Here is a 70,432-nt window from a genome sequence, read left to right as displayed (position 1 = left end):
CCAATAGATAATGCCTTAATTTTTGACACATCCACACCAAGGCTAAGCAAGTTTTTTCCATGTGTGAGTAGTTCTTTTCATACTGCACAAATGTCTTACTGATGTAATAAATGGCATGTTCTATTCGGCATCCTTCTTCATATTGAGCCAGAAATCCACCACAGGCTGAATCGTTAACTGTGATGTAAAGGAGTAGAGGTTCCCCTAAAATTGGAGGTTTTAAAATTGGTGGGCAAAGAAGATACTTCTTGATCTTTTCGAATGAGGCTTGACATTCATGCCCCCATTCAAATTTGACTCCTTTCCGCAGTAAATGGTTGAAGGGTTCGCATCTCATGGCGAGATTAGATATAAACCTTCTGATTGATTGAATTCTGCCTTGCAAGCTGCGTAGCTCCTTAAGATTTGTTGGGGGTGACATTTCGATGATCGCCTTTGCTTTGGAAGGATCCATCTCGATTCCCTTTTGGCTGACCATAAATCCCAAAAGCTTACCGGATTCCACACCAAATACACATTTTTGTGGATTCAATCTAAGTTTGTATTGTAAGAGTCTATCAAAAACTTGAGAGAGAATGTTGATGTGATTCTCCCTTGTTTTTGACTTAATTAGTAGATCATCTACATATGCATCCATGATTTGATGCATTTGGTCATGAAAAATAGCTGCCATAGCCCTTTGATATGTTGCCCCAGCGTTCTTCAAACCAAATGGCATTACTGTATAGCAGAAGGTACCCCATGGGGTTGTAAATGATGTTTTGGCTTGATCTTGAGCTGCCAACTTAATTTGGTTATAACCAGAATATCCATCCATAAAGGAGAACATAGCGTGACCTGCGGTACTGTCTACCAACAAGTCAATGTTTGGAAGTGGGTAGTCATCCTTTGGTGTAGCCTTATTCAAATCTCTGAAATCGATGCAGAGCCGAATTTTGCCATTTTTCTTTGGGACTACCACAATGTTTGCTAACCATTCAGGATAGTCGATTGTTCGGATGAACCCTGCCTTTAGTAGGTCTTCCAGGCCTTCCTTAACTTGCCCCTCAAGACGAGGGTCTAGTTTCCTCAACTTTTGTTTGATTGGCTTGCATTCTGGTTTCAATGGTAGTCGATGCTCGACTAATTTTGTATCAAGTCCTGGCATGTCCTCATAAGTCCACGCAAAGGCTTCTTGATGCTTTTTGAGGAAATCTATCAACTCTTTTCTTTCTTCTGCTGAGAGACTTGTTCCAATTTGCAAAATCTTTGGACTCTCTTCCGTGCCAATGTTAATTTCCTCAATCGGATCATTAATCAGAGGTGACGGTTGATCTTGCTTTCTCATTTGGATGAACTCTGGACATTCGGCCTCTGTGAGTTCTGGATTTATCTCCTTAAAAGCTTTTGATGTTTGATCCTCAAATGCCATCCTAAAGATTGTAAAGAAGTTAGATGAAATTTGAGACATTGTATATGGAAGTAATTTGCATTTGTCATTGTATTTTTGAAGGTATTACAAAATGAAGACACTTGGTCTATTTGAGTACAATGACGACAAAATGACAAAATGATGGCGGATTTGTTGATTCAAATTGATGGTGAACATCCGCCTATGGTATTGCTCTTGACGAAAGGTACTGGCTTGAATTCTTCCTCAACATCCACTTTTTCATAGCTTTGGCACCCCAAGGCTTGAGTGCCTCGTTGTCCTGTCAAGGTAACTGGTTCCAAGATTCATTTTCATGTTTGCCAAGGCCAGTAAATGGCTGGTAGCCATGGCGTATGAGTAAATCCAATCTTTCTCATTCTGGCAGAATTTCTTGAACAACGGATGACTTTTGTAACTTGTTTCAAGTTTGGTACCCCTTTTCACCCATACCTGTTTCTTTGGTTTCTGAATGCCAACCTGCTAAGACTTTGAGATATTTCTTCTTCTTTGCAGACTCGAATACTGGGTACCTCAATTGTATATGTTGGTACCGGAATCATTGGGTGTACAAGCCGACTTTCCCTATCCTCTGCATAGATGGTTATAGAATTCCCGTTGTAAGTCCATTTGACACACTGATGTAGAGTGGAGGGAACTGCATTGGTAGCATGGATCCATGGCCTGCCAAGCAACAAGTTGAAGGAGGGTTCTATATCCACCACATGAAATAAAACCCGATGATACGTCTCAGAAATATTCAAATCCAGACATATGCATCCTAGGCATGGTTGTCCTGTCCCGTCATATCCATGGATGAAAATTTTGGATGGAGTATAGTCAGCCTGTCTTATGCCCAACTCACGAGCTGTTTGTTGTGGACAGATGTTCAGGCTTGCTCCACCATCAATTAAAACGTGGGAGACTCTGGTGCCCCTTGTCTCTATCACTATGTGCAAGGCGTCATTGTGCGATGCACCTCCAGTTGGTAGATCTTTATCAGAGAATATGATCGGACTATTTTCACATAATTCAAAAGCCCATTCATTCCCCCTGTTAGGGCTAAACCCTCCCTTCTTGACTTCAGGTAAGGGGTCCAATTCATTGAAAATGGATTCCAATGGTTCAGGGTCGCACACTTGTGACTTCTGATCAATCTCTGTCAGATGGTCTTGTTTAACCAGTCCAGTTTGTGCATTGATGGATCCTTTATCATGTTTGAAAAGCAATCCAAAGAAATCCAGGGACGCTGTATCCCTTTTGTTTGTCACCATAATTTGACGACCTGTTGAAAATCTGACCATCGAAACTATTCCTTTGCCATGTTTAGGAAAAGGATTCTTGAGAATGTCCGGCTGTTCACTGACCTCTTTGATTATTTCTTTGTCAACTGCATCTTGCACAATATTTTTAAGTACAAGGCAGTCTTCTGTATCATGTCCTGGAGCGCGATGAAATTTGCAGAATTGCTCTTTGTTTTTCCCCATCATTGGTGGGGGGTTGGAGACTTTTGGGAGAAACAGAGTACCTCTTTCGATTAGCATATGCATGACCTCTTCATAACTTTGTTGTAATGAGGTAAATTTTCTATCGTACCCCCATCCAGGATGTTTGTTTTTGGTGCCACTACTACTGCCACTAGCTTTGTCCATTACCCCTTTATTCTTAGGATATTCGGACTTTTCTTTCTTGAAGGCTGCAGCGTTGGCCACGATGTTGGCTGGAGCATTCTGACTTCTGCTATTCTTTTTGTATCTTCCCTTACTTTTACCGGATGACAGCATCAAAAGCTCCATTCTCAATTCCTGCTTCAATGCATTCTGCCCTCTCAGTGAGATCGATGAAAGACTTGATTGGAGCATTGGAAATGAGGCTCCTTAATGGTTGTGTCAAATTGTTTACGATCAATCCAGTGCATGGATTGAGATATTGGGTCTCTCATCTTGTTGCAAGAAGACCTCCACCTCTGAATAAAATCTCTCACCTTTTCACCTGGCCTCTGTTTTAGATAGCATAATGTGGTGATCGTTGGTGCAGTTTCAACGTTTTGAATGAACCTTTCGATGAAAAGGTTGATTAACATGTCAAAATTTTTCAATTCCACTGGGTTGATGTGTTCCCGATACCATTGTGCTGCAATTCCTTCTAGGCTTCTAGGGAAACATCGAAAGAGGGCCCTATGATTGTGGCGGAATTTGTAGCATTCAGCAAAGAACATGGCCAAATGTGCCTTTGGGTCTCCATGGCCATCAAATTTGATAAATTTCTTGGGCAAGTTTTTTATGTGTTTGTCATTTTCGAAGCTTTCGTAGAAATCTTCGCAAGTGAAATTCCTCTTGTTCTTGCCTTTAAGTTGTACTGCATTTAACTTTTTTTCAACTTCCTGGATTTTGTTTTCCAGGATTCTTCCTTCTTCTTTTTCTTGGGAGTTTTCGGTTCTTCCTCACTACTAGATTCTGTTGTAGCGTCTTCAGAAGAGTCTGAACTGCTTGATGAGTACTTTCTTGTTTTCTTCCCTTTCTTTTTGGCTTTTTCTGCCTGCGCTTGTTCTTCATTGAACATGATCATGTATTTCCGAAATCTTCTGTATTCCTCAAATTCTGGGTCATTTATTTCCAGCTTGGGAGGTGTTTCTGAGGAGGATTCTTCTCCCCTGTCTCCTATAAAAGGTTGATCAAGCTCCATTTCACTCCTTCTCCTGCTTTGGCTTCTGGTTTCAACCATAAAGCGGATGTTCACCTTGCAAGAAGAAAAATTGAAAATGTTAGGATGTGAATTGATGAGAGGTGACAAATTTTGATTACATATTAAAAGAAAGATGAGAATGACAAAACTTGACAAAGTTTAACATAACTTGACAAAACTTGACAAATTTTGGCTTAATGACAATGAATTAGACATGACAATCTAGGACAGAAGGATAGATGGGCGAACTTCATCCCACCATTTTACATATTCGGGACCCATTCCTGAACCAAGGACAAGATACAAGTGAGCAAATGATTCCCAACGTTGCTGGGCATAGGTGTATATCCCGGACCACTCTTCAGTGTCTAGTTCACACTCCACAATGGCTCCTTCCGACTCAATTGGATATGCCTTCCTCTGACGCAGTGAGAATTGCCTGAGGCAACGCTCCGGATGATATTCAATTATGAAAAACGGTCCCAATAGAAGACTTCCTCTGACTGGGTTGTAAGTGTATCTTGACTTGATGACCTCTCGATCAAAGAAGTCCCAAATGATGGTGGAGTCATCAACTTCCTCCATCTTTCTGCGGTAGTGCTCCATACTAGATAACTGACCGTCTGTGTTTTGAAAATGACATGATTGTGGCCCCACATGTTTGTAGAACCATGCTTGCAGTGCAAAGACACATCCTTCTATCGAGTCTGCATCTCCAATTGAAAATTTGGCCAACCCTCTGTAAAGGAATGCCAAGGCTGCCATTGCTATGGAAATGTGACGGACTTGGACATGCCCCCATTTTCTGAAGAGGCGAGCTATGCGGAAATCCATTATGTGTTCTTCATTATTGAAGAAGATAAGACCCACGGTACAAGTCACTATGGAGTTTTTGTACTTGTCTGCAACAGTTCTAGATAGTGACGCAGGGTTGACAAATTGGGAGTATGTTTCACCAAGCTCTTGTAGTTGAAGATATTGATGTCCATCTTTCTCTAGAAAATGCCAACTCCTTTTCCCTGTGAGTTTACGAATCACTTCTAGAGTTTTGACTTGACCTTGGTTTACAAGGAACTGGTCTTCAATTGGACCTCTTGGGTCACCTTTTGGTTCTGGCAAACCCATAATGTTGGAGAACTCATCAAGAGTGATTGTCATTTCACCCCATGGAAACCAGAATGTGTTGGTCCTTGGGTTCCATCTTTCAGCAATTGCATGGATTAGATTGCCATTGATAGGCTGTATGGCAAGACTGACTGCTTCTTCAAGACCGCAATCCTCTAAGTGATCCGGGAACATACACCGAAAAGTTGGGTACCATGAAAGATACCACTGAGGTAGGTAGACTCCACTTGGGATGATGCGAAGTCCGGATCGGCCTTGACATGACCCGAATAGGATGTGGTCATATGGGAAGATACTTTCTGAGTCCATCTAGACAAGAGAAGGTATTAGACTTTGACATGAATTGACCCAATAGAGACTCGAGAAGAGTTTTGACATTGGGTTTGGACATGGACTTAGGGGCAAAGTAAAACATCACATGCGTCCAAACAAGCAGTTAATGAAAAATTGATAATGCAATTCTTAGGACTCTTGCCTATATGCATTATTTTGAAAATTGGTCTTGGAACCTATGGAAAATAAATGGGTAAATGATTCTAATTTATAGTACTAGCATTGACTCCTCCAAGGGTTTTCTAGATTTGGGCTCTCCATTTCTCCTTGTTCACCCATCGATATACCGGGACTATTGTCCGTTTCGGTACTAATGGGGGGACTTCTCAGTCCAATTGGGTGGTCCAGTTGTAAGGCTATATCTTGGACTAATGTCCTAGAAATAGCCCGGCAACATGATGACCGGGATATGATATAGGTAAGGATTTGTTTTTCAAAATTCATGAGAAGATGCAAAATAGATGGCTCTATTGCATACATTCCTAAGAGATAGATTTGAAATTTTGAGAGCATACATGGGCTGCATACAATCCTTAAATTGAGGAGGGGTAGGATAAATTGAAATGAATGAGGTTCATGAAATCTCCTCAATGTACACTACATGATGTCGGTATGCATTTTTGTGAGTTTAATTTTTTTTTTTTTTTTTTTGTGCAATTGATGTCCGACAATGGTGAAAATAACTCATATATGATCCAAATAAGTCTTTAGACAAACAATGACGGGTCCCACCGGGTGTGCCATCTGTTCGCACCCCACTCCCTTTTCAAGAAGGTCGAAATGCGAGTCAGCAAAATTCTTTTAAAATTGGGGTTTTGAGAAAATTTTCAAGAGAAAGGGATCCGCTCGTCGGTACGAGGTCCAACCGTTCCTGCCGCCTTTAACAGGGGTAATTAGACCAAGGACTAAAGATCATTTGGATCATATACGAGTTATTGATGTAAGTCCTATATGCTTATGCATTGAGGTTTTGGATTCAAGAACCGAAATTCATTTTTTTGAATAAATGAATTTGAATATTGGGGGTTTTCAAGTTGGTTTAAAATCCTTTGTTTTGGTGTTATTTGAAACACATAATTCTTGAGGATTTTTGAAGATTTGGAATTGAGTTCTTTGTTGTGAACTCTAGATGATGATGATCATCTTATGATAAAAATTGATTTTGAACTCTTCTTTTGTCAAATCATGTGATTTGTAGAATTCATTCTTTTGAAAGAACATAGGTTCCAAATTGTTAGAAAACATGTTGTTTTTCAAATGCACTTTGGCCAAAAGATTATGAATGCATTGCTTGTGTTTTCTTTTGAAGTTAAATGAAGTTTACAAATTCTCATTGCAATATGACTTGGTCACTTTTTGCAACTTAAATTTGAATCACTTAATTTCTTGAGAATGTGCATGTGGTGCCATTGATTTTGAGTGAAAGTGAATGCATGAAACGAGAATGGAAACTATATGGAACATTCATTCTTCTCTCTCTCATAATCCATCAAGATTCATTCATATGAAACATACATTCTTCACTCCCTCATAATCTCTCAAAGTCCGTATTGCACGTCATACAATCTATACATGAAGATTGATTAAAATGTAGGACTTTCTCTATATGTGCTCATTATATGATTAAGCACATGAATTAGAGATGTAGTCCATAAGCTTGAGGCTTGACATAAAATTATCAAAATGATGAAAATATATAAATGATGTCAAGTTCAATCTTTGAAACGGATGGGAGACATGGATGACGTCCACTTTTGTCTCAAAATAGCTAAAAATCAGACCTTGTGTTGATTTAAATAGCTGAAAATTGTGGACATTGATTCCAATAAGGACTTGTTTCTTAGATAGAAACAATGAGTTTTTCAAATCTATTCAAATTCCAGATTTCGTAGTAATGAAATCATCAACTCCTTTGGATGATTCTAGGATGGTTGGTATTTCAAATACGTAAATTTTGATATTCTTAAACCAATTCCTATAAAACATGGTCTGATTTCAACAACATACATACATCTTACGTATGGGTTTGCTGAAATTAAGTAAAAATGAAATGAAAGTAATTTATAATCTTGCACTAGAAAAATCAATAAAAATGGCCAATTTCCTTAAAGACCGGTTTGGAAACATGTTCCAACCTGATTTTAAGGGAGGAATGTAATTTTTGACAAGAAATCAGATGCATATATATATGTACATATATAACAATGTATACATATACGTACCTTACTTTTCAAAATGAAATTTTATCAAGGGACCGCATGACTCATGAATCATGATGATTCATGGCTGGGTTCTTTTATGTAGGAAGATTGAGAACTTGTTTCAAATCTTCCCTACTACCCTTGATTAATTAAATTGAAAGACATGAATCAAAATGACTGTGAATAAGAAAGAAAATAAAACAATACTCAAGCTTATTCGTCCATCATTTCGCCACGCAAGGGTGGATCACATTCATAAAAAACGTATCCATCCCTTATAGGCATTTTCATCATACGTGATGTAGCAAAATCACTTTCTCACCGTGGGATTCTCTCATGGTAGGGAGTTCAAAATGGTATTAAGTTGGTTCCTTTGAAAGGGACGTGGCCTTGGGGCCCATTTCGAAATTTGATACTTGGGTTCATATTTAAGAAAAACCGACATATGCATGCATTATGCATTAACATGTACATTGAAGCGTAGGTTTCCCTTAGCTGGACATCATTCCCAGCCGTAAGCAAATGAAAATAAACCCTCCCACGAATTGTTGGAATTAAAATAAATCAACAATAAGCTAAAGTAGAAGAGAAGTGAGTTAAGATCACCTACCTTGCGGTCGGTCTTGATGTTTGTCTTTCGTCTTCACTTGTTTTCTAACCCAAGCAATCCTAAGCAAGAATCCAACCGTGGATTCAAGCTTAGCAAAGCTAGAATAAGAAATAGCTTGCTTGCTGGAATTTGGAGTGGTAAAGAGGGCTTCTCACCACGAAAATCCTAAGTAAGGGTTCACTTAAGCACCCTAACTTAGCAAAATCAATGGGGAGAATAGAAGAAAGTGAAGAAGAGAATGGGAGAAAAAGGGGAAGGGGGCTTGGACGAACCTCTTCTCTCTTCCTTGGCTTCTCCCTCCTAGCTCCTTGGCTGCAGCAATTTGATAGAATGCTCCAAAATTTCGTCCTCCCCCTTAGTGGCCAAGGGGAGGTTTATATAGAGGAGGAGGTGGGTTCAACCACCTTCTTAACTCACCTTGGGAACTTACTTAAGACCTTGGGGACTTGTAAAATGAGTTAAATAGACTTTAAAGGCTCTAATTGACCATTTCTCAGCCCATTTCCACGAGCTAGGTGGGCTGGGCTAGGTTTGGTCAACTTGGGTTCAGACCTAGGTGACCATTTTGACCAAACTTTTGGACGAAAATGCCCTTACACAGGGTTTTGCCCTTATTTTATACTATTTATTTTTTTTTTGTTTGAAATCGAGCTTATAAGGTTAAAACCTAGTTACTAAGCTCCAAATGCCATTGAATTATGATAATTAAATTTAAATTTTAATAAAATTTAAAAATTTTATCAAATTTGGTTCGAAAAGGTTATTTTCGTCCAAAACTTGATTGAAAATGGATTTCAACTGAATCAAACTTTCACTTGAGAAATTCAATTTAAATTTGGTATTTGATTCAAGCATTTGACAAATTCAAATGTTTATTTGCCTTTCATAAACCATTTTAGGCTTTTTAATCTTAAGTTGACCGCAGAAGGGCAAAATTGTCCAAATTGATCAATTTCTACCAATTGACCAAAGTCAAAGCTCATTTGCAAGTAGTTTGACTTTATTTGAGGTAATTTGATAAATTTGGGTCAAGAAAGCTCTTAATTGAGCTAAATTGTACTTTGACTGAGTTTAGTCAAAGTGGGTTTGGTTCGGTCAAAGTCTATTTTCGTCCATTAATTGGATCATGAGACAGACTTACGTTTTGACTATGTTGAGCCCATTGTGACCGAACCTAGCTGGAATTGGCACCACATTTGAGTGCACCCGGGTCAAACCTACTTGGATTAAGTAGGTTAGGTGAGTTTGACCAGTCTAGTAATTGCTTCCTTGGAAATGATTTTTTTCTTTAAGGAGGATCTGGTTAAAGAAGAGAGAGAGACATAAATGTCTCTCTTTTCCTAGGTTTCTCCTTTATTTCTTCTTGAAAATGACTTTTCTTCAATTAATTTGAGAGAAAATATTTATTTATTATTTTGTTTTTGACATGGAGGGGGCATGGCCCCTGGGGAGGGCTCTTGACCACACGGGCTAGGTGGGGCCCACACGTGGGTCCCACGTAGCATTTTAGACTGAATTAGATCCAATTCTTGGATCTAAGTCAAAATTTGCATTTTGTAATTGGATTTGGATTTCAAATGACATTTGCAATTGAATTTGGACTCGTAATCCTGCATTGGGATTCGTGTATCGGGTTAAATTCACGATTTGAATCTAATTGTTCTTTAGATTCGAAATTGGCTTTGAAATTGCAAATTTTCACAATTCTTTTGTGAAATTTTCACATTGCTTCAATTTTGATGTGGAAAAATTTGGGGTGTTAACACTGACGAACAGCCTGGGCAACAGAAACCCCAAGTCGGTCGAGCCCGCTGACGACGGCTGGAGGAGACCTCTCTGTTTCCCGTGCAGTCGGAGACTCCACCACTGCTCTGAAACTGCTCCTTTTCAGAGTGGTTCAGAGACCTCTGCCGGAGAACCGTGCGAAGATCGGAGGTCGACCGGTCGGCAGTTTTCACCGCCGTTTGCCGCAGCTCCTCGTTTTTTTTTTTTCTTTCTCTGGCAGCGGAAGCAGACGAGGTCGCCTTCCTCATGGCCACGGCGGCGGTGGTTCGAGCAGCGACGGCAGGGAAAGGGCCCGCACCCTAGCGGAGCTTTCGCGAAGAAGAGAGAGAAAATGGGGCGAAAATGAGAAATTTTTGGGGTTCGGTTTTATACTCAAAATTTAAAAATTACAATTTTAGTCCACAATATTAGCAAAATTTTCAAAAAACTTTTTTCAAAAAGGCGCTTCGGAAAGTTAATTTCACAAAAAACTACGATTTTATACAAAATTTCGTAGTGATACCCTCAAGCTTATTATAAATTTTTAAAAGAGGGTTTTAGAAAATTGTTGTGCAATTTCAGCGGAAAATCGAGAGTTTATACACAATTGCGTATAGGTACACTTTAGACTTATTAAATTTACTGAAAGAGGGCATCGAAAATAAATTTGAAAATAAAAAGAAAATTTACCTTCAAAATTTAAAATTGAGATCTCCTTGCCTTGAAGCAAGTGACTTTTTAGAATATTATTGGAGATTTTGTGACCTCTTATTTTTCTTTACTTGCCATTACAATTCAAAACTAAGAGAGACTTATAGAATGAGAGCCTCAGAACTGACCAAGATCGAAAAACTAAATGGTTAGTAACATGTATATATGTTTATGCAATTTTATTATTTTGTGCGTGCATGACCAAATGGCGGTATAAACCTTGTGTTTCTGACAATAACTAAAATCTTATTTGGATATGGATGTTATGTTAAAATATGTTCATATTGTATTTGAATTTGGATCTTCTTTCGTTTTTTAAATATATATTGATTCAATCGTTGATATCATTGTGTTTGGATCCGTAATGGTATGATCTGAATGAATCTAGATAACCATTTGGATTTTTGCTTTGCATCTAATCGTTACTTAAGATCGATATTTATATTCATTTTTAGTTTATGACATATTCAGATCTTAATTTGTTTAGATACTGTTTAAAAATTCATATCCTATATGTTGGTTTAAATATATATTATTATGTTTGCTTTATGGATATCCGTTCATTTTGGGTTTATGGTGATATTAGATATGAAAAAAAATTGTTTTATATATCAATTCAGATGTTGCATTTGAATCTCACAATAAAGGTTGTACTTTTTTGGAGCATGATCTGATTTTATCTGTTTAAACTTTTTTGCTCAAGATCTAGATCTATATTTGTTTATATTTGGTCTAAACATATTATCATATGCATTAATTTTTAGATCTAATGATTTTAAAAGTAGTACATATTCAATGTGAATAGCACAGAGTACTAAAAAAACGAATTCTTTTGCTCCTTATGAAAGAATATTTTCTAAACAAAGATTATATTATTGTATGTTTATCCTAGTTAAAAGTAATTATTACATTATTGATGTTGGTATGCTAAGAAGTGTAAATCAACAATCTTAGACTTGTTGAGATCCATATAGCATTGTGTTTGGTTCATGATAAGATGAATATCCAGATTAACTTGTTTGGATCATTGGCTTTAAATATTCCTACTTACAGCAATCAAATATATTATTATGTTTGTCTTTTGCCTACTGTTGAAAGGTAATACTCTTAAACATGATGGAAGTCATATTAACGAAATATTTTTTATCTGAAGATCTGTTATACTAAAAGTTCTAGTACATGAAATTTTATTTGCTCTTGTTAGAGGTGAGTAGCAATATGAATTCAGATCTAAATTGGCTTGCTTGGATATGTAAAAGAAATTCATATCCCAGTTCCAATATATGTTATTATGTGTGCTTTTGGATCTTATTATAATATTTGCAGTTGATCAGCTTCAAAGTTCTGATCAACATCATCATTTTACTGGTTCTTTGGGTGTTTCTCTAGTTCAAGTTTTCCCATTGCTTTGGCACTGGCACCATTGGATGATTGGATCGTCCTCGTAACTTTTTCTTTCTTTTTGAAAGTTGAAAAGGCAAACATATATGCATGAAGTCGATCTCTGCTTCATCTTCTTGGTTTTTTTTTTTTTTTCTGTCCAATCTTTGCCTGTTGGATCTCCTGGAGTGCTCGAACTTAACCTCTCCTTTTTCTTTTCGTGATCTTGGTAACCTCTTTTAATGGTGTCATGAAAGCTCATGAGTCGATGAGATCGATGCTAGGGTAATTTTGCTATAAGTGGCAAGTATGCAGACTAGTTAGAAAAGAAGAAGATCACATCTAGGCACCCCGAGACTTCTTTTTTCAGGTGAATTTTGTTTCAGACTAGAAAAGCTGGTTAGCATTTGGGTAGCCGGTGTCACCGGAATTGGTTTGAATCGGTTCATTAGAATTGAATGGGTAGCAAATGGGCTTCACTCATCAGCATGCTTGTTATTTTCTCAAATTTTAAAAGTTTTTTTTTGTTTTTATAATTATTCTTATATACATGATTAAGAAAATATGTTTCTTTTTCTGTGAGGAAAAAGATGGAGCACTAAGGTTCGGTGGTATGTTTACCTGGATAGACGGGGTTAACGTTTACCCTGCTGAGAATATGTTTCTTTTTTCGCGAGGAAAAAGATGGAGCACTAAGGTTCGGTTACCCTTAAACATACCACCGAACCTTAGTGCTCCATCTTTTTCCTCGCGAAAAAAGAAACATATTCTCAGCAGGGTAAACGTTAACCCCGTCTATCCAGGTAAACATACCACCGAACCTTAGTGCTCCATCTTTTTCCTCACAGAAAAAGAAACATATTCTCAGCAGGGTAAACGTTAACCCTGTCTATTCAGGTAAACATACCACCGAACCTTAGTACTCCATCTTTTTCCTCACAAAAAAAGAAACATATTTTCTTAATCATATATATAAGAATAATTATAAAAACAAAAAAAAAACTTTTAAAATTTGAGAAAATAACAAGCATGCTGATGAGTGAAGCCCATTTGCTACCCATTCAATTCTAATGAACCGATTCAAACCAATTCCGGTGACACCGGCTACCCAAATGCTAACCAGCTTTTCTACTCTGAAACAAAATTCACCTGGAAAAAGAAGTCTGGCGGTGCCTAGATGTGATCTTCTTCTTTTCTAACTAGTCTGCATACTGTTTCAGTATTTGCCTCTATCGTTAATCGTTTCCATTTGTAGTTAACGCACCACATTTGCTTTGTGCTTTAATAATTCTCCATTTCAATATCTTTGCTGGCACTAATTAACAATGGTACGTCCAAGTATTTGCCGCTTGTGCTAATGTAGGGAACGCGACTCAGCTGCCAACAAGGTGAAAACTAAAGAATGACGAAAGAAGCAGGTGGTGGCGGTGATCCACAGGGAGGGGATGACACAGAGAAGAAGGTGAAGAAAGGGGAGGGAGGAAACGGGAAGGACGGCGTTTCCGTTCCCTTCCACAAATTGGTTGCGTTTGCAGACCTGTTGGATGTTCTTCTGATGACGGTGGGAAGCTTCTCAGCAATCAGCCACGGGCTGGCCTTGCCTCTCTCGACCCTACTGTTTGGGGAGCTTATTGATTCTTTCGGCCAAGCAGACAGGACAAATGTGGTTCATGTGGTCTCCAAGGTAATGAAAGTCTGTAATCCATGTGTTACAGAACTTTCTTTTCTGCAAACTTTTGTTCCCACTTGCTACATTGCTATGTTCTAATGAATATATAAAGGATTGATGATTAGACGTTGTATAAATAAAGGATTGCATTAATTAGTCATTCTATTATTGTTCTTACAAATTTTTTCCTCTCTAGGTAGCACTTAAATATGTATATTTGGCTGTTGGAGGAGCCGTCTTAGCATTTTTACGTGAGTACAATATCGATCCTTTCTTTTGTTTCACTGTCGGAGCATGCAGTTTCATGATGGTAGCTTTGCTTTACCTCCGTAAATCATTCATTTGGTAAAGTTTTCATCTGCATTTGTTAAGTACTGGTGAATTTATCGTGCCCGATCTTTCCTAACATCTGGACTAATTTTCCTAGCTTCTTCTTTTTCAACTTTTTTTTTCCGGTGAAACTTGCAGAGATCACGTGTTGGATGACTACTGGAGAAAGGCAAGCCAATCGTATCAGGCGCTTGTATCTCAGTAACATTCTTAGACAGGACATTGCATTCTTTGATATGGAGATAAAGACAGGAGAAGTAATTGGCAGAATGTCAGGTGATACCATCCTCATCCAAGAGGCAATAGGGAAGAAGGTTAGTCGTTTTCGACACGAACTATACAAAAAAAGTATTTATTTTTTCCATATATGCCTCGTCAAGAATAATGCCATGGGTGAATGACTGGCTGATATATATATATATATATATGTATATTATCAAACACTACAGTCTGAACTTCAGGATTTAATTTGTTGTATTCCGCAGTCAGAGATGTTAGGAATCACCCTTCGTTATGATAGATTGATATGAAATAGACTTCTGTGCTGCTCTCATTGGTCCTCCTCTCCTCGAGGGCCCGTTGGGCTAGCTTCAGTTTGGGCAAGGGTCGTCTTTGACCTTTGACCAGAGTGCATCAAATTAAGAAAAAAAAATAGAAATACAGAAAAATTGAATACAAAAATTTGGAATGATACATAAGAAGTCCTATATGCTTATATAAATTATTGTACATATACATGCATTAATTCAATAAGTGTAAAATGCACAAACATGTATGAAATCATATATATATAAACGATTATATGTATATCCGTGTATATGTACACACGTATGTACATGATTTTGTAACAATTTTTGCTCAACATTTTTCATCATTAATATTCCTTTGTGCTGTATTCATCAGTTCTAAGATTGTGGAAATATTTTCCAATCTAAAGGATTCCATTCACGAGGCAAGGAAGATTGGCTGAGGCCTTCTTGAAGGAGAACAAAATTACAATACATAGGAGGCAAATATGTCTGCATAAATCTGGTAGGCGTCTGCCTTACCCAGCGTGCCAACAAGAAAAGGAAAGGAAAAGTTAGTTTATCTGTTCTTGCTCTTTCTCTCAGAATCATTGTCAACCCTATTTGTGTTTCCTTTTTCCTCTAGGATTATAATGTTTGTAATTTTAATTATGTGGTGCTTAATTAGCGTTCTGAATTTGAATGAGAAAGTGAAGGAGCAGTCTTTTTCCCCTTAAGGACAGTCTTGCTGACTTGCAATCCTGAAAGAAATTGTTTTGTACATGTACCAAGATTCGATGTTGAAGCATATACTAATGACTTTCTTTAAGTTTGATGTGGGTTAAGTTGACGTCTTCAGACTTTTACTTATTTGTATTTGATCTCTGACTGTTTTGTGATCACAGTTTCTGTTTTCTCTTTCTTTCTACTCGATGCTGTAAAAGAATTGCTGCATAGAAATACTTCAAGTTTCCTTCAAATTGTTAAATGTGGTTGACTTTTGGTCTGGATTTTATGATGGTATTTGTCATTATTTGTTACTTCTGATATCTTTTAAAATTGAAATCTTCTGTAATTTTCAGTAATAACGATAACCAGCTGATTCAAGTTGATAAACTCATGATCAAAACATTTATCTTTTATTTTTGGAATTATGAAGTTTTACAAGTTGCCAAATTTTAACAGGAGATTTTGTAATTGGTCCCTCACATTTGACTAAACCTATAATTTGCTTTTGATTAGGTTGGAAAGTTCATAGAGATCATGTCGACATTTCTTGGTGGCTTTGTTATAGCACTTATCAAGGGATGGCTCCTCGCTCTTGTTACATTAGCATCAATTCCTTTAGTAGTCACTGCTGGGGGCGTCATCTCTTTAATTATATCCAGACTCTCAATCCGTGAGGGAGCTGCTTATGCTGGTGCTGGAATTGTAGTTGAACAAGCAATTGGATCAATAAGAATGGTATGCAGTTTGAACTTTATCTGTAGACATTATGAAGTTGCATGCATTTTGTTTTCTTTAGTTTGAAACTTGTTATCAGCAGGTCAAAATCAGTCCCTCCATATCTGAAAGATTTTGGGTTCTGATTATCCTTGACTTGCATTTAGAAGGTTGGTGAGTTAAACTTTTACATCTATCTTGTGGCCTACTATTAATTTGGATTTATCTTCTCCTCTAAAGAAACCTTTTAGTAACCAGAAGTGGCTAAATTAGCTATTCAATATCAACAGGTTGTATCATTTACAGGAGAAAAACAAGCTATAGCAGAATATAACAAGGCACTACGAACTGCATATCTAGCCACTGTGAAACAAGGAGTAACAAGAGGTGCAGGAGTTGGAGCTATGTTGCTATTCCTTTTTTGCAGTTATGCATTGTCTCTTTGGTGTGGTTCAAAGCTGATAATTAACAAAGGATATACGGGTGGACAGGTGATCAATGTAATGTTGGCCATTATGAATGGAGGAATGTAAGTAATTTTTGCATACTACATTGTATTCACAGGCACACAAAACATGCTTTCCTTTATTAATAGTATGTGTATTTGGCATCTGAAACAGGTCCCTTGGACAGGCTTCACCCTGTCTAAGTGCAATTGCAGCTGGTAAAGCAGCAGCTTATAAGATGTTTAAGACGATTGTCAGAAAACCTGAGATAGATGCATATGACAAGAGTGGGATTGTCCTAGGAGATATAAAAGGAGATATCAAACTGAAAAATATACATTTCTGTTACCCAGCAAGGCCTGAAGTGGCAATCTTTTCTGGCTTTTCACTGCATGTACCATGTGGGACTACTGTAGCTATAGTTGGAGAAAGTGGTAGTGGAAAATCAACAGTTGTTAGTCTAGTTGAGAGATTCTATGATCCTCAAGCTGGTGAGGTGCTCATTGATGGAGTTAACTTGAAGAAACTTCAACTTGGCTGGATTAGAGAAAAAATTGGGCTTGTCAATCAGGAGCCTGTTTTATTCACAACATCCATAAAGGAAAATATTGCATATGGAAAAACTGGTGCAACACTAGAGGAAATCAAGACTGCTATTGAGCTTTCAAATGCTGCAAAATTCATAGACAACATGCCTCAGGTGATGCATTTTGTTAACCTAATACCCTTTCTTTTGGACTAAATACTATGACATGCATTTTTGTGCTTGACTACTAACTTATCAATTTTGCAGGGCCTTGAGACGATGGTTGGTGCACATGGTACACAACTATCTGGTGGACAAAAGCAAAGAATAGCTATTGCTAGAGCAATCTTAAGGAACCCACGGATTCTTTTACTTGATGAAGCAACAAGTGCACTAGATGTGGAGTCTGAACACATAGTTCAAGATGCTCTGACCAGAATCATGGTTGGAAGGACCACAATTGTCATTGCCCATCGCTTGAGCACCATAAGAAATGCTGATTCCATATCTGTAATGCATGGTGGCAAAATTGTTGAGCAAGGCAAGAATGAACCATTTAGTACACTAGATATTGAACTTGGAAAATGAGTTACTCATGCTTCAAGTTTACTGACTTTTTAATTGCTTCCTTCTAAACAGGTTCCCACATGGAGCTGATTAGAAATCCAAAAGGCTCATACTCTCAACTTATTTGTTCGCAACAAACAAATCAGGGTGAACAAGGGGGAATTATCGTTGTTCATAATGAATTGAGTTTGGAATCTAACAAGGTTTCTAGAGCATCTGATAGCCAACAATATTCATTCAACCGATCCATTAGTGGGCAGTCTTCCTCACTTGATCAAAGCAATAGGCATTCTTTGTCAATATCCTCAGGTTTGCCAGACACAGTTCACATTCATGATGGCGGCCTCAGTCTTAGTGATGTCGATCGTGGTGGTCATACACCTAGGAAGGTTGACAAGAATGTTTCAGTCTGGCGTCTGGCATACCTGAACAAGCCAGAGCTTCCTGTTTTGTTGTTAGGATGCATCGCTGCAGCAATAAATGGTGTCATATTTCCAGTTTTCGGCTTCTTGTTCTCAAGCATCACAAAGACATTTTTTAAACCACCACACCAGCTTCAGAAGGATGCAAATTTCTGGTCTCTAATGTATTTGGTTCTAGGAGCCACTTCTTTTCTGGTTGCACCTATACAAGCATATCTTTTTGGAGTCGCTGGAGCCCAACTTATCAAAAGAATCCGGGCAATGACATTTGAGAGGGTTCTTCACCAGGAAATCGGCTGGTTCGATGAAGCTAAAAACTCAAGGTATATGTGGATGACCAACAACCTATCCTCCATAAAATTCAAAAAAGTTAAACTTCAAATTAGTAATCTTCTTCTTTTTTGTTTTGTCAGTGGAGCCATTTGTGCAAGGTTGTCAGCAGATGCTGCAACTATGAGAGGTCTTGTTGGTGATGCACTCTCTTTGGTAGTGCAAAATATTATAACCCTTATTGCAGGTATCACGATTGCTTTTGTAGCCAATTGGCAGCTCTCACTCATAATTTTAGTATATGTTCCCTTGATTGGTCTGGAAGGCTTTGCACAGATAAAATTTCTGGAAAGGTTTAATGCTGATGCCAAGGTTGGTTCTCCTTGGTCTTAACATTGTCAAGTACTTGTCTCTTTGTTTACAAGTATATTTCAGTAGTATAGTACTCAGGATATGTAATTATTCTGTATCTGAGAATTTATTTGTTGATAATGGAATGTGTTACGTATAGGCAATGTATGAGGAAGCAAGTCAAGTAGCAAATGATGTCATCAGTAGCATTCGAACAGTTGCTTCCTTTTGTGCTGAACAACAGGTGATGGATCTTTACGAAGAGAAATGTGGGGCATCGAGGAAAAATGGAGTTCGGCAAGCTCTCATTAGTGGTCTTGGATGTGCTTTTTCATTGTTTGTTCTCTCATCTGTCTATGCTCTAAGTTTTTATGTTGGTGCTCGTCTTGTAGAGAGTGGAAACGCAACATTTGGCAAAGTACTTAGAGTATGTGAAATATCATGCCATCATCACAATAATTTCTATTTTCATTATAATTTCTATATATTTTTTCTTTGAGACATTGACATTGGACTCTTTTCCAGGTTTTCTTTGCTTTAACATTGACGGCAACTGGAGTTTCACAAACAAGTGGTTTAGCACCAGACTTTAGCAAAGCAAAGGTTTCTGCAGCCTCAATCTTTTCAATCCTTGACCGTAGATCACAAATTGATCCGAGCGATGAAGGACGCATTAGGCTTCCTTATGTGAAGGGTGATATAGAATTTCAGCATGTCAGTTTTAAATATCCAACGAGGCCAAACATGCAGATTTTCACAGACCTCTCTCTCATTATTGCTTCAGGAAAGGTATATAAACAGCATTGTAGCTATGTTCTAGTTGAGTATATTATCACAACCAGAACATTTATCTTCTCGCAATTTAATTGTGAGAAGATAAATGTTCTGGTTGTGATAATATACTCAACTAGAAGTCCCTTGTCACAGATATCGTGATATTTTCAAAAATATCATGATATTCACGTGAAAAATAAGAAAAACGAAAAAAAAAATCACTATTTTGAAAAAACAGGAAAAATATTTTCCGCATTTCTTTTGATGGGTTTTTCTTAATTTTTTATTTTTCTATTTTTTAGCATTGATATTATCATGGATTGAAACATAAACTTAACTAAATTATTTTCATCAATTTTATGATCACTAAAGCATTCCTTTTGTCACTTTTATATAGTTTTATTTATGTTTCCAATTATTTTTTGATTTATTTCATCTATACCTAATTTTATTATTTAATAAAATTTTCCATGTTTTTTGGAGATTTTCTAAAAAATTACCGTTAAAAAGCCAAGAAAAACTTTTCCTCTAAAAACCCGAAAACTATACTTGTAACAATGTTACGAACCACCCTTTTTGTTGTTAGTCACTCGATAGATGATGCTTCTACTTGCAAACTTAGTCTATCCTAACCTGAAGTTGTTTTTGAAGACTGTTGCATTGGTAGGAGAGAGCGGCAGTGGGAAATCAACAGTTCTTTCTTTGTTGGAGCGGTTTTACGATGCAGACTGAGGAAACATATTGCTTGATGGTATAGAAATTCAAAAGCTTCAGTTGACATGGCTGAGGCAGCAAATTGGGTTGGTCAGTCAGGAGCCAGTGCTGTTCAATGGCACCATCCGTGCTAACATTGCATATGGGAAGATAGGAGCAGTCACAGAAATGGAGATCACTGCAGCAGCACAAGCAGCTAATGCACTTCAGTTCATATTGGCGCTGCCAGAGGGCTACGACACCATCGTTGGCGAGCGAGGAGTTCAGTTATCTGGAGGACAGAAGCAGAGGATAGCCATTGCAAGGGCCATCATCAAGGAACCAAAGATCCTTCTGCTTGACGAGGCCACCTCTGCTCTAGATGCAGAGTCAGAACGGGTGGTTCAAGATGCACTAGACAAAGTAATGGTGAACAGATCTTCCATCGTCGTTGCGCATCGTCTCCCAACGATTCAAGGTGCAGATTTGATTGCGGTGATAAAAAATGGTGTGATTGCGGAGAAGGGGAAGCATGACGAGCTCATGAGTAGGAAGGACGGGTTGTATGCATCACTTGTGACACTGCATAATGGTTCGTGTTGAATTAGTGATGCAAGAGCCAGAGATCCTTCATTGTCTTCTAAGTCTTCTTTTGCTTTAATTTCTTAAAAAAATGAGCTGCCCAACATGCTTGACAATCACTTTCCTTGGCTTTTCACTGTGGTATTTATTGCAAATACTACCCTTCTTTGCATGATATATATATCCATGCAAAGAATTGCAATAAATATAAAAGGTGAATGAATGATAACTTTGACTTTCCAAAGTTAACCAACCATCTAATTAAAGCTTCATATTTGATAGGGTAGGGTGTGGATAAATACTAAATAATAAAAATGTCTTATCACTTTTTTTCTGTATTCTTTAGCCGTTTATCATGAAGCAAGGTAGTCATTCAATATATATATATATATATATATATATATATATATACACACACGAAACCGTCTATCCGCAGTTCCTGATTTAACACACCTTTTTCCTTCCTCCACCGTCACTCTTTCTCCCCGATCCCTCTACTCTCAATCACCACTCTTTCATTGTATCTTCTCTCTACGCCGCCCGGTCGACTGTGCCACCGAATAGTTGTCAGCTAAAGACAGGGTGCCTTTGCCGGACGGCGGACGCCCTACCTTTCAATGGCTGGGAAAGAACCTTCCTCCTCCTTTCACCAGCGTGTCAAGAACGGAAAGGAAATGAGAGGCAAATACTCCTTCCACCACTGCATCGGCACTGCCATCTGGCGGCAGAGAGGGACGAATCCCCCACCTCTCTTTGCCTCTAACACAGGCAGAGGCAATGGGCAGCACCGGCCGGCACCTGGGCACCGACGTCGGCCGACAGGGGGAACGAATTCCCCCACCTTCTTTCCACCGTCCAGAAGGGGGAAGAGCAACTGTTCCCCCTCCCCTGCCAGCGATCCGACAGTGGCGGTGGAGGGGGGACGGTTGCTGATACCCCTCCAACTTCCGCCACCATTGTGCTCAGTGTGTGCACATTAAAAAATAAGAATAATGTTTACGGGACTGTCCGATCAAAAAATGAATGGTTTTGATTTGAGATCTCCCATAGAATGATAGATCTGTCAACTTGCAGATAAGCGATCACATCCATCCAGCACCAACGTCACTAGGTTGGGAAGACTAGCAAAATCTGGTGTTGTGATAATATACAGACGATGAGAGGGAGATCAAGAACCTTCAACCTGCCCAAAATTTTTGCAACCATTTTCATTTGTTAGAAAGAAATACACAGAGTTGCATCTGAAATATCATAAGCAATTTCATAACGCTAGCTCCCATGGCACTGGTTTGATCAGCACCTGTGTACCGGTGTTTTGAGGTCCATGTAATATTTCCATGTCAAACAGTTGTAACCATGAATTGTATTACATCCATGGTTGGAGTCCATTGCTAACAAGGTTGCATGGCATCAAAAGAAGAAGTTGCAGCCACTTACGACTATCATCTCCTACCTTGTTTACGATTTGCAAATTATATATGATTGGTCAAGAGCTGGCCGAATTTTATGTGGCATAGCTTCTGCATAACATGCTCCATTGGAATAAACTCATTAAATGATAGATACTTCAACGGGCACCAATGCCATTCTAGACATTTTAACTTATTGGGGAGATGAGTGTAGTCCTTCTAGTGGAAATTGATATAGTAGTTGAGATAAAGCAGTCGTATGTGTATATTACTAATGAATCTGGCACCTACTCAATTCTCTTAACTATGTGAATACGTTGCCAGCAGATAATTTTATTTGTGGGGATATTTCATAATTTTATTTGTGGGGATATTTCACAAAGGACATAGGTTTAGAGGGAAACTACCAACAAGAAATGTTTAAAACTTGAATAGATTAGAGAAATTTGAAAAGTAATCTTCTTTCAATCTCTTTTATGTATAATATCAAAAAGAAGAAGTTTGGCATTCATGATTGTTTGTCCGACCAAAGCTGGCGAGGGCTATGGTCATTTGGTAGGGAAAATGTCCAAACATCACCAAGCAGAAGGGATGCTGCAAAATCTGAACTCCACCAAATTAAGATTGGATTTTGATTGTAAAATTTGATTTCGGATTTATATATGACTTTTAATTCTTTATTCTTACTTGAATCAAAACATGAAAATATCTGCAAAAGTAGATACAGTTAATGATATATCTGATTTAAATCCGATCCAAAAATTTTCGTTTAAGGACGGTCATTTTAATCTCTAATACGCAGACTTTTTTCATACGAATGCATGCATAGTTCCATGAATCTCTGGAAAGGAACGTGTCCCTAGAATATTGCATTTTAGTGTTTCATAAAACTATCCGGCCAATCTTGGGAATAAGTTGAATTATGGAACATCGTGTTAATGTCGCTATTAACAAACGTGTGCTTAATTAGATTCACCAATATTTCACATTCAAAATTTCTTTTCTCAAAATCATCAGGGTTTAGGGGAGGACAGTGACTCTTTTACTCTTTTTTTTTTTTAAAAAAAAGGAAGATGACAAACAAAAAACATTATAAATGAACAAAGCACTTAACAAGGTTGTGTGCCTTATAAATAGAAGTGTGCCTTATAATTACGTATAGTACCTGCAGACTTTCTAAAATTTTCGAAATAGGGTTTTGAAAGTAAATTTGAAAATAAAGATGAAGAATAATGTGCTCATAACATATAACCGGGATGTTTCCACTCTACGTCAAAATAGTCTATCGACACTTTATTTTTCTTTATTTTTGATTTACGGGATATTGATGATCGTGACAATATCGATATTGAACGATGATGACCTTGATACAAAACTGCCAACTATACCGAATGTGCCAGGGATGGCTTAGAACTAATGCTAATAGTTCATTATTTAATAGATCTCTAGTTCTAATACTTTTGTCAGCAAGTTATCAAATCTGTTCCTATCAAATAAAGTGCTTCCAAGTGGGATGGGGAAGATTCAATCTCCTACAGAAATCTTATTCCAACGTTAAGGGTGACATTGATCAAGTTCCATATATAGTTCGTCGGGATTTCTGTCTTCGCAGCTGATCAGCTTCTAAGTTTTGATGAACATCATCATTTTACTGGTTCTTGGGTCTTTTTCTAGTTCAAGTTTTCTCATTGCTTTGGCACCGGCTCCATTGGAAGATTTTCTTTTTGAAAGTTGAAAAGGCATATATGAAGTCGATCTCTGCTTGATCTTCTTGTTTTTTTTTTCCTCCAATCTTTGACTGTGTGTTGCATAAGGCCTTCATCTCGTAACTGCAAGAGGGCCTTTTGCAGTCTTGCAGTTACGAAAACTGATTTCCAAATAAAGTTTTCATTAACAAAATCAAAGTTGTTTGATTTGTTACCACCCACGAACTTGCCAAAAATTCTCTCTGGCCATAATCGGGAAATCCTGAGAGACGGACAAGGTTGATCGGTGCCTTCCAAAAGCAAACCCGGGAATTAACCATCTCTGTCTTTTCTCATCCTTCCCTTTTTTCCTGTTGTTGTTGCATCTGCCGCTTGTTAGACGCTGTCGGTGATCGTGGTGAGCAGAAAAGGAGCTAATCAAAGGTGTTGTCCCCTGCTAGGAATCCATCATTGGTATCAGAGCACCAAGTTCTTCGAATCCAAGTAAGTCCGTTCAGTCTTTGGTGGTGCCTGTGATCAAACACTACCTGTGCACGCATGTATGTCGTCAGTTTATTATGTTATTTGGTGGTGCCTGAATATAGACAGTCAAATTACAAACATACGGTGGAGCTAAGAGGTCCATTCCTTGCATCTGACCATGGTTATAAATATCACCAGTATTGTGAAAATATTCCAATCTGCAAGAAAAGAAGATATTTGCAAAGTCTTACCCAAGAAAAAAGAATAAAAAAAACCATAACGTTACCCTCAGATATTTATGGTCTCGAGATTTTTAACATCTTCTTCATATTTTTAAGCTTGCAATTGTTTATGTTTGTTTCTTTTAAAAGGATTTTCTACTTGGTTCTTTTGTATTTTTGCATCTCATGTGAAGCATGGAGGTATCCTTCCTTTTCTTTCTTCCACACCATACATCCAGGGTGTTAAAGATGACATCCTTAGCAGTGGCCAACCTCTTTGCCCTTCTTCTCTTCTCATCTCCCTCTGCAACTGTAGATACAGATTCTTTCTTCTCTTGTGTCATTCACAATCCCCTCTTCCCGCTCACTTCCCTCGATGGCGTCTTCCATATCTCCAAAACCTCTTCATACTCTTCCCTCCTGCATTTCTCGATGCAAATCCTTCGTTTTTTCCTCTGTCAACCTCGAGCTGCAACTCATTGTAACACCCCACACAGAGTCTGAAGTTCAAGCCTATGTCTTCTGCTGTAAGCAGCACAATAAGCCAAGTCAGGAGTGGTGGACATGGCTCATGACTATGAGGGCCTCTCCTATGCCTCAACTACTCCATTTGTGATCATGGACCTCGTGAACTTTAACAAGAATCAGTATGGATACAGTGGATTACTCTGATTACACTCTGCTTACTTCAATGGTACTTTTATTTGTCCCATCTATTTGCAGGCATTTATTTTGATCGATCATCATCTCCCTGTTGTGGAACTTTTCCATGTTTTAGGTACGAAAGTGCCATGAGGGAGGATCTCTCTCGCATATTTGAAGGCACTTGTCTTGGAAATCTCATCTACATTACCCTTGTATTTTGCAGATGATTGCAAAATCCCATCTACATTGCAAATTGATGGGTGGCTACTACTTCCACCTCCGTTCTTTGCATCCAATCGTTGATGATGCATTCTCATTCATGCATGTCAAAATTTTATGTTATTTCTGTTAAATCTGATGGACCTCAACAAGTATATGTTACTAGTATGGGATTCTCTGATGTGTCTGAAGTTCAGAATGAAATTCTACCACATCTTTTATAGAGAGGGTCGTGGTGCTTCTTAATTTCTGCTTCTGAGATCCACTCTGTTCATGTTCAAAGAATTGCAGCAATCAGAATAACACATCCTGTACATGGCTCTCAGAAATGTTTGCACTACTAAAAAGCTGTTAGTCAGATGTGGGATGGTGTGTGCTTTCAGAAATTTACAGTCTCTCTTTCTAGATGTAAGCACCGGCAAATTTGGAATCTTGTGGTTCAGGTCATCAATCTGCAGACTACTCGGCCTAACTTTATTCTGCAACTTGAACATTATGAATTGTTTTAAATGGTCATTGCATAAAATCTTGCAAACCTCGGGAAGACACTCTTGGGACTTCTCTTGATCTTTTAGCACCTTCAAAATTTAAAGTGAAGGACATTAGTGAATGGCGTAGAAACTGGAAAGGAAACGGGCCAGCCCGGTAGGGTTCGATAAGTTTTTTTTAATTCTTAATTTTATTGGTTTTTATATATAAAATATAATATGTCATTACAATTAGTTATCTTTATATATTATTTTATATTAAAATATATATTTAAAAATTTTAATTAGGCCGCGTCCAGACTTGAGTTTTAAGTGTCGGGCCGGGCTCGGGTTCATGTTTTAGGTGTCGTGCCGGCCTGACCCTAAATCCAACTCCTTATTGGGCCAGTCCAATCCCATGCTCATGCTTGAAGACTCTCCCTAACAACAACAACATGTATGCCTTGGAGTCGTTGGAGACATTACACAATAAGGCTGGGCATCGGACCGGGCCGGCCCGTAAAAATTGACAAAAGTTAAGCCCATTAACGTTATCGGGCCGGGCAGATGAAGTATCGGGCCTCGGGCTTGAGATTGTGCCAGAGGCCCAGCGCGACCAAGCCCAATTATCCGCTCGGGTTTGGCCTCCTGTAGGCTGTAGGGTCTCCACTTTTCAAGTTTTTTCCTTTTTTTCAGTTGTCGTGGAGCCGTGGGTGATGGGCAACGGGCAGGACTGGAGGAAGTGTTCAACGGCAGTGAGCAAGGTCATGGCGTCGGCTACGGGGTAGAAGAATGAAAGGAAAGTATGAAAAACACATTCAAAAGAAGTGGAAATCGAAAATCCTAACATAAGTAAAGGGGTCAAAAAAGAAGTTTTTTTTTTTAAATTACTGACTTGTCATGCCGTCATCGAATGTTGGATCAAGTCCGGGCCCGACCCATTAAGTATCGGGCCGGGTACCGGGTACCCGGCAGTGGCTCGGCCCAGTGCCCAGGCTTATTACACAATGGGTTCATATGGATTTTTGTGGTGAGATATTACGTGCATGTTCTTACTCATACGATTTTCTCAATCGATAAAATCGGATACCAATATGACTAGATTTCCTAATTAATATGGTAAGGCTGTAAGCTTAATGCAGCTCATATATAAATTTTCTCAAGTTTGAACAGTTCTGCAGTGTAAATTTGGATCTAGATTTACCAATTGCGGACACAATCTGATCCAGATCCGCATGTTATGGTGCAGGCTCGACCCGAGAGATGTGGAGGGAAAAAAGACCCACATTTTCTGGAAATGTTATTGGTATCAGCGGGAGAATTTCGAAACCGCAAAATTCCAACCCGATTTGGCGGGCGTGAAATTGCGGAAAGGAAAACGGACTTGCGTAATAATTAGGTCACTTTAAAAACAAGCCAGTTAAGTTTCCTTTTCAGATTATCCTCCAGACGGGGATAAAACCGTCATATTCGTGGTACTGAGTCCCCGTACCGGGCAAGACGAAGATGGCTGGATTTAGAAGTTCGATGCAGGGAAGAGAATCTTTAACGACGTGAGCCGGGCTTGACCTAATAAAGACGAGATCGCCCCCAGGAGAAACACGAAATCACTCTTGAAACCAACTTTTCCCGAATGGAGGAGGAAACCTCGTTTGGCTGTTTTGGTAATTGGCTATTTTGAAAAGTTCCCGCTCGTCATGGAGCCGCGCGCTTCTTTAAACCCTCACATGTTGGCGTTTAAAAAAAAATCATCTTTCATTTCTCTGGGAAAAGTTCAGAAACTTGATATCTGAGAAGGGAGAGAGGAGAGATCTCAGCGGTCATGGCGATCTCTGGAAGCCCTAAAATTCAGAAGAAGCAAAAGAAGAAGAAGGCTGAGAAGGGAGAGGAGGTCGCTGCATCTGCTGTTCTTGCTCTTTCTTCTCTTCCCGATCGATCGACTGCCGGAAGCGGTAGAGTCACCGACCAAAACATCTCTTCTCCTAGGAAGAGGACAAAGGATCCCGGCGTTCGCATCGTTGGCGGAAGGATCTACGACTCTCAGAACGGCCGGACGTGTCACCAGGTAGGATCTGTCCGCGTGTGTTCGCCCGTGGGGTTTTGTGTTGGTTGTTGGCTGAAAATTGGAAGGTTTTGGCTTGCAGTGCAGGCAGAAGACCATGGATGTAACCGCCTTGTGTAAGAATGTGCGGCAGAATAAGCCGTGTCCGATCCAATTCTGCTTCAAATGCCTGCTCAACAGGTAAGGTGCCTTTCCCAATGATTGATGGAATTGCAATTGCCAGTGTCGGAATAGTTCGGTTCCCAGTTGTTTGTCGTTTGATGTCTTTTACTTATGTGCCTTTTGATTTCGTGATTAGGTATGGGGAGATAGCTGAAGAGATTAGTGGGATTGACTCGTGGAACTGCCCCAAGTGCAGGGGAATTTGCAACTGTAGCTTATGCATGTGAGATTTTTGTGCGAATCCTTTATCGCAAACTGATTGGTAGTGGTTTTCTGTGAATTTTATCCCCTGACGATTCTGAAACCATGATGTCATTTCTTGTGTTGTCCCCTCACGATTCATACTTTTAGTACATTTATCCTAGTATTTATAGGTTGTATTGCGCTTTGGTGAAGTTTTTTCATTCTCTTCTTTTTGGATTTCATTTGGATCTTAATTTTCTGTTGCTGTTGTGCTTTGATGCGTCTCGTTTTGTCAAAAAGGAAGAAGAGAGGTGAAAACCCCACAGGGATTCTTGTTCATACTGCAAAAGCGACGGGTTTCTCTTCTGTTTCAGACATGCTGCGTAGTGGCCTTGATTTGGTGAGCGGCCTCTTCCGGATACAGAAAATGATGCCTTTTCTAGAATAACTAAAAGTTCGACACGCATGCGTTCACACACGGAGAGGAGGGGGATTGATTGCTTTTCAATTAAAAGTAATTGATTTTGTTCGTATTTTTTGATGGCAACAGAATAAATGCAGAGAGTTGAAGAGCCCTAAAGCGAGCTCGTGCTCAAGCACTAAGAAGGCATCTGATAGTTCTTCAAAAACGGCAGTAAAATCTAAAGAGGTTTGTGGCCATGAGTTAGAAATGTCTTTGAATTATCGTCCATTGGTTCTGTACGTGATTGTGGCTGTATTGTTAGGGAGCTTTGAGAAAAAGAAAGCGTCACACCGACTGTACTGACGTTGCACATGGTGATACTAACCCGTCATCCGTCGGGAAAGAAGTGAAGAAGAGACCTTCCAAGCTTCACATAGATTCATCGAAAGAGTTGGATACTCAGGATACAAGTAACGAAAACAGCGTGCATACTTATTGTTATGATCATAGTGAAGAAGTGAAGAACACCAGTAAGAATTTTACAGAAAAAGTCGTTGAGTCGACAAAGGCAGTTTCCGATCACCCACCGCAGAAGGAGAAAACAATCCAGAAAGGTGGTCCCAAAAAATTATCCAAACAACAGCGGTTAAGGCCCGCTGACAAGCCTAGTTCCGCGGAGCTTGTTGAGGAAGAAAATACGAGTATGGTGAAAGTGAAAAGCAAACAACAGCAGCCAAAGCCTGCAGAGAAGCCCAGTTCCGCGGAGCTTGTTAAGGAAGAAAATACGGGTATGGTGAAAGTGAAATCCAAGAAAGAACGGTCAAAACCTGCAGAGAAGCCTAGTTCCGTGAAGGTTGCTAAGGAAGAAAATATTGGTACGGTGAAAGTGAAGTCCTTGCCTTCAGAGAAATTACAAGCTGTTCTTAGTGTGCATGCTCAGAATGACAAGGACAAACCCCCAGTTTCTGTAAAATCTGAAAGCCTGCAAAAGATTATTCAGGCGTCTATCCAGGAAGAAGGTGATGATGTCTTACCACCCCAAGGTGAAGAAGTTAAAGATGTCGCAGGAATTGAGTTTTCTGCTGATGATATTGGACCAGCTCTTCAATTTTTAGAGTTCTGTTCTGCATTTGGGAAAGTAAGATTGCCATCCTTCTTAAAATATCTATCTTGCATGTGCTTAATACAGAAATATGCTAGTTTTATCGGTTAACTTTAATTTGCCTGTATTAGTGAATGTTGAACTGCTATTCTCATGCATGGCACACAGTAAAAGACTTTGGGGGAGGGGGTGCTTGAAAGTAGTTCTGTTTTTTTTTTCTGATTTTGGTTAATCAGCAAATCAGTTTTCCTTGTAAGGACATTCTAAATCGAGACACTCTTGTTTAACACAGGTCATTGGCGTTAGTATTTAACATGGGAAACCTTCATTCATCTCCTTTTCTTCTTCCATGTATTGATCGATGTACCTTGCATCTGCATCCACTTTCTTTTTTTTCATTTTCTGTAGGACATCCTTGGAATTGTCGCCATTGGCAATGAACCTCCGGTGCATTAGTGAATAGTTATTAGTGAGCATGAAAGCCTAGTTATTCCTTCCAACTGACCTTGTCTGAGATAGCGAGAAGGAAGGTTTATTGACGTGACTGGTGGGTTGGTTGGAAATAAAATTTCTCTAATGGTCTTTTTGCAGGCTGTGCGGGAAAACAAAATGAGTATTGGGCTCTCGCTGTTGGGGCTTGCGTCTACATCCACGAAAGATATTTTATTTCCATGTCCTATTAATGAATAACTGAGAATTATGGAGCTGCTTGAAGAGCATTGATCAAGGGCATTCTTTTTCTTCTTCAGCGCATCTTGTAATTGTTAGTTCACAAGGCCATAAGTTTCTTAAGTTTACTCCACACTCAAGCATGAGGGCAGTCAGGTTTACTGAAGATGAAAATCTTTATTGGCTTCTCTATCTGAGACATAGTTCTTTCAATCCATTAATAGTATATAATGGATGGAGAAAATTTCCTTGTCTATTTGTGGAAAGAATTTATGGGATATGCTAGTATTTTGTTCACTAGAGGCATTTGGGATAACAGCTTCATGCGAATGAATCGTATTCATACCCATGCGATCGCGCTACCCTTTTTTCTTTGGTTATTTTGTATATCCACCGCTTAATCTCAAATTTGCAAATCTTACATGCATTCGTTCGGTCTATTTAAAATGTAAATTGATGCAGAAAGTTAACTACCTGCTTCCTTTGAGCATGTGGATGGCTCCTATCTCATTATTGACAAGCCGAGGTACTTATATAATCCTTCGACCTATTGCTTGCGCCGTAGGTGCTTGATCTAAAAAGAGGCCAGCCTGAATCAATCCTTCGAGAGCTAACCCGCGGCCGCCGCATGGAACGTCGTGGGTTGTACTCTTCAGCTGCTCAGTTTCACGTGAAGCTGTTAGGTCTGCTGGAAGATGACACGGAAGAAGTGTATGCGTTTCCTAAACCGTGCAGCTATTTACTTTTAAGTTTTTGACGTCAGTTTGTCTCAATAAGTTAACTGCATGTTGCCGTTTCTTGGTAGGTCTTCTGTGCTGCGTTCATCTGCATCTGGAAGCCTCTGGCTACAGCAGCTGCATAAGTGCATCACCAAGTCACCTTTTGCGTTCAAAGAGCTGCCTCTGGAATATCTTAATAGAGGAGCCGATGAGTACTCTAAACTCGACCCTTCCAAGAAGTTAAGGTTGCTCAATTTTCTCTGTAATGAAGCTCTTGGAACAGAGTATGTTTTCTTATCGGATCTATTTTCCTCTATTGGGGCCTTTAGTGCTATAAACACTAAAATGAATGCAACACTTATATTTCAATTTTTTCTTTTTTTTTTCAGACACTTGAGAAACTGGATAGATGAAGAAAATTTGAAGTTTCTAGAGAAGAAAAAGGAACACAATGAAAACCTTGTCGAGGTGAATAAGAAGGTGGGAGGCAGTCCAGTTTGCCTTTTAAGTTGCTCCTTTCTGTTTTGCTTTTAACTCTAATGCTCACACAGGAAAAGGACATGAAGCAAAAGATTAAGGATGAGATGGCTCGAATTTTGCTCTCTTCGAGAGATGGCGCTCCTATTTCATATGCTGAAAGTCAAGATATTATCTCTCGAATAAAAAGAGAGGCGGATGAAGTTCATGTGGAGAAATTAAAGGCGCTAGAGTTGAAGTCCAAGTTGAGTAAGTTTTTATTGCTTCTGTAATCGTAGTTTGTTCGGTCAAATGTTCAAATCTTCATGAGAAGGCCCACACATGCGTTTTTGTATATCTAGATGATGAACAAGTGCCTGTGTTGTTTTCTGTTCTCCTGAAATCAGAACGACATTGTTTAGTATCACGGCTTTCTGAAATGGTGTTGATTCAAGAATGCATGCATATAGCCAATAAATAAACTTGTTAATAAGGGACTCTTCCCATTGAATAAGATGCTAAAAAGAAATAAGACACGACATATGCTACGTGAAATTCTTGTTAACAAGTATTGGTTTTTGTGATGTATTCTCTTGCCTACAAATCTTGATGGCAGAGAAGCAAAGGTCAGACGCCGTCAGGACAGAACACATAGTTTTCGACAAAAGTGGCAGGGTTTACTGGAGATTGGCAGGAGGTTCTAGCGGATCCCGCATCGTGCTCCAAGGTAAAACGACCCAAGGAAACAGACAAAACAATCCTTGAACAATGCAAACAAAACAACTTTTATTCGACTGTGGGTATATACGCCAGAGTCGCCGCGATATTTCAAACTGCTAGGTAGGTGGCTTATTCTTTGGGAATGTATTTTCTTGGCAGATGTTGGCAATTGGGATTCAGCTTTGTGCCAGGACAGATGGTTCATTTATGACGACAAACAGGAGAAAGCGTTGGAAAAATACATTTTTTCTTTAAGGTTAGTGCCCTCGTACTTATCATACTTCCTTGCATGCCTCAGAGAGACAGAGAGGGAGGGATTAGCGGATAAGTTAGCGACCATATTTAGTGGAATAACTTGGAGCAAACCCATTTTATACCACGTTGATACTGACGGTTACAATGTTGTAAAATTCATGGAGGCGAAAACTTTTGTGCTTCGGTTGCTACTTGTTCCTTTTTATTGTGAGTGGAAACAAGCCTGCAACTGACTTTGAAGGTTCATTTGCATGCGTCAAAGAACTTATTGATCCGTGTAGGGTGGATGAAACTTTCAAAGCCTTACTAGATTTTACTACCCTACTGCAGAAAGAAGCATAAATCTCGGAGTTCCAATCAAGTTAATTTACTGGACAAAGAAAATCTACAGTACCAATCTCCTAGTAACTCGTCTTCACCCAGCAGTGCAGTGGAAGGTCAGAATTTAATATGGAATTTGTATGTTTTATTCCCCCGCCTTAGATTTTTGTCATTTCTGCTAACATATTTCTGTTTTGGACTCAGAAGCAGCAGTTTGAGATAGAGATGCCCCTCATGAAATGAGCGGCTTGGTCCGATTGCATCAAAGGTTACAGGAGCAACTTCATCCTCCACCAGTACACATACCCCTGGTGTACCCATAATTTTGAGTTTCTGACAGAACGGGGCTTTATTAGGGGATTTCTGTATCGGTTTCAGAGATCCTAAGATATGTATCAAATGAGCTATAGTAAAAAATTGTCTACTATGGTTGATTAGACCGGACGTATTCCCTTGGAAAAATGTACTTTCTAACGGAAAAAGTAGGTCAAAGGTTTATAATTATATTTTCTCGTGCAAAAGTGTTCAACCTGCTCGCGAGGTGCCACAGCTTCCTGCCGTCTGTATAATATTGCAAGCATATTGACATGACTGAACACTAAATGCGGCAATTTCTCACCAGTCCAAGAAACTTCCTGCTCTGCACCAAGCAGTGGAAAAATAATGCATGCTAAACATGAACCTCATGGATTGACAAAGTTTCAATACATCAGACAAATTTGGCATTTTTTGTCATTGAAAAAAATGAAAAATAAAAGTTGACAAGCAGAGGAGATTAAGATGGCTTCCTAATTGAAAAGGAAGTGATTCGATGCACTCAATTTTTTTTTTGTGGTGCACCAACTTTCTATATCGACATCACCTGCAACGCAAAATGCTCAAGTTTCAATTTAGTTGCGTCCCTTTTTATACTTCCAACACAAGAAAAAATGGTCGACAATAAATTAAGAATCTTGGTTACCATACAAATTGACGTGTATTTTGAATGGTGGGTCAAGCTATCTATGTACATCAATACTCTCGATTCTTGTTGGCAGCAAACCTGCAGAAGCTTTATATTGGAAAACAGTTTTTTTTCAACTACAGTTCGACACAACTGATGATGAGCCGTTGAAACAAAGAGAATCCTACCCTTTGGAAGAACAATATCTGTTCTATCCACTTGCTTCCGCTTTTGTGTTGGAAATGAGTTTGACTTCATAAAGGTCATCCGCTGCTTTCCCTGCATCGGTGACATTATAAATGAAATAAAAAAGTGAACATGTGGAAATCATATGTACGTAGTCAGTGATTTCACATGACAACAGAAAATGAACAATGTAAAGAATGAAGGGAGACAAATTCATCATCGACTTGCGATGGTGCATGGCTGGAATGTATTTTGCCTTTACAATTGTTGATTGTGGCAGAAAATGCATTTATTCGTAATTTAAAGATTTTGGCAGTTAAAATAATTCAATATTCATAATAACATTTTTCTGAATGGCAACACAGAACAAAATAATAAAACTAATTGTATTCTCCATTCCCAGCCGTGAAAGAACTGTTTTCTTTGTGGAATCAAAAAATTGAATTTGCTGAAAAAACGAAAAGCATGTAACATTAAGGTTGGTATCAAGGTCCTTATCTGAGTACAAATAACAGAGTAGAACTCACCAATCTCTGCAGTGATTCCTGGTCCAAAGAATGATGCAAATTTGGCCTAGAGATGCATAAGCAAACATCAGAACAGGCTTTATTTTCAAACTTCAAGCCATGGATGAAAGAAAAATGAAAAATCATCAGCTGTTAAATAAATGAAACCTGTCTTTGTTCAAAATTATCCAGCTGCAAGGCTTTGGCCTCAAACACAAGAACTAAAGAATACCTCCCTTCTTCAGTAACCTAAATGATAAATTTGTTGAAGAGTGTTAAGATAAAGTGAATACTTAAAAAATTAAAGCATAACAAAATTTACCAAAACAAATGCTGTAAGAGTTGCAGCATCTGGAGAGGGTCTCAAGAAAAAGAAAATGTCAAAACCTATGAATATGATCTTTAGCATTTCCAGTCATTCTCACTATAATGTCCTTGTTTCTCATTAGCTATTGTGACGTTTCTCACAGGCCTATGAAATAATATTTATGTTTGCATAATTATCACAGTCACCAGCATATCATCATTGAGAGTGGTTCCAGGGTAGTATGCAAAATACTTTTACGCAGATTTCTTCATGAATATGACCTGGTTCCTTCAAATTATTCCAATTTCTTGAATTTGCCACAGGATACATCCTCCTCCACACAAGCACGAGACTACTGCTATAAACTTTTTTATCACTAGACACAAAATGCATATGAACCAAATATATATTCTTGGGGTGAAAGCCACTAGGGTGAAGGTCACTATGTGCCAGATACTTGGTATGATTGCCTAATACCCTGCAAAGCCCAAAATAACAGCCATCCTGAACCATTAACTTGTGATTTTTCAAGAAATAAGTTCAATTGAAAAAAGAAGAAGAAAACATAATTTCTGCCACTTTACTAATGGAACCATGAATAAACAACCAACCAGTGTCTGCAAACAAATAGGTAGACGGTAGATCTGTGCTAACCACTAAGAACAAATTTAAAGGAGTACATTGGAAAACCATATCTCATAATAGAAAGTTATGAAGAATAGAAAAGTCAAACATACTTCTTCACGGATTGCTTGGAGCACAGGAGCACTTCTTCTTGGAATACCACCAGCCTAAAAGATAACACATATAGAGCACAATCATCAGTATAAAATCATTTAAGCAAGCCATATATATGCTTAATTAGAAACCATGAACCTTCTGAGTCTATGGGATCATGGTTAGCGAAAGAGAAGTGATGAAGCCCATCTTTGTTTGGAAAAGGAGTACCATCCACATAGCATTTTCATGATATATAAAGGTATTTAAGCAACTTCAAGTTAAAGAAAAAAAAAGTAAAAGTAAATGAAGATGGGCCACATATATACATATATATGAAAATGAAAATGGGCTATATATATATATATATATATGGCCCATTTTCATTTTCATATATGAAGCCCATCTTTGTTTGGAAAAGGAGTTCCATCCACATAGCATTTTCATGATATATAAAGGTATTTAAGCAACTTCAAGTTAAAGAAAAAAAAAAAGTAAAAGTAAATGAAGATGGGCCACACACACACACACACACACACACATATATATATATATATATATATATATATATATATATATATAGAGAGAGAGAGAGAGAGAGAGATTGATAGATAGTTCAGGACAGGGAAACGAAATGAAAGACAGCCTTTGTGGACTCAAATAGGTAGTTTTTCAGGTCTGTGTGGGTGTGTCAATGTGTGTAAGAGGGGGAGAGAGAGTTGGATCACCAGGGTATAATTAAACTTGATGGTACCAAGTCTGCAATGAGCAGAAAAAATTTCCAGCTGAAGCTTTTTACTTTTTCTTTTGTTTTCATTTTATCATTTTTTGAGCAATATGTTGACCAGGAAATGGGTGGTCAAGGTTGCCAGACATGCATGACTTCAACATAAGCATTGTCAGGGTGATCGGCGGCTTTGAAAGTGATTACAATATATATATATATATATATATATATATATATATATATATTATATTCATTTTTCTAATTATCTTTTTTTCCCAAACAGAGTTGCGGCATGAAAACGGACGAGGTTAAAACCAGTTTTTTTGAAAAACTAGTTTGTTGAAAACCTAGTTAATGAGCAAAACCTGGTTAAACCTGTTAACATAAACAGACCCTCAAGGATAACTCCATTGTCAATTTCCTCCACAAGATATCTCCAATAGATAGGTAGTAGAATGAGCTTCTCATGGATTTGGCCTCACTAAAATGAAACCAGAATCCAAGCAAAAGATACTTCTTTCTAAGGCTTTCAACTTTCATACCCAATTGGGCTTTTGACTATGCCAAACATAAGTACCTAACCATGGTTCCCTATATTATGCTTACAAGGAAATAACTGAAGAGCACATTCAGTTATGAGTTTCAAGTAACTATGTTGATTTGACAGTAATAGCACCGTCATTGCTAACAACAATACATTATGCAATCACAAAAAATTATGAGAAAGGTGAAGCATAAACCCTTCAGATTGCCACCAAATATGGTGGCTGAAAGCTTCCACAGATACTGGCCTGCACTTTCAGTGTAAGCAGCTTACTAGAAGGTGTGGAACAAATTATATGAACAGTAGTAAGGCAGGCGAAAGGATTTGCACAAGATCATGTGAATCAAGTTCCACAAAAATGGAAAGTAAACAAGGGCAACCAAGCTAGAACATTTAGCAAGTAGTAGTAGCTGCATCGGTGCAACAAAAAGCCAGAAATAGAGATACTTCAAAGGAAAATATGCAATTATCACTTGCAATTGCTAAGCCCTTATTCGCATCACATCCAAACTTTGAGTGAGTTTATTCAATAGTTCATTGATAGTCAATTACAATTCCTGCACTTATAAGCATCACACCGAAACTTTGAATGAGTTTATTCTACAGTTCATTGATGGTCAATTATAAATCCTGCAAGTACAAATACATGTTCACGTACTAAACACTAAAAGAGAACAAATATTGTGATACCCAGCTTAAGCCATGCTTTTCATTTAATAAAGAAAAGAGCATTTAGCTTCTTTTAATTATGAAGCCCAAAGTAACCAGTTGTTTTTATTCTACAAGGCTATCTTCTGGAAAAACAATGACACCTGTAAAATACTGCTTCTTCTTTGCTGATTCTAATTCGAAAAAGAAATTTATGAGTCAACCAACAAACAGCGTTAGTTCGATGTCCTCTTGATCCTCAGAACCGCAAGTTTCCACTGTTTAGCCTGGACAGGTTCCATCTCTCCTAATGTTTGTGGTGGATTAAATTCTCATCATGCCACTGTGTCCTGTTTGTAAACCTTACGTTGCAAATTTGCATAATGGTTTTACCCCTCATGCTAACAACAGCTTTAGAAATTGAGGACATGTCTAACTCAAATAAGGGAACATGACTATGGAAGCAAAAGCAGCTCTGGAGACCAATTATCAAATGGTGACACAAAGGTCCAATATGAGGATGTCCAAGTAAAAGTTTGGCAGGATTTGGCTATGAGCCTATTTAACAAAGAGACACTAGAGTTTTTATCAGAAAATAGATAAGGAAAAAGTAAATAAGAAAAGGGATCCATCAATTAGTTTAGCACTCAACAATATTTATCATGGAAGAAGCACCTGTGATTACAATCTGTACTTGGTAAAATTACACCCACCAATGCAATAGCCAATATCCTACCCTATTCTCCATGAGTTCTAAAAGCCACCAATCCATTGTCCTAAAAGGTACGACAACTGAGTTTAATCTAGTTAAAGCAGTTAGACAAGGTCGTGGAATGGATACAATAATGTAACATCACTATAAGGAAACAGTTATACAATATTGCCAGCGTGTGCAAAGTCTAAACAGTCATACATTAAACTATATTATGAGAAAAGTACCTGACCATACTGAAAAATGCGCTTTAAGGCCTCATCCAAGTGTTGTTCATCTCCATATCTGAATCTTGTAACGTCACTCTTCACCTATAAGAACCATTAAAATTGTTCATCAAACTCTGACAAGGGAAGGTGCCTCCTCATAATACTACACAAACTTAAATATAAAAACTGAAAATATATTATGATTCTATGAATAATGAAAGAAGAGAATGGAAAACTGATTTTTTGATGAGCACAAGAACACCAAGATAGAAGGTTAGCAGAACTGATTCACAAACTTGGTTGCCGTGGGTTTTTCTGCTTCCACAAAACTGCTCAATCAAGATAACTATAAAGTAGATAGGCCTTCACTTATAATTGAACCTCACATGTACTCCAAGAGGTCTGTCTTGATCATGTTTGTATGCAATTCACATAGAATCATTCTCCTAATACAAGATTAAGCTTTTCTTTTCCCTTTTCATTGAAGAGAAAACCCAGCGACTCGTTTAAGAATAAATTAAGGTATTCAAGGTTGCAATGTGTTCATAGAGATCTAACAGAGTCTGAAACGCTTGTAAGTATGATTCTGATGCCTTCATATATTTACCTGTTTAAGAATAGGCGTGGCACATGTCTCCCTCAGCCTTTCAGCATCTGTGTAGGTTATGCATAGAACTGGCTTCAGTTCTGCATACTAAAGATGGATGGAAACTTTTCAGATGATACAAAAACTGTTAAAGTTCATCCAATGCATAATATAAAAAACGGTAGATTAAAGTGCATGCTCTCTCGCTCTCTCTCTCCAGGTCAGTTTCTTGGATAGAAATATATCTTACCTTAAGAGCCATGCCAATGATTGCCAGCGGAAAACCATATGTTAGCATTAACGCAGACCACTCTGAGCCAGGCAGAAAACTAAAATAGGCTCCAAATCCATATCTGACGGATAAGCAGGAAATACACATTAGAAATCTGATTTTCAATCAAAACAAACATACTTCCCTGACAAGACACGTACCCAAGAAGCGCCAAGCCAACACCTAATCCAACAACCCCAAATGAAACCTGTAACATGATTGGAGCATAAATAGACTCAAGTAACACGGGAAACAAGAAAAAGAAAAATTCTGAAACAAATGCAAGACTTCTAATCAACTTGGAAAAACAAAAAGGGAAAAATCTGCCAGTAGATAAGTTGCATTAATAACAAAAACATCAGCCAAAGGAAAAGGATAAAAAAGTGCAAAAATTATTCGACAAAGAAGTTACTAAAAATCAGACGGGCAGGTAGGATTTGGCACGGAATCAACATAAAACTTCGAAAAAAAAAAACGATAGGCTTGCCAGAAAGTGGACCTTGGACAGTGAGAAGCCATCATCAGGCACGATTGTCTTGTTCAGTGTGGAAGCAGAAGACGCTTGAGTGGAGTCCGCAGCATTGGCCACCACCACCACCCTCAGCTTGCTCCTTTTGCAGTTAAGTGACAGATTATAAGAGCACAACCTCATCCCCGAGCTCAATGAAGAGCGGAAAGAAAGAAGCCTGTGATGGGAGTGGCGGACTGAGGCCGCCGAGCAGAGGAAACTGCCAGCACCGCCATTTCCTATCGTCGCGACCAGCATGGTCGATCCTTCCTTTACCAACTTGCCTTCGCTCTGAGGCCAACTGTTCCAAACATTTATCTGATTCTGCACATAATTTTGCTGGAGAACTGCGTCCAACTGCGAACTCTGATCCTGTCCTTACGTTTCCCCTGGTGGTGAAAGAAGGAACACACGGTTTGCTCCTCTGGTGGCCTCAGAAGTGCTGGACCGAATCTGAGGTTATCAATCCGGGTCCAACTCCGGACAGGGATCTGGATCTGCTCAGAGGATCAGATGCAAAACCGAATTGGATCCTATGGGGATAACATAAATCGGATCAGCTCGAACATAATTACAAGACCTTTTCTAGTTTATGTAAAATCGTAGTTATTAAAAACCTTGTTTTATTTAAAACCAGAAGTCGCATCTTGAATAGTTTATTTTCACTTTATGAAAGACTTTTCCCTTTTATTATTGCAAGTAGAAAATATATTTTGTTTTATTATATATATGAAAATAATGTTTCATATGATTCTATCTTGAGTAAGCATGTCTTAAGGGCACATTTGAATGCATAAATACTACCTTAAGCGCAGCTGGTTGAGACTTGGTAGGCCGCTAGCTTTTATTTTGAACTCTTATAGTAACGATAGACACTTTTATAGTAACGATAGACACTGATATGCAAGTTGAAGTGTGACAAAGACATCAGCTAAAACCATAAAAAGTAGCCTTGATCATAGGAATGGAGAGAAGCAAGACTTCAACCTTATTCGGGTAGTGAAATTAGCCTTCGACTCATTTGAAATAGCTACAATCAATCAATGAACACTTATGCGTCGGATTAATATAGCATATAGTAGGAAAGCTCAAAACCTTAAGATGAGGTTGCTGTTATATATACTTTATATGTTATTTTGCAGGTAGGGATGAAAATGGGTCGGATTCAGGTAAGATTCAATCCCTAACGGATTCAACTAAACAAATTCTATGGACGGGTGAACACGAACCGAGTCAAACCCAAGTTTATTTAGCTCGAGCTCGAGAATAGCTCGACGGAAGCAGCTCGAGCTCGACTCGACAATTATATGCTGAGCTCAAGTTTGACTTAATTAAGGCTTGACAAACTTGTTTGATTATAATTGATATTCATCGTTACGTGTTGAGCACGAGCTCGATTCGATTAAGGCTCGACAAACTCGTAAACTCGTTTCAATATATCGAATTGATTAAGGCTCGACAAACTCGATTAGGGCTCGAGCTCGACTCAGTAGTTACGTGTTGAGCTCGAACTCAACTCGATTATTAAACGAATCGACTCATGAACTCGAGCTCAACTTGTTAAGCAAATGACTCAGCTCGAACTCATTCACGAGCCGAACTTTAACGAGTCGAGCTCGTAGCTCGACTCGTTGTTCACCCATAATTCTATGCGACCAAATTAAGATTTGGAACTCATTCTTAAAAACTGAACAGGGGATTCAGGTGAGATTCAGTCCCTAGCGAATTCAACTAAACGGATTCTATGTGACCAAATTAAGATTGGGACCTCATTCTTAGAAACCGGAGAGGGGTCCAACTAGCATACCATTGAATGTTTATATGTAATGGTTTCCGTGCATTTCCGGATCCCATTTGGGTACCAGATTTGGATTCAGTTACCAAAGTACAATATTTAATTTGAATTAGATTAATAATTGGATCCAAATTTTTATCAGATTCAGCTTATGGATTACACAAAAACGTCCATATCTCAACACCATACCACAAATTTAGATCCAGATCTTCTCATTAAAGCTTGAGATTCATATGGAATGAAAAAAAGAGAGATTTATTTAAGGGATAATTTTTTGTTATAACTCAAACACAACCCATATTAGGGATGTAAACGGTTTGGATTTGGGTCCAATTTAATGTTTACGAATTAGACTTATATTATTTTAAGTGATAGAATTAGACTTGGATCAAGTTTAGTCGTTATCTATTAAAACTGAACTCGAATTCAGCAGGATAACGACCGGCTTGCTTGGATCTTTATTGAATGCCAAATATCATATTCGGATTTAGTTATAAAACTTCATATTTAAACCCGAAAAAAAAAACTTAGTAGGGTTCACAGAAATGTTTTTCCTGTCAAACCACTTTTTTATATTTCTCAACTCACCAGATATGACTAAACGGATTTGAAATATTGGGTAAATTAGATCTAAGAGTCCAAATCTGCTTTGTATTTACAATGGGGTCCTGATTTGTGTTCCAAATCTTATGATGTGGTGGAACCGATCCGATTCTATCCGTTGCAGCCGTTAGATATTGAAAACTGAGTGGAAGGGGGAGAGTGTATGAAGCTTAGATGATGGCGGGAGCGAACTCTTCCTCCTTCATCGCCTTCGCCCCTTCCCTCCTTGGAGTCCCTTGCCATAACCCTAAATCCACCTTTCATTTCTCTCCCAGAAGCGCGGCGAACGGGGCCTCCGGCAGGCGGAAGCGCCCCTCTGTCTCCGATGTCGAGCTAGCGATCGGCGCCGGGAAGTTCCGCGATCGCGATTTCAGGTACTCACCCTTTTTCCTTTTCTTTCGATTTCATCCATTTCATTCCTTTTTATTTGGAATTTGGGAACGAAAGTGGAATCATGGTGCCCAAATCGCGGTTCAGGCCGAACAAGGAAACTCCGGGGTTTATCGATATTGTGCAGTCGAGCCCCATTGGTCAGGAGGAGAGCGACGTCGAGCGGAGGCTTCGCGGGGTTGGGGAATGGATGGTTCAGAAGACGGAGGGAGAAGGTCGTTCGGGTACGTGGATACGTCTCCTCTGCACCATTATTAGATTCCTTTTCTTTCCCGCCGTTATTCATTGTTCTGAGTATTGCTGGAATTGACGTTCGAATTACGATTGATTTAAGAAGAATTTGGGAGATGTCGTGGTCTGAAGTTAAACACGGAACGATAAGTTGGGAATGAACCTGCTTGTGGTTTTGTTTCTATATCTCCTCCAAACTCTTTATTTTATACTTGGATATAATTTCCCATTTCGAGCTAGATGCATGCGAGCAACTCGAAGTTCGCGATGCCTTGTAGTTCTAATACATGTGGAATTGAAGTTCAAATTGAATTGATTTAAAAAAGAATTAGGATGTTGTGGTCTGATTAAACCACAAATCGGGTAAGTTGGGGATGAAGTCTGAGGTAATATGTAGAGCGAACAAGAAATAACAAACAACACAGGTACTTGTTTCGCTGGTGAAACTTAATTGGCCGGTAAGTCTTACGCCGGTGACCGCTTAATTTCTCTCTATCTCTCACACCATTCTATGAGAGATAAAGGTTTAATAGGGTTAAATTGCAGATGGATCTCTGTGTTGTCCATCTCGCTGTTGCTTTCCTTAGTTCTAGAAGTGGTCATATTAGGTTGAAATTTTCTTCATTCTAATATTGGCAAGGGCTGTGCTCCCTTATTACTTTATTTCATTTATCTGGCTGTTCTCCTTTCTTTAGTTGTAGATTTGCATTCATTAGAATATGTGCCCAGCTTTCCTCATTTAAATATCTCGGGTCAGGATACCTTGTTCTCCAACTGATGCATGTTGTTTAGTTTCTATCATCTCGCAACTCTGTTTTGTCATCCTTGGAGATAGACCATGTAAAAGTTGGAGATTGTAATTGGCCTTCCGACATGATGGAAGCATGAATTTTGAGTTTGATGAGCTACACACTGTGTACTGATTTTCTCCAATATTTTTTGGTAACAAGAAGAGAAACATGAATGGAAGTCACAAACCTGGTTATGTAGAAATATTGAGTATACATTAGCTGCCTCACCTTTCTCTTTGCATTGGGACCACTTTCTGTATCTTACAACAGAAAGCTATTATCTCTATGTTGTAGTTTAAGCAAAAAATCTGGGATGACATTATGAATTCAATCCTGCTAACATCATAGTTTCCCACTTGAAAATTGGTGGTGGATCAGACACTTCACTTTTATCTCTTATGTTAATGAAGTGAAATGCTAGCTTCTGTTCCCCCTGCAAAATCTCAACCATAAGCTTGAGTGCTCCTTAGAAATTCTGTGCTTCTTACTTGTAGTGGTGAAGTTTGACAACTTATTTTATGGAGCTTATATTGTTCTTATTCTTTATTCTTGTAAAGGCACCTTTCCCCTTTCTAAGATCTGAGAAAGCAGTTTGTTTGTGTCCCTGCATTAACAGAAGGTAACTAAGAGAACAGACCCACAGACCTCCTGTATTTGCCCAGTTGTCCGTTTAATATACTATCCGAAGTAGGTGGTTGAGCTTTAGATTCTTTTGGAAAAAAAAAAAATTCTTGCCCTCCCCAAAAAAATGGCCTTCAACAACATCTGAGAATTGTAAGAAAATGAGACATTACTCTTCATCCAAAATTATCCAAATTTTTATCCCTAATACTCCATAGATATTCCGAACAGACAAGTTCCCTTGGCCATTAAATAGGAGCAGCAGTGCATTCTTTGCTTACAACATCTGAGAATTGTAAGAAAATGAGCCATTACTCTTCATCCAAAATTATCCAAATTTTTATCCCTAATACTCCATAGATATTCCGAACAGACAAGTTCCCTTGGCCATTAAATAGGAGCAGCAGTGCATTCTTTGCTTACAACATCTGAGAATTGTAAGAAAATGAGCCATTACTCTTCATCCAAAATTATCCAAATTTTTATCCCTAATACTCCATAGATTTTCCGACTGGACAGACAAGTTCCGTTCGGCCATTAAAGAGGAGCAGCAGCGCATTATTTGCTTACATCTTTTCACCTTTACAAACTAAAACGTCACCACTTTCTATCCTAGATGCTAGCACCACAATTCAATTTCTGTCTAAATTGTGCAGTAAATAAGGCTATAGGATAGGTATTTCTTACATAATCCTTTCAAGTCCTTGGCTTATTACATGAGTTTGAATTTCATTTCACCAGTTCAAATCTGGTTCTTGATGTATCAAAACATATATATACAGAAAGAAAATGAATGTGGTTTCACGTGTAATACTTATTCATTACGTTAAATAGTCTACTAATTTGTTATAGAGGTATTTTATATGATTTTTTCGAGAACAAAAGATCTATGAAAAGGTTCAACTATCAGAATCATTTTAGACACTCTTTTATTACTTTTGGCAATCATTTCTAAACAAGAACATTTATAATACTGAGCTTCGCCGTTTGTGATATTTCTAAAATTAAATCTCACCACTAATGTTTCCTTATTTCATTAAGCAGGATAAAATAGAAAGAAAAAATGTTGAAAATAGACATGAAGAAGAGCATGGTTAATACCAGTCATTTTTTTACGTATCATTTTCAAAAGTAACTATCTTATTCATATTGGCATCTGTAATGATGCTATACGACACTTGTAGTTTGTATAATGATCTAATTTACGTGGCAAAGAGTAGTCTTGCATGGGCTAAAGAATAGTCTTGCATGGGCTAAAGAATATTGCCATTTACAAAATGACATCCGCATCTACACATTCTGCCATAAGTAGCAAGCTGTTTCGTAAGAGTTGTAGAGGTCACTTCGACATTCTTCCTTGCATTTTGAGTTGGAAAAGGCTCAAAATTGCTATAGGCCTAAAAGCTGGTCAGTTCCTACATCTAACGGGTTGTTTGGTAGAGTTCTAATGTGCAGCATATGTTTGACAATCATTTCTATTTCTTTAAGACGGGGATGCAAGTTGCTACTGTATCAGTAGAAATGTTACAGCTCTCTAATTGCATGTGCAGGGCAGGAGGTTCTGATGTTATTTGGCTTAAAAATTCTACCTATCTGGCTTTTTGCACTTCTCGTGGCTTCTGGTATTGTAAAGCTGCCATTCAGCATCCCATTTCTGGATGATTATCTTATGTAAAGGATGAAAATTTTTAGTCCAGTCCACGAAAGGTATATCCATGATTGCCCTCCTAGAACTTGATGTACATACTGAGCAGTCTGTATAAATCTCATTTCTTATTACCACTTTATAGTTATATATTTCCTCGGATGCATGGTGCACAGTTACCTTAGGAGTTTTTCTTTCAAGTTGTGGCTTTCCTTGGGATAAAATTTAGAAAATTTTTAGAAGCTTTACAAACTTGAAAATATAAAGGGAAAAAAATGCAGTTATAAAATGATAAAATTTCTCGTCTTTTCTTGCAAAAATACAAAAGAATCAAGTAGAAAATCCTTTAAGAAACATAAAGAAAACAAACATAAAAAATTGCAAGCTTAAAAATATGAAGAAGATGTTAAAAATCTCGAGACCATAAATTTCTGAGGGTAACGTTATGGTTTTTTTTATTTCTTTTTTCTTGGGTAGGACTTTGCAAATATCTTCTTTTCTTGCAGATTGGAATATTTTCACAATACTGGTGATATTTATAACCATGGTCAGATTCAAGGAATGGACCTCTTAGCTCCACCCTATGTTTGTACTTTGACTGTCTATATTCAGGTAAGCGATAATATCTAGATTAGATCCAGTTAACCGACACGCCTCCATTGAGACATGGGGTTGGAGTTGCTCACCATTTGGTTTAGTTCCGGCATAAGCTCATATGGGTTCGTTAAATGGGCTTGGCTGGCCAAGTTAAAAGCTGCTTGTAAGCTAAGCAACTTGAGCTTAAATATAGGGAGTCAGATGCAGCTTGAGATCCTGAACCTTGACTTTCTGTTTTTCTTGTACAAACCTTTTTAGTGCTAGTGGTTCACCAACAAATACATCAGTGCTCCATATCATCTGTCAACATGGTCTTTAAATATCTCGAAGACCTATGGATCGATATATTACATGATCTGCTTATGAATAGAATCAGTGCATGGCTTTACTCTTAACATTCAATGCAAGTGTTAATTTCGATTGGTTTTCTTTATTTTGCAAAGAAATATGTACTTATGGCGTGAGAGATTATCATTCTTTTCCTGTTTATTTTCTTTCTAAAGATGTCTCCTTTTACTTATTAATCCAACTCAGATCGTTCCAAAAAGTAATCATGCATGCATATGATATTATGAATCCCACTAATTTGAATGTGATGAGCTTTAGAACTTCCACTAAAGACAAGAACACAAACATGCAGTGGGAGGTCGCTTTATGTTTTAATGACGAGGACAACCAGAACAAAGCAGAGGAGATATGCACAAACAAAGGCGACCAACTAGAGTACAGCAAATGACCACCAACTTGAAAAATCTAGAAATGTCATTCAAAAGGGGGCTCGATGCCTTTCTTCACAAAAGAAATGCGAACCATTCTGATCATGTATTAACCTGATCTGGCTTGTGGTTCATTCTACAGGATTTAGGTCAGTAACATGTTTTATCTAGACAGAATGAGCAAGGTATTCATGTGAAGCCAGACAATATCGATAAATATTCAAGACTCATTATCAAACTCGATGTGCCAGATCCTATTTCTGGTAGTTAACAAGGTTGTGGTATCTCCCTCAAAGATCTCTGTCAACGTTAGGTATGTCAACAGGTATGATTCGAATCAGATATACCGTTAACTGTATTTTCCTTTGTATATATTCACATGTTCAGGTTCTATTTCGAACAAAGAAAAGTTGTATCAGAATCTGATTTGACAATTAGAATATGCTTTTTACATTCACATTTGAACAGAACCTTGGTGATTTTCAAAATCTAAGAGCATTGGATATAGGCCATTTATTTAAAACTAAATCTCATCTTCTCCAATCTGAATCCAGTTGATGCCATTTCTTAAATTCAAATATGATCTGATTTCTTAATTGGATATTAATTTTTTTTTTATATATCTGATTTTTTCAGAATGGTTTGGTCGAATATCGGATCCAAATCAGTTGACATCCCTGGTCAAAATGCTATATTTTATGCAATTGGCAGCCAAATGTGTTTCTGCAGTGCAACTTTGGCTTCCTTGTAAGTATATTACTTCAGAGATGCCAACGTTAATCTGGCCACTTTACAGGTCAAAAAGTATATTAAGATGAAGATCTTCGACCAAATATTCCCTCCCCACTTATAATCTGAGCTTTCACATGGTGTAATCATCATAAGTTATGGCAATCTGGTCTAACAGAGAAACTTCCTGTTGAAGAGAAAGTTCATTCAGCCGTCTAGTCCTTCAAGGGACCCTCGGCTCTTGCACTTTCATGATTGCCTACAAAAATTGGGTCTTGTGAATGCATATGGATGATGCGTCCCCGCTTTGATTCCTGTAAATAATATTCCTCTCGGACCACTAAGGGCAATGGGAGGCCTTAAGCCCGGGCGGTGGATTATTAACCTCTTACTCACCCCGAATAAACACATGTAAGCATACAAATATGAGTCATTAAAAAAAACAAAATTCAACCATACTTTTGTTCAGATCTAAACGATTTCCGTTTTAGATAAACGTGCTGAACTTAAAATAGCATTATCTCTTGGAGACCAAACTATTGAATTTGACATCCACTAGTTGAAAGGTCAAGGAATATTATTAAATCTCATTCCTATGGATTCATGAAAGAAACATGCTTTCATTATCTTAACTGCCGCTAAGACTATCTAATTGAAATTCAAGCATTCTAACAAAGAGCTGACTTAGTAAGGCATGCTCAAACGATGTAATTTAACAAAGATTTCTCTCTCTTTCTATATATATATATATATATATATATATATATATATGAAAATTGAATGAGGAATCTAACTATCCAAAATAGCCAAACTAACTTAAGAGGCCCATCTATCGACATTTTTTGTGATATAGTGGTAGTTCATAATTTTTTTTTTTCCTTTTGTTTGTCACTCAACCATCTATAACAAATGGATCGAACAGTCATCATAAGTAAGCTGGATGACTCTAGATAGCTAATGGATCAAGTTATCATAAGTAAGCTAGCTAACACCATTTAATATATATATATATATATATATATATATATATATATATATATATATATATATATATCTATGTAATAGAGAGAGAGAGAGAGAGAGAGAGAGAGAGAGAGAGAGAGAGAGAGAAGCCGTCATGACTACTTGGGAACTACTCCTGCAATAGGTTTCTAGTTAGTTTCTTTTTTCCTCTTTTTTGCTAGAGGAAGAAACAAAACTCCTGCCATCTTGACCCCTTTGGATCCTGGTATTTTCTGGAAGGAATATATGCGGATATTCCACTATTCCTTCTAGATTTAAGTATTTCAAAGAAAACAAAACTATGGATTCTCGTATCTGCGCTCTCTATATATTCTATAGTATTTATTGGTTTGTGCATATTGCATCATCTTGGATACTGAATAAAGAAGCGGTCACATTAATGGATGCCTGGTGCATGTTGCTTTGACATTTTAGGAGGGCTCAGTAAGAGAAGAAGAAGAGAGAGAGAAATGTAAGATGGAGAGCACCAATGCAGAGAGAGAAGACCCAATGCCTCTTCTCACTCGCACTTTTTGGCAATAGTTGGTGGTGAACCCATTTCATTTGTTTAAAAGAAATTCATATAACATAGAGATCTAAGAAAATGTCTGATGTCTCTGATTGATACTACATTGAATGGCCTAAAAAAATGATATTTAAAAAATGGAAAAAGGATAATATCTGATTAAAAAATCGAATCAGATTTGGATTTTTAAAGTGACATCTGATTGGACTTAAGTTCGGTTTTAAATAAATACTATGTATCCAATATTCATATATTTGGAAAGTTAACTAATATGTAGTAATTATATAGTCCAGATTCGGTTGTATATTTCAAAATTGCATTTAGATTTGATTATGAAATTAAAAGTTGGGCTGAAATCAGGCTGAAATTAAAAATTGCATATATATATTTTTAATATAAAATAGTTGTATATATGCATTAAATATAAGTTACTAGTCGGTGCAGCGCCCAATCTTAGCGTGTCACTAGCGATTTTTTCTCTCTTAAATCTTAAGCAGAGAAGATGATATTACTCGGGTTGAGAATTCAGCAGAAAAGAAAAGAAAAGAAAAAAGAAAGATACTGAGAATCTGTATATATCTAGCATATCCTTTCCTCGATGCAATTGATTGGTCCAAGATCTTTGCATATTCTTTGAATGTACGCATATCGTTGTGCATTTTACATCATCAAGGGATGAGATATTTTAAGTTTCATTCTTGAACGATTCAAGTTGGCGATTGAATCATTTTTCCTAAAATTTTTTTATCTCCAACAATGATATATAAAAAACAGATATATATATATATATATATATATATATATATATATATATATATATATATATATATATATATATATATATATATATATATATATATAAAATCTCTCCTAGCATTTAAGAACATCAAAACAAGGTCATCAATCTTTTTGATTGGACGCCTTTTAAATATTAATTCTTTTAATCTGTTTTTTTATCGTGGATGATGGTAGAATGGGGAGGAGTAAATGACCAAAGCAAAATATGATTTTTTTTTCCTTGAAAAATTACAAAATTGCTCTTCTGGTAAAACATGAGAATATATGTCTTCCAATGTTAGCAACAAAACACTGGAAAGTGTTCTCATGTGAATGTGGTTGCATTGTGAAGAAGTCATTGGGATCTGATTTCTACATCAAATTTTATGACATGGTCAACTTCAGGGCAGAAAATTTAGAGATTTCATAAGATTTTGGTATAAAACCAAATTCTGGAAATTTTCCTTTATATATAGTTTTCTTCTTTTCTCTAGAGTCTTTTCATTTAAGCATTCACGCTTTCCTAAGATAAAAAAATATAATATATTGATTACAACATAAATACTTTTTCTATATCTCCCATTGGGCATTGGTCATGAAATTTTATGAGATTGCCACTTAATCTTTATATCCACTTTCTGGAGACTTAGAATTTAATGAATTTATTCTTGATGGGACAAAAACATGATTCATCCAATAAGTATAAGGCACATCCATGTTCATGCATACTTGCAAATTAAAACTTCCAAGTGAATGCCAGGGATGAAAATTTTACTTAGGGGTGAATAGGGAGTCGAAATACTCGAGCAGACATACAGGTGAATAGCGAGTCGAAATACTCGAGCTTGATTCATTAAAGCTCGGTTCTTGAACGAGTTCAAACCGAGTCATTTCCTTCACAAGTCGAGCTCGAGTTCATGAATCAACTTGTTTAAATAATCGAGTCGAGTTCGAGCTCAACACGTGACTGCCGAGTCGAACTCGAGTCTTAATAGAGTTTGTTGAGCCTTATTCAAGTCGATATATTCAAACGAGTTTATGAGTTTGTCAAGCCTTAATCGAGTCGAGCTCGAGTTCAATATGTAATGCCAAGTCGAGCTTGAGCTACTTCCGTCGAGCTTGGGGTTTCTTAAGTCGAGCTGAGCTCGAGTTGACTGAACTGGGGCTCGACTCAGCTCATGTTCACCCCTATGTCTACTATCATATTATGCCAAGAGATGCACCTCGAGTATTGGACTCTTCGAACTCCTAGGCCCTCGAGCTCGCCACCTGGCTAGCCAGGTGCACGGCGAGCTTAATATATAAATAATGGTCTCTAAAATGGTGGAAAACCTGTTCAAATTGGTGCACTCTGTTCTAGGTGCATTCAAATTCCAAGTAGAATAACAAAACCCTAGAATCGCCTGATTCACCTCCCCTTGCTTACGGTAGTGCAATTTTAAAATGCAGAAAACCCATTGGACTTCGAATCTCGAACTATATATATTTAAGGGAATATCCCCATTTTTCAAAGAATCTTGATTGATTAAGATTCTGAAGCATCGATTTTGTCAATTTATTTCTCTCATCTGTAAAGAAAGGAGATTCTGACTGACATTTTTCGATTTATAAATGTCTCTATGGTTGAGAATATGCCATTTCCAGGTGAATATCCCATTGCTAATGACCTCACATTGGATGCGATCTACATCTTTGATTCGTTGGGTAACTTCAAACAACCACCTTCTTGATTGTGCATTGAACAAGTCTTTCCACAATATAACTGAAGATTCTGAAGCCCATGATAAAATAACATATATATAGTTAAAAGTAATGCTGTTGTGGTTGAGGCTTAGGTAAACTTGCACCAGTAATCTATTGGGGACCGACTTTTGGTGCACCACCACCATATACATGTCAAGTTTTTTTTTTATGATAAATTTTTTTTAATTTTAATGTGATTTTAGTTAGTAGTTTGTGAATTAAGTATTATTTTTTAGATGGTCTAAAAGGCTTATCGATTCAGCATGTGCGCTTAGGACAGGGCTGGAGCCATAAATTTTTGTCTATGAGGCATCAAATATATAAGTAACAAATTTTCGGTGGGCCTTCGGGTCGGGACACAGGTCTCGTGGGGCAGATTCATATAATTAAACGCAAATCTGTCCAGATCCAATCATTAAAAGTATGTTTTTAGAGTAGGCTCCGTGGGGCATACGCCCCACACAACGTACACTTACCTCCACCTTGGGATGTCAACGGATCGGGTATATCTTTAACCATATCCGCTTTTTTAGATATTCATATATTCGGATTCGAATTCGAATAAAATAAAATTCATATCCGAATCCGAAATCCGATTTCGCAATCCGAATCCGTTTTTTATATTTATATCTGAATCCGAATTTTGAACATGATTTTGTTAATTTTCAACTTAATAGCATTGGAGACATGATATTTGTCTAAAAATGAATCCGATCCGAATCCGTATCCGATCGGATATTTTATGTATATCTAGATCTGAATCCAAATTTGAATATATTAAAATTTTTTCCATATCCAATTTTTTCGGATAAGTTCGGTCGGATATCCGATTCAAATCGAATATATTGACATCCATACCGATGGTAGACGTGAAGAATGCAAAATCATGCATGGTTCATGAGATACTTTAAATAATCAAATTTATGCATAAGCTTACTTATTTATTGACTATTAAATCTGCATAGATCATGTGACTATGGGCCCTTAACTATTTCAAAATGATATAGAGAAATATCATAAATTATCCTCTATAAAACTAAACACATATTTAAACTATTTTTATTATTTTGGTCAATACGGGATGGATATTCCATGCTACTTATGCTGCTAACGTTTCCCCATTGAATGAGTAGTCCAATTAATCTACCAAAGAACAATACATCAGCAAATGGTCTGGATCAAGGAAAAATTTATGTGGTTGTGACTCATTTAGGGCGATCGAACTTCGTAAGATGATGTATATGGTATGGTCCCAAATCTGAATAAAGTTTTAGACCGGTCTGGTCAACGTTAAGGGAAAAAAAAGGCAAGCAAATTGAGCACAATTTCACATATGGACCAATTTCAGGTCTTGATCCGAAATGCATTTGATCCTAACAGGGAGTTTGGATCCTAAGGGGGAGTTTGGAAACTGGCACAACTCCAATGATTGTGTCCTTAGTTTCCAAAGAACGTAGTGTTCATGCTACCAAACACCCTTCTGTTTCTGCAACCAAACGCCCTTCTAGCAATACGACTTTAGTCTAAAAATATAGATAGTTAGATTGCATGAAATGTATCATGTTCACCTCAGACACCATCAATTAACTATACTTCAATGTCCAAGTAACTGGAGTCCAATAGGTCCAACACACACACACACATACACACTAGAGGCGGAGCCACATATGGGCATGTGTGAGCATTTGCCCACACAATCCCACAAATGTTAGTTATTTTCATAGTGGTAATTTTCACTCATTAATTTATTCATTTACTCAGTGTCTTTGCCACCAAACGACCTCAAGATGATTGGCTGGTGCTTCGCAACTGGGGATGATCTTTCACCAATATCCGAATTCTTTGAACAAGAGATGCTTTCAAATGCTCTTGCTCCACTTCTTTCTCCCTTCACAATTTTGATTCATGATTTTCACTTAGGATTCTTTAACCTTCACACTTGCATTTGTTTAACTACAAATTAATAAATTAAGAATTGTGATCATTGTTTAAGAAAAATGGTAGCCAACGACCTCAGATTCAAAGAATCTAGATTGTTGTTGAAGGCATTTAAAAATCACAAGCTACATTAGTTTTTATGTTTACAAGAAAAATATTACATGTGAAAGTTTAGGTGTTCACACACCTTCAACTCATATTATTCAATTCACTATGCTAAACCATGGGACTTGATTGTTTGGCAGGCATGGAAAATCAGGTTTGAGATCTAATTGTGACCAATTCAAGATTAGATGAGCTCAACTCTGACCTTTATTGTCCAAAGACCATATTCAAATTCTGCCATCAATATGGTTCTGGACTCGCTAAGGTCTCAACATAGCTGCGACCGAGCCGATGATTCCTATTAAGCGACAGTTAGGTCCGAAGAGACGTAGTGTAGTTGGTTGAACTAGTGATGAGAAAATGACTTGTCACCTGTTCTATTCTCATGGATGGTGCTCCTATGCTTTATAAATTGGAGTGCTGTGGATTTAAATTAGTTGGTCGACTACTAATTAACAATGACCATTTTGTATAGATAAATAGATAGCTATAACTTTTCCTACTTTGAATTTGTCACCTGCTCCACACCATTTTCTTACTTTAGTTACATTAGTATAAAAAATTCACAACATTCCTTCCCAACTTTTGCAAAAAAAGTATTGCTTCACACACCCTTTTTATAATTCCCATCCATCTTTTAGTAACTTTGAGTGGAAAAAATATTAGGGTTTGAACCATTGTCACATATATCGTGTACGGGTTGTATATGGCAAAAAATTTCTCGGGTATAATATGGCAAAGTTGTAAATCTCAAAAAAATCTCGGTAAATTTTTAAAAAACTTAAAACATTTAATAGAAAATTATAAAAAAATAAAAATTAACAAAAAATATGAAAAACACGAAAAAAATGCATATAATACACATTTTTTCATGTTTTTTTATACGACTAGCTTATTCCTCGTGTATTACATGCATTTTTTTTTCGAATAATACGAGTTTTGTGTGACAATGGTTTGAACCATGAAAGAAGGGAAATATGAAGGTTCTCAAGTAAGAAGTTCCTACATCAAATCTCCAAGCTTCAAGTTTTAAACCTTGTCATTATGTCGTGTCAAGTTTTTTATGGTATTGCTCTCATAAAGGTTTGAGGTTGGGATTCATGATCTATTCAACTGGTAATTTGTAATTAGTTTTAAATTCAACATCCAAAACTAGATCCAAATGTGAAGGGACATGTAGACATGAAAGGTGTTTTAAAGAAACATCTTGTTTGGTAAAAAGTTAAGTTTATGTTTCTTTAGAATTTACCAAAAGGTATGCTGCTTCATGCAAAATGCTTAACTTTTTGTGGGGATTTGTTGGGGCTCTGTATGAAGCCATCTTCTCTTTGTAAGAAAGTGCCCTCATTGCTTCTTCTTAATAAAGTGATATTTGAATTGCATTTGTGTAAGTTTGAAGCAGACTCATTTGCCAATCTTATTCTTGTGTGGCCATTCCCAATTCATATCATAGCAATTGACATATTCAAATCCAACATGGTGCTCAATTCAAAGAAAAGGTGTTAGGGATTGAAGAAGTCACAACCCAATTGATCTGCACCTTTGAGTGCACCAACCTTCATCAGAATATGCCCATCCAACTAACTCAGGATTCTCTCTCTCTCTCTCTCACTCTCATATATATATATATATATATATATATATATATATATATATATATAGTGATTGGTAACCAAACACTTAGGTCCGATGAAAACCAGACTCTTTGATTTTTATTTTTAAAATGTTTCTTTTTCTTTTTTCAATCTAACCTTATTGATATGATCTTAAAGATGGGTTGATGCAAAACATATACTAATTGATCATTTGTTAGGCTTTAATCGTGTTTTTATAATATGAAAAGAGGACGGCCCCCATGACGTGATAATAAAAAATCAACATTTTTCATTAAAACAACTTTAATCAAAGCATCTTTTTTTATCAAAATAGTCTTTATAAACACACACACACACACACACACACACACACACACACACACACATATATATATATATATATATATATATATATATATATATATATATGTAAAACTAATAAAAATTAGACTCATTAAAATACTTGAAAAAAGTCCAATTTTGAAACTCACTTTACTCATTTGCCTTATCGAAAAGCAGACTAGCCTGGGGTTACATGCCCTTTAAAAAAAAAATACAAAAAAAACGTGAAAAAAATGCATATAATACAACTATACTACCCATTTTTTCCTTTTTTTTTTTTGGCATTTTTTTAAAAAAATTCATCTAATTATCGTTTTATTGAGTTGTTTTCACATATTTAACGCGATTTTTTTGATTAAGACACATTTTTTGTGACAATGTTGTAAAGTAATGAACAGTTTGTTTGATCAATCCTGATTCCTGGGTCCCTGTCCAGATCTTTTACGCCACAAAGACGTCAAAAGAAGTAAAAAGTTTTGGCCATGTTTCCACTTCATCCAATTGTATAGATTGAACATTCCAGACCTTGTGAAACAAGTCATAATCGCAATACATGCATCAACATTACTAATGTTGTCAATAACAATGAGGGCGCGGAATGCATGGCGGGATACATGCATGGGCATAGAGAGAGACGCGTGGTATTAGCAAGGAGCTGCGCGTCAGCCGACAGCCGACAATGGCGGAGCCAGAAATTTTTAACTAAAAGATACTAATAGTTTAATTTTAATCTTTAAAGAATATGTGCATATAAATAAGTAAGAGTTATAGAGGTATCAACAAGTAAACATGACGACAGTTTAGTGTTGCTGAATGTGGTATGAAATGATTTCTTTTTTTTTTTAAAAAAAAAAATCTGACTATATAGGAAAATTTAAAATATTCAAGTCTATGAAATTTTAATATAGCCATGAAAGCCGGATTTATAAATTTTATCTTTACAAAGTTTAAAAAATTAATAGCCCTAGCCTTGCTAATAAGATTATATATATAGAACTTGATTTGCATATATAATTTCATATTTTCTTAAATTTTTGCATATTTTACATTATTTACATGAAACAAAATAACTAAGAGATTCGTAAGAAATATATATGTAAGAAAACATTGAGAGAGAGAGAGAGAGAGAGAGAGAGAGAGAGAGATAAACTATAAAACTTTTACAAAATTAACTGAATTCATTGTACACGCCAGATTTTATGATGCAGTCAAGCTAAGATGACGATTTCCAAATCCTTATAAAATCTGGTTGACATTGATACGAGATTTTGAATTTTCTTAAAATTTTATGAGTTTTGCAATCTATGCGGTTAGGTTGTTGAAAATAAAAGGCTGGATGCGTCATGTATAATATATATTAATTATGTACATATAATACATTGAATGGTCAAATATAGAGCTAGATTATAAATAAAAATATTTCTAATGTCACATTTTTCATGTATGCGTAAAACTCTTCGTACGACAAGGCGTCATGTTGGCAAAATTCCATTGGGTCAACTCGTGACGCACCTAAGGTTGCTCGTATCGGGCCAAGAACGAGTCAAACTCGTCTCGATATATTATTTTGTTTTATAAGTTATGCTACACATTATTTATATATAACAAACTTTTATATAAAATTTGTTATATACAAAATAATTTAAGTAAAAAGGAAAACTGGGTCACCTGGGTCCCCTACTTGGCTCGCTTTGGCTAGTGCTAAGTCTCGAACCGAGTCCCGAAATAGTCAACTATGTGACAAAAATTGTAATTACATGTGCTCTTTTTATGGGGTTATATAGATAAGTCTCTTGTTAATTAATGTACGGCTAATGATCCATTTTTCTTATAATAATAAAGATTTTGCATGTTGACGTATCGCCTATATGATCAATGCCGTTTTTAAAATGCTTAATTTATGGCGTAGCAATTTATTGTCAAATGTTCATTACATAAAGGTTCATGTCATCCTAGCTACGTGCCCTTGTTTCATATCCTATGATTTTTTTTTTTCATTTATTTCTCCTGCGGAAGTCAAATGATATTGCTCATACTTTAGTCCATAACAAAGGACATTTTTTTTTTAACTTCTATATTTTTTGCACAAGTTATGATAAACTTTTCATAATAGATGTCAAACTTATCGGCAAAGGATAAAGTGACATTTGGTGAACAATCTTTGAAAGTTTCGACTTTCTTCTACGCGTTGGGTTTCCCTCACTTAGGGGTGTCGAGCCCAAGTTCAGCCAGCTCGAGCTTGAGCTCGACAAACTGGTTTGAATATATGAGCTATTACTATATAAGGGTTGTTCTGATGATGTAACCGCATGGGTATGGGTTCGTAGTTTGCCGGGTGGTGGGTCTCCTTCATCTAAGGGTGAACACGATCCCAGTCGAGCCCAAGCTCAGCAAGATCGACTCGACTCGACTAATGAAACCTTGAGCTCAAGAATAGCTCGATAGAAGCTGCTCAAACTCAACTCGGCAGTTACGTGTTGAGCTCGAGCTCAATTCGACTATGACTCGACAAACTCGTTTGAATATATGGACTACTACTTTGCCATAAATTGAGGTAGACTCGATTAAGGCTCGACAAACTTGAAAGAGCTTTTGTGAAAACTTACATAATTAATTAACGTCAATATATCGATTTTTTAATTAAAAAAATCGGTCGAATATTTAAAAAATTGTTGCACATCATTTTCGAGCCAAGTCAAGCCTTTAACAGTTCGAGTTTAGTGAACTCGAACTCAACTTGATTATTTTGAATGAGTCGACTCGTTAAACAAATGACTTGGCTCAAACTCTTTCACAAGTCGAGCTTTAACGACTCAAAATGACTGTTTCGTTGATGGTTTAAAACTGAGTTTTAGATGCAAAACACCGTGTTATCACAACAAACCCTGTTTTAGGAGTCTTTGGGTGACATCAAAATTTGGTTTCTTAAAAATCTTTTGATAAAATTCATTTTTTACAATAGATCTAAAAAAACGTGCCCTCTCCAAAAGCTTTGCACTCCCAAATTTTTGTCTCATCATTCAAAAGCTTAAGCTAATTTCTTAAACTTATGTAGAAAAATTATTTTTCACAAAGCCTAGTATTCACACAATACCATTCTTTTTAAGGGAGTCATCCAAATACTAACACAATCATTTTGGATAATTTTCATATTTATTCAGTTTATTCAAAGTTTAGATTATATTAGTTCATCAAGTTCACTTTATATTTAGTAAGCTTAAAAAACATAGTTTTGGGTTTAGAGATGATTAAATAAGATCCTGATTATATGAAGCTTTGATGTATGTTTGGAAAAATAAGTCATGTTTTTTTTTGGGGACATAAATATTTTGAAACCATTGACATTATATTTTAAAAGAAAAAGCAGAATAATTTTTTATGCGTATATTTTAATGTATACGCATAACGGTCACATTGGCAGTGAGCCTTGTGAAGGATAAATTGATGAGGGAGATTACCTCATAAATTATGTTGAATTGAAATATGCAAGATTATATATCAAAATGCAAGATACATCTTTAACTACTCAATCTTATATTTGAGGGTTTGATCTAATGTGAGACCCACCTTAGAACTATAATTTTTAACGAATTACATATTTGAGAATCATAATGTAGTATTTTTATTATCTCTTGAATAGATGGATTTCAAGTGAAAAAAAAAAGGAGACGATATGTATATTTGTACTTATTGATTTTAAAATGCAAGGGTTATCGAAGATTACAAACTTGAAGTAATTAAATACATTAGGCGTAATTTATATATCAGCGTTAAACAAACAATATTTAAGTAATCAATGTTTTTTTTAAAAAAAAAACTACATTTCTAGATTTTATATCTGTAAGCGTCTATACCGGCGCCGATTGTCACCACTGTAGAGCTTACCAATTAAAAAATTTACAACAGTAAACAAGTACATAGTAAAATTATTGAAGAATAGTAACTGATGGTAAAAGAATTGTGTGGGCAGTTGCCCACACTTGGGGGTCTGCTAATGGACAGACCTAAAAGCCATTCAATGTGGCATGACTCATGAGCGCGACGTAGATCTAACACTCTAACAGTCTAACTACTAGTCAAACCCAATCTCGACATCACAACTCGGTTCGGAAATTGAAGCCAAGCTGTTCAAGCTTGACTCGTCCGTTCAGTTCGTCTCTTCACGACTCAACAGGTTAAGGAGGCAAAATGCCGGGCGTCTCGGTTTGGTAGGTCCGTTCAGCATAAACCACAAATGTCCTAACTCGGCCCGACTCGGTCTCGACTCGATGGTCAAATGGCAGCCCAGTCAACTGGGACCAAACCCATTGACTCGTGAAAGTTCGTTTGTTGGTGAGTCAACCCTCCGAACGATCTAGGCGCACTCAATGATCAGCAGTCCATGCGTTGATGCAAGGCAAAGCATGACTCGTGGTTCTTGAAACATTGACATTGTTTCCTTTACGATCCAACAAAAGTGGTGTAATTTATGCGTTAATTTTATGATTTTTAAGTCATATTGTTGTCCATTAATACTATGAGATGAGAAACTTGGATGTAGCTAAGAAAAATATCTTATTAAATTGTTGATTTCAAACTTAGAAACATTCATGTCTTGAAAGTTCAAGGGGTTGAATTAAATGGTTGGTTGTCATGATCATTTACATTTTTTTTAGGACACCAACTGAAGTTTATGAGGGCTTGTGGGATTTACTAAACTAGGAGCTCAAGGTCAATATATGAGTGACTAAGTTGTCACATGCATAAAGTTTGATTAATAATATATCTACTCCACAATATAGTAACAATGCTAATGCTTACAAATATCAGAAAGCATGTTAGGAGCAACTGGTCCCTTGTTGGAGTGGCATGGCTACATGGGCATTCACCTAGGCGGAGCCAAGATTTTTTTCAGGGACGAGCCGACAATCTAACCTTTGGATCTGGGTAGGGCTAAATTGAATTCAAATCTAAAAAAAAAAATACATGGCGCAATTAAAAAATTATATTTTTTTCAATGTAATTTTTTTTTCATTGGCCAGGGTGGAGCCATGGTCTAGGCTGGCCCTCCTCTCCCTCCGCCCCTAAGCGCAAATGAAATAAAATATTCCTCATGCTTACCCAAAAAACGTAACAAAAATCACGATGCACCATCATTACTTATGATTTAATGTTAGATTTAGCAATATGCTAATGGAGGCACCAAAATGAAAAAGAGCAGAGAAATGCCTGGGCACGGGCCCGAGTAGACCCGATTCGGTTTGATTTATTTTTTAATATTATTTTTTATTTAATAGGGATATATATTTTATTATTTAAAATACATTTTAATTTTATATTTAATTTTTTTTTAATCGGGCAAAGCCCGAGCTCGGATGTCGGGTATCAAGCGAGTCTAGACTTGATTTTCGGGTGTCGAGTTGTCCTTAGCCTGAGTCTTATCGGGCCGAGCAGCACTGACCAGATGCCCAAGCCTACATAGCATCACATGGAAATGGCAAGTCAACAACGCCCTTAGCATCACATTTAAATGGCAAGTCAAACCAAACCAGCTTAACCAACCAGACGCAAGGTTACTTATACATGCAGTCAAATCGTAGAGAAGTCATTGATACTTGGATTTTGGGTCAAGGGACAATTTTCTATCCAAATCTACATGGTCTTGGTTTTGATAAATTGCTCATTTCATTCATCAGAAATGGCTAATTCTTGGGATTGATGGTAGGGTATTCAATTCAAACCTAGTTAAATAAATTGCTCATTTCATTCATCAGAAATGGCTAATTCTTGGGATTGATGGTAGGGTATTCAATTCAAACCTAGTTAAAAATATTAGACATGATGGACGATTAAGAAAAAAATAAAGAGAAAAATGTAATGATCATTTTCGTTATCTAGTACTCATACACACTTTTTTCACTTTGTTTTTCTTTTAACCATTTATCTATTTCATATGGATGACCTTCGTTAGATGATTGAGTGATTTACGATAAACAGAACCATTACTCACTATATATATATATATATATATATATATATATATATAAAATAAAGTAATTAGATAAAATACTTCTCTTGCTCGACTTACTAAACATATGTTGGTCACATAGTACAATCCCTATTCATATTATGAGTATGTATATAATATAAATAACCTGTGTGCGTTTTCTAAAATTGAATTCTTCACATGCATGGATGCCCATCCTGACTTGAAGTTCTAACTCTACTACTATTTCGAATCAACTCGGCTGGGCCGAATTAAAGTTTCTAAATTTTTACTAAGGCCAAAATATCATTTTTTAAAAAGTTTTTAGATAGAACAAGTGATTTTTTTTTTAAATTTACATATAAATTTTAAAAAAATGTAGGGCCAGGGTTCATGCAGACCTTACCCTGGCTCCGCCCCTGCCCATATAGGCATAGGAAAAGATGTTAACCAAATTTACAACTCAAGAATAAATGGTGGCTGCTCTTCTCCCACAAACACAACAAATAGGGCATCTAACTTAATCACTTAGTCAAGTAATAGTCACTGAATTGCCAATGGCACGAGAAAATGAAGCCCCCTCATCTAAGTCACGCGGACTCTTCTGTTTTACTACAACACCAGAGTTGCATTGAGTCAGGTGCACACCGAACATGGGTGCGGCTCCGACTCACACCGAAGCCTAGTTAGAATGTCATATTACTAAATTACTTATGTAATATACGTTGTTCTGATATTTTCCTATGCAATGCAATTATTCATTTATTCAAGTATGTTATATACATTAACAACTGAATTGTAATAATAATATATACATGTTTATTCTGTTATATATATAATAAATTAAAAATAATAATAATAAAATACCCTCACCGCACCTAAATTTTTTGGGATGTATAGCTCCGGCACCGGCACCCACTCCTTGCACTTAGGTGACATAGCTCCTCATATGCATTTCCCTTACTTCTAGGGAGGGCGAAGCCAAAATTTTTTCATGAGGATGGTTAAATTAAAGTTTTTAAATTTGGACTAGGACCGAAATATTATTTTTCAAAATTTTTATATAAAACAAGTGATTTAAAAAAAAAAATTACTTATAATTTTGTTTTTAAATTTTGAGGTGGGGTCAAGGCCCAAGCGATTCCTACCTTGGATCCACACTTGTTTTTAGGGTCGAGGTTGCTTAAGGATTTGCGTGAGCTTATGGTACATCCATCAACTATATTGTGGTGCTTGTCAATGTGTGCAGTCCAAGAACTCTTGAATCTACAAGAACTACCAATCATATTTGGCAAACCTGTGATTTGGACTCAATAGACAGATGACCAGGTCATCAGGTTAGCAAGTCGACTCATTGACTTGGTCGAGCTTTAAAATAACCATAATCTAGGCCATCTGAATTGGGTGAGTCATGATGAGTTAGGTCGAGTCGAGGACGAGTAAGGTCAATTCGGGGTGATCGGGCCGAGTTAGGAGCAAGCCGGACCAAAGTTACTCATGGTCAGCTTTCTTAGCAATCTGAGGTGACTTGGGTGATTCCTGAGCCAACCAGGTGAGTTTGCCAACTATGCTGCCAATAGAATTTTTACCCACATGAGCACCCGAAGCCCTTTAGGGCTAAATATTAACTAAATTGACATCTTGACTAAAGTATAATTCTAAGATTAAACTTGTTATAATTGTTTTACAAAATTCCAAGTTTAGGATTCAAAATCAAATTATTAAAATTAGCATACTTGATACCAAACAGCTTCATCCCTATCCGGCCTTAATTTGTTTCATCAGCTTCATTCTTATAAGCCAAATATGAGTGTTTGGTTCGACCTTTGATTATGGTATAACTCAAAATTCATGGTCATCTCATATCACTACAAATTCAAATCCAACCTCTCTGCATCTATGGATTTGAAATCCACATTGGTGCTAAACTATCACATATTGCTTGTTCGATCCATTATTCCAACCTTATTATCTAGTGCGCTAAACCTAAGGTTGGGTACTGAGCTGAGCTGCTGGTAGGTACCCGGTATTCAGCGTGACTCGAGTTGGAGCTAAAAAAAAAAAGCACCAGCCGGTCCCATAATTTATGAGGCCAACATTAATCTCTATTCGCTTGATATTTTTTAATATTTATTTTATTAATTTATATATTTAAATATAATATTTTATTACAATTAATTATATTTATATATTATTTTATATTAACAATATATTTTTAATTAAAAAAATCAAATTGATAGTAACTTCAACTCATGAAAATCTGCGTTGGAATTCTTTTTTTGTTTACTACGACCATTCTTCATATTTCTCACAGCTTTCTCTCTCTAGTCTCTATCCTATAGCTAAATGACATGCTTCTCTCTGTCTGCAGAGTTTTTCCCGGGGACGGACCGGGACCAGTCTTCGGTGACCGGCCGTTTCTCTCTCTAGTCCTCCGTTTACCGCAGATGCCGATCTCTCCACTTTCCCTCTCTACTTTCTCTCTCTAGGTTTGTACGTAATTAGCTGTCGATCTTATCGAGAGAGAGAGAGAGAGAGGAGCAGCGATGGTGGTGGCCCAACGGGCAGCTGACGAGGGCAGCCAGCGCGGACGGAGGGGGATCAGAGTGGGAATATGCAAATCTATCCTCTCCAGATTCCCCTTTTTTTTGTACGCGACGCCCCGATCTCGACCTTCTCCTCCCCCACCACTCTCCCCGTCTCTCTTTCTGCACACGTTATTATAAGAACTGAAGGAGGAGAAGAAAGTAAGAGGGAGAAAAAAGTTTATTCCTTCATCATCCAGATTCCTTCTTCACTTTTCTTCTTCTGTTCATCTCCTTCTCTCTCTATTTTTCCTCCTCATTTATGGTTTCTCTGTCTGAGGGATTCACCTCCGGCGTCCTCCCTCCTTTTCCGCACCTCCTCTTCTTCTGTTTGTCCGTCCCTGATGTCTCTTCTTCATGTCCTGTTGGAAGTCTGATTGCCCCTTCTCTCTGCTTCTGCTTTGAGTGGCTGGAGAAATCACTGCATCTCCTCATTCTTCTTCTTCTCTCTGCGTTTCCTCCTTTTGATTCCTCCGTTAGCTTTGGCGAGCTTCGGGAATGGAGATGGGCAGGTGCCAGGAGTACATAGATGCTCTAGAGGAAGAACGCAAGAAGATTCAGGTTTTCCAAAGAGAGCTGCCTCTGTGCCTACAGCTTGTCACCCAAGGTTCTCTTCTCTCTCTCGTTAATCTTTTCCTCTCTCTTGTTGGTAATGCATTTGATATGCAAGATGTTGCTCACAATCCTTGCTTTTTATTTTCTCTGTTTGGTGTTCCTAGATTCTGTGGTTTTTTCATTTATGATCACAATATTTGCTTTCTTCATTTTCTTCGAATGGTTTTTCTCAGCGTTTTAGTTTCTGAGCTTTGTTTCATTGCGCGTTTGTCAGCCATTGAAGCATGCAGGCAGCAACTGGAAGCCGAAATAGGAGGTGCCGGATCTGACTGTGAGGAGACATCCAGTGAGGGCCCTGTTCTTGAAGAATTTATACCTCTAAAGAAGGATTCTGAAGATACCCAGAAGGAAAATTGCAGGGAAGAAACCAAAGAAGATGGTTGTGGTGACACCAGTGAGAAAGATGAGAAGCCTGATTGGTTGAGGTCCGTTCAACTATGGAGTCAAGATGCTGAAAGTACTCCGAAAGAGGTATCCTCCATTGCCCTTGATGTAGGTTCATGGCTGACTACCACACTTGGTGCATTCAATCCATGTCTGAAAGGTTGTGTGGAAGATCCGAGAATCTGTTTGGACCATCCTGAGAGATCTGGGATTGGGCAAACGGTGGATTTAGCCTTGAAGATGAATGAAAAGTAGAGAATTTTGAGCTTGATATTAAGGTGACATATGTATATGATTTCAAGAAAAATGAGTTAAAAGTGGATTTTTAAGAGATCTCTGTAGAAAATGATGGTTTAGATGGATTTTAGGACAACAAACAAGTCCATTGATTTAGCGCCAGAAAAAAGAAGATATTCTTCTTTCCTTTACAGCACAGAAAGGGGAACGGGGAAAAAACTATTCACGGTAACTCTTAGGGATACAATCTTTAAATTCTTTATTCATTTCGCTAACATTCCTTCTGTCTGAAGGCTAGAAACCAATGAGCTTGCGCCAATGAATTTCTCTTCATTCTAGATTTAGGTTTAATCAAGCCTTGTGGTGAAACTTCTAAATTTTGCTGGAGAAATGAGACTCCTGTTGAAAACCACTGTCACTTTCCTATTTGTTTCCCCACTTGGTATTACCAAAAGATGAAGTTGGAACCGATCAAAAGCCCGATTTGACTCAATGGGCAAGGCTAATATGAGTTCTACTAATCCTTAATAAGATCTTTTCCAAGTTTTCACTTTCAAGATCCTGTTTTTCTTTTGTTTCTATCTTAAACTGTGCACGATTGAGCTTGGAGTTACTGAAGATTTTTCCCTCTTTTTCAATGAAGGATGTGGATTCATATAGAAAATCACTGAGTTCAGAGACCAAGAAGAGGGGTGCTTTCCATCCTTTCTGCAAGGAAAAGAAAGCCCCATCTGATCCCTCTCCTGCTCCTTCTGCGGTGGCTGCTCCTGCGGCCACTGTGGCGGCAAGTTCAGCCACCACCAAAGGGGAGGATAAGGAAGGATCCGCACAGAAGAAGACAAGGAGGTGTTGGTCACCAGAACTTCACCACCGATTTCTTCATGCTCTTCAACAACTTGGTGGTTCCCATGGTTAGTTATCTTACCCACCTTTTATTCTTCTGTGATTTACATCTTTCTTTCTTTCTTTTGCTTGATTCCTTTCCTGAGGTTACAGATTTAGACACTGAAATTGATCTTTTTCTTTTCTCCACAGCTGCAACACCAAAGCAGATAAGGGAGTTGATGAAGGTAGACGGTCTCACCAACGATGAAGTCAAAAGCCACTTACAGGTCTCTCTCTCCTTTTCCCTCTCTAGAAAGTTTCAAGCTGGTTCATGGCTGACCGACAGGCATGATCTCCTAGAGACCGTCCTTGTTAAGGCAAGATATAATTTAAAAATTGGTGATCGGAAAAGATCTGTGGTGAATCGTTTGAGATTTCTGATGATGTGCCTGTATCTATCAGAAACAGAATAAAATATTTTTAATTAATAATGGGGAATCCCCTTTTTTTTGTATTAATAAACATTGGCATGAGAAGCTTCGGGATAATGCTATTAATACGTGTATTAGCTGGAGTGTCGATCGGGTCATGAAAGTCTTTGCATCTGAATTGACCGGAGCATCGTCTGGAGTTCACACAGGTAGCATAATTATGAGAGTTAAATATTTATTATATTATTTTGATGAACACTAGCTTTCTAACTCTACCTTGGTAACTTTTTTTTTTAATCCAAATTAACCGAGTTAAATATTTATTATATTATTTTGATGATTAGTTCGTAAGTTTCTCTTTTTTATGTTGTCTTGTTTTTGGTATCATGGGCGTGCAAGTAGGGGCTTTGGTTGTTTCTGTTCGAATTATGAATTTGAAATTATTTACTTTTGTTGGTATGGTTAAAAAAAAAAGTCAGTCACAAATTCATCATTCATCTAACTAAAACTAAGAATTAAATGCGTAAATTTTATAGTTGAAATTTCCATTTATTTTTTGACAATGAAGCAAAAGATGTCAGGGCTCCATATAAGGTTTGGCCGATATAGCTGGTTAGGTGGGTGGCTGGTAGGAGGCTAATTGTTGGTTCGAATCTTGTGAGTGGAGTTTTATATTGCAGGGCGAACAACAACGGCCTCTCGTGAGTTTCTAGAGTCATTACAAATAAAAAACGAAGAAAAAGTTGTGAAAGATTTAATATGATCTTCAAAGGTCTTATCTTGCATTCATGTATCTCAAATCTTAAAAATAAAATAAGATCGAGGTATCCAGGATATAGACTCGTACATTTTTACTGTGTATCTAACAAAAGAAAAAGCGCATACATTTACCGAGATGAAAATTTGATTTTACCTAGATAAGAGTTTGAATTACTCTTTTAATCAAACATGGGAGAAACTTCATCCAATTTGTTATTTTCTCGAAATCCCATTTCATTTTCAAATAGGAAAAGAACTGTGAGACGACATTATTTTCACCCTCCAAACCAAAAGTTATTCGAGATAAACTTATCTTTTTCTACTTTATTCACTCACTTGCAAACTGAATTATCATTTGTGGAGACAGAAACCTCTTCGTTTAAAAGATTCACTTGGAGAGTTCCATAGCTCTCTTCTGTAAAAAATTCATCTGGTGTTTCGATCTTTTTTACTGCTCCACTGATGATAATTTTTACTGCAGAAGTACCGCTTGCACACGAGGCGTGTTCCAAGCACCTCAATTCCCATGAGCAGTTCTCAGCCAGCACAGTTTGTTGTGGTGGGTGGCATCTGGGTTCCACCAGATTACAGCAACAGCACAGTTGCACCTTCTGCCCACCACCCGGAAGCCGCGCCGCGGACCGTCTATGCGCCGGTGGCGACGTCGACGGCGCCATCAACAGTAACAACAACATCACTGCCTGCAGCAAACTCAAAGCCAAAGAAACAGTTGCAACAGCAGTCGCCGGACGGCCCGCTGTCGCCGGAGAGACGGGCTGGTGGTGGCAAGTGTGGAAGCAGGGAGAGCGTTGGCGAAGATTCAAGCTCCTCAGCCACTTCTTCCTCCCACACTACCACCTCTCCTGCTATGTAAACTACTTACACATACACACACACCTCTGATACACATAGAACAGATAAAATGAAGTCACAGTAGCCTCTGTATCTTTCTGTAACCAGTGTGCTTGTCAGATTTTGGTCCTCAAGTAGTGGAATAAGGCAGAAATTTGGAGTAGGGACATCCAGTGGGCTTGAACCCATGACCTTTGTCTATAACCCAGGAGAGTAACAGGGCATTTTGTTTGAAATGGCTGGCTATGTTAACTTTTTCTGACTGTCCACATCAAATGAGAACTCATTTTGTTCAGTTTTTCCCTGCAAAATACTTACATTCCCTCTCTTTAACAACTCAGATGGAGTGTCGTCTTCTTTTACATCTCAATCAGAAGAGGAAAAGTTACTGCAACTCAAGAGTGCCTTCTTCAACTCATGAGAGAAGATCTTATCATGTGTTTTCACCATTAGTTGGTCTCTTTCGACCTCCATTTTCACTGAACTGCATATATTCTTTTATTGCTCATTATGGAGACCTGTCTGACTTCAAAAATTGTTGGTCGAGTTGGTAAATTTCCTTCGACATGGTGATCTGTCAGATTCAAATGGTCTGCTCACTGTCTACAAATATAAATAGATGTGCGTGTCCAGTAAAAACAAGTTAATGGATACTGTGATCCACTGATCCCACAGTAACCTGTGAAGGCAGGTTCCATCACTCTTAGCATCTAACTGCCATTGAGACTGGTAACAGTAGAAAATGGACTGCTGCTATTTTTTGGATACCAAGATAGGCCCACTAAGAATTAGTGGAATGCCCAGAGCGCCCTGCAGCCTGATGGGTTCAATCTGAATCAAGAGTTCTGCCATTTTTTTTTTGCTGTAACAGATCCGATTTTGATTACTTGTGGTGCATATTGCTCTCCCGAGTTCAAACCATCTCTCTCTCGCCTTGCCTTTAGGGTCTAAAGTGGCGTCAACCTGCAGAAGAAGTTGATGCATATAAAAACTGAATCAGGAACTGATTGTCTGCGGGTCGCACTTGCACTAAATCAACATTTCGTTAAAAATGAAATATGTGAAACAGTTTCTGTGTTAAACTTCTGGCAGTTGGCAAATTTCCCATAAATAAATAAATAAATAAATAAATAAATATATATCGTCTTTTCACATTACCAATGAAAACCGAGCCGGCCATAGGCTGATCGGACCTGTCCAAACCAAATCCGAGTGCTTGAGACCATAAACGTTGAGGGCCGTCTATGGCCTGACATGAATACGGTCGGTGTGAGATCGAGGTGGCTGGTTGGCTCCAGCGAGTGGTTATGCAATCCTCCCATGCTTCTTCAATTTGCATTTTTTTAATATTATAGAAGTCGGTTTCGGTTTTGTCTTGATTTTGTTTAATGATACGATATAAAGAAACATAAAAAATATCAAAATGGATGGCAACTGAAATTCACTGCACCCAAATGCATTTCTTCTGATTTTGAAGCTGTTGGTTTCGAGCATGAACTAATGATGATCAAAAGTAAATTTTTTGTTATTTGTATGTAAACTTTGCTCAGATTTTTCTAGTTTACCAAGACTAACTCTGCTGTCTGTCGCAGCATAGATGCAGAGATATGCTTAAGATCGCCATTGAAACTCTGCCATATATCCATGAGAAAGAGAGAGAGAGAGGCCTCTGACTATTACTCGTAGAAAAATATTGCAGACCTTGCAGAATTACATGGCATTAGAAAAATTTGCAGACCTTACAGACTTAGATGGCATATCTTTTTCGGAATATTCTATGACAGAGAAAGAG

The 70,432-nt window shown here is 37.5% G+C and overlaps 6 protein-coding genes across 17 annotated transcripts; 5 read left to right on the top strand and 1 right to left on the bottom strand.

Annotated features, from left to right (window-relative positions):
- The first annotated feature begins 13,648 nt into the window (after nt 1-13,648).
- On the top strand, nt 13,649-20,904 carry LOC116246933 (ABC transporter B family member 4-like). The gene is made up of 12 exons (XM_050076437.1): nt 13,649-13,901; nt 14,083-14,137; nt 14,355-14,530; nt 15,965-16,186; nt 16,456-16,694; nt 16,786-17,311; nt 17,405-17,678; nt 17,777-18,449; nt 18,540-18,768; nt 18,908-19,174; nt 19,273-19,536; nt 20,173-20,904. The coding sequence occupies exons 1-12, from the start codon at nt 13,773-13,775 to the stop codon at nt 20,251-20,253; spliced, it is 3,135 nt and encodes a 1,044-aa protein (XP_049932394.1). The 5' UTR covers nt 13,649-13,772; the 3' UTR covers nt 20,254-20,904.
- LOC126409195 (ABC transporter B family member 9-like) lies at nt 20,404-20,817 on the top strand. The gene has a single exon (XM_050075765.1). The coding sequence runs from the start codon at nt 20,404-20,406 to the stop codon at nt 20,815-20,817; it is 414 nt and encodes a 137-aa protein (XP_049931722.1).
- Nucleotides 20,905-27,696: 6,792 nt separating the features above from the next.
- Nucleotides 27,697-33,481, top strand: LOC116247214 (uncharacterized). Its single transcript, XM_031619238.2, has 14 exons — nt 27,697-27,990; nt 28,070-28,167; nt 28,286-28,372; nt 28,633-28,732; nt 28,883-28,981; nt 29,058-29,873; nt 31,072-31,217; nt 31,312-31,509; nt 31,615-31,705; nt 31,777-31,951; nt 32,298-32,408; nt 32,561-32,657; nt 32,987-33,093; nt 33,182-33,481. Exons 1-14 carry the CDS (start codon nt 27,748-27,750, stop codon nt 33,193-33,195), a joined length of 2,382 nt encoding a protein of 793 aa, XP_031475098.1. The 5' UTR covers nt 27,697-27,747; the 3' UTR covers nt 33,196-33,481.
- Nucleotides 33,482-33,630: 149 nt separating this feature from the next.
- On the bottom strand, nt 33,631-40,262 carry LOC116249315 (uncharacterized). Of its 9 annotated transcripts, none has more exons than XR_004171116.2 (11): nt 39,833-40,262; nt 39,495-39,541; nt 39,313-39,415; nt 39,084-39,170; nt 38,495-38,578; nt 35,657-35,710; nt 34,781-34,861; nt 34,634-34,679; nt 34,109-34,199; nt 33,939-34,028; nt 33,631-33,839 (listed from the first exon to the last, which is right to left on the bottom strand). XR_004171116.2 is itself a non-coding variant. In XM_031622558.2 (10 exons), exons 1-9 carry the CDS (start codon nt 40,097-40,099, stop codon nt 34,132-34,134), a joined length of 837 nt encoding a protein of 278 aa, XP_031478418.1. In that variant the 5' UTR covers nt 40,100-40,262; the 3' UTR covers nt 33,861-34,028; nt 34,109-34,131. The 9 variants fall into 9 exon arrangements, 3 of the variants coding, with proteins under 3 accessions (XP_031478418.1, XP_031478419.1, XP_031478417.1); XR_004171117.2 differs by having other exon boundaries at nt 33,944-34,028; XR_004171118.2 differs by having other exon boundaries at nt 33,939-34,019.
- Nucleotides 40,263-42,397: 2,135 nt separating this feature from the next.
- On the top strand, nt 42,398-48,116 carry LOC116247172 (probable NAD(P)H dehydrogenase subunit CRR3, chloroplastic). 4 transcript variants are annotated; one of them, XR_004170823.2, is made up of 5 exons: nt 42,398-42,613; nt 42,717-42,853; nt 45,823-45,979; nt 47,373-47,555; nt 47,867-48,116. XR_004170823.2 is itself a non-coding variant. In XM_031619179.2 (4 exons), the coding sequence occupies exons 1-3, from the start codon at nt 42,414-42,416 to the stop codon at nt 45,945-45,947; spliced, it is 462 nt and encodes a 153-aa protein (XP_031475039.1). In that variant the 5' UTR covers nt 42,398-42,413; the 3' UTR covers nt 45,948-45,979; nt 47,155-47,340. The 4 variants fall into 4 exon arrangements, 3 of the variants coding, with proteins under 3 accessions (XP_031475039.1, XP_031475040.1, XP_031475038.1); XM_031619179.2 differs by lacking the exons at nt 47,373-47,555; nt 47,867-48,116 and adding an exon at nt 47,155-47,340; XM_031619180.2 differs by lacking the exons at nt 47,373-47,555; nt 47,867-48,116 and adding an exon at nt 46,424-47,114.
- A 16,487-nt stretch (nt 48,117-64,603) lies between these two features.
- Nucleotides 64,604-68,935, top strand: LOC116249236 (transcription factor HHO3-like). Its single transcript, XM_031622451.2, has 5 exons — nt 64,604-65,144; nt 65,367-65,623; nt 66,417-66,684; nt 66,809-66,885; nt 68,270-68,935. Exons 1-5 carry the CDS (start codon nt 65,036-65,038, stop codon nt 68,660-68,662), a joined length of 1,104 nt encoding a protein of 367 aa, XP_031478311.1. The 5' UTR covers nt 64,604-65,035; the 3' UTR covers nt 68,663-68,935.
- Nucleotides 68,936-70,432: the final 1,497 nt, after the last annotated feature.

The sequence above is a fragment of the Nymphaea colorata genome, chromosome 2 (assembly GCF_008831285.2).
Source record: "Nymphaea colorata isolate Beijing-Zhang1983 chromosome 2, ASM883128v2, whole genome shotgun sequence".
In the NCBI taxonomy this organism is placed as follows: Eukaryota; Viridiplantae; Streptophyta; class Magnoliopsida; order Nymphaeales; family Nymphaeaceae; genus Nymphaea; species Nymphaea colorata.
Note: the sequence above shows the minus strand (reverse complement) of the source record. Positions and strands in the feature narration are given on the sequence as shown.

Excerpts from the sequence above, each read along its gene's own strand:
- LOC116246933 (XM_050076437.1), top strand. The coding sequence starts at position 13,773 with ATGACGGTGGGAAGCTTCTCAGCAATCAGCCACGGGCTGGCCTTGCCT. Across the intron at positions 17,312-17,404 it reads TCATAGACAACATGCCTCAG|GGCCTTGAGACGATGGTTGG; the intron begins GTGATGCATTTT and ends TCAATTTTGCAG. Across the intron at positions 18,769-18,907 it reads GGTTTAATGCTGATGCCAAG|GCAATGTATGAGGAAGCAAG; the intron begins GTTGGTTCTCCT and ends TGTTACGTATAG.
- LOC126409195 (XM_050075765.1), top strand. The coding sequence starts at position 20,404 with ATGGAGATCACTGCAGCAGCACAAGCAGCTAATGCACTTCAGTTCATA.
- LOC116247214 (XM_031619238.2), top strand. The coding sequence starts at position 27,748 with ATGGCGATCTCTGGAAGCCCTAAAATTCAGAAGAAGCAAAAGAAGAAG. Across the intron at positions 28,168-28,285 it reads TTCAAATGCCTGCTCAACAG|GTATGGGGAGATAGCTGAAG; the intron begins GTAAGGTGCCTT and ends TTTCGTGATTAG. Across the intron at positions 32,658-32,986 it reads AAATACATTTTTTCTTTAAG|AAAGAAGCATAAATCTCGGA; the intron begins GTTAGTGCCCTC and ends ACCCTACTGCAG.
- LOC116249315 (XM_031622557.2), bottom strand. The coding sequence starts at position 40,099 with ATGCTGGTCGCGACGATAGGAAATGGCGGTGCTGGCAGTTTCCTCTGC. Across the intron at positions 38,579-39,083 it reads CCACGCCTATTCTTAAACAG|GTGAAGAGTGACGTTACAAG; the intron begins GTAAATATATGA and ends TGGTTCTTATAG. Across the intron at positions 35,711-38,494 it reads GCATTTTTCAGTATGGTCAG|GCTGGTGGTATTCCAAGAAG; the intron begins GTACTTTTCTCA and ends GTTATCTTTTAG.
- LOC116247172 (XM_031619179.2), top strand. The coding sequence starts at position 42,414 with ATGATGGCGGGAGCGAACTCTTCCTCCTTCATCGCCTTCGCCCCTTCC. Across the intron at positions 42,614-42,716 it reads TTCCGCGATCGCGATTTCAG|GCCGAACAAGGAAACTCCGG; the intron begins GTACTCACCCTT and ends ATCGCGGTTCAG. Across the intron at positions 42,854-45,822 it reads GGAGGGAGAAGGTCGTTCGG|GGCAGGAGGTTCTGATGTTA; the intron begins GTACGTGGATAC and ends TTGCATGTGCAG.
- LOC116249236 (XM_031622451.2), top strand. The coding sequence starts at position 65,036 with ATGGAGATGGGCAGGTGCCAGGAGTACATAGATGCTCTAGAGGAAGAA. Across the intron at positions 65,624-66,416 it reads CTGAAAGTACTCCGAAAGAG|GATGTGGATTCATATAGAAA; the intron begins GTATCCTCCATT and ends TTTTCAATGAAG. Across the intron at positions 66,886-68,269 it reads AAGTCAAAAGCCACTTACAG|AAGTACCGCTTGCACACGAG; the intron begins GTCTCTCTCTCC and ends TTTTTACTGCAG.